Genomic DNA, 72,089 nt, shown 5'->3' on the forward strand with positions numbered 1-72,089 from the left:
TGGAAGCTGTGATCTCGGAAAGATCTCGGGTATCTCTGGATTCGGCATCGAAGGCAACAAGTTTGTTTCGGATATATACTTAGTGAATGAATGAGGATGTGGGTTGAAAATCATGAGGTTTCAGGCTCAAATTCTGTCGGAGGCAAAAATACTATCCAAGCCCTTATAGATAGAGTTATCCAATATCTATGTTGATGGGAGATAATAGCTAAGTATACTCTTCTATGTTGGCATGAAGTTCGACTTGAAAGACCAAGGAAAAAGATCAGCTTTAGTACCCAGATGTAGGGATGTACAAACCGAACCGGAAAACCGCGCCAAACCGAAAGTCAAACAAAACCGATTAAAAACCCCGATTAGGTTTTGTTTGGTATTGAGTAAAAAAACCCGAACCAAACCGACATATAAATATATAATTTTTATATATACTTTTAACACTTTCATAGAATTTTCTTTTAAAAAATGTCTAGAAATATTTGTGATTCTCTTATGAGATGTAATATTTAGTTAAATATGAAGTGCTCTATTTTTATTAACTTTAAATAATGGGTTGTATGATCACTTTCTTATCAACTGTTAGTAAAATGCGTCAATCTCTTTGTTCATCCATATTCATAAGTCAAGATCTAAAATTCTTATATCTTTTTGGAATTTAAAGTGGTATTTCGATAATTTAAAATTAAATAGAACATATCATTATATAGGTATCATATTGATTTTTATGTTTAGTTATTAAATTCAGTTAACCTTGAAAGTGTTTATCAACGAAAAATTATTGTCAGACGACTAAAAATTAACTATCATATGTTACTAAGAATCAAGCATTATCCGGGAATTAGGGGTGTTCATGGTTCAGTTTGGGTCGGTTTTTCCCTAAAAAGAAATCAAACCAAGTAAGTCGATTTTTCAAATATTGGAACCAAACGAAACCAATTAAGTCAGTTTTTTATCGATTCGATTTTTGTCGGTTTTTCGGTTTTTTTGGTTATTCATCGATTTTTTGCTTAAATATGAGACATACACTATAAAACGCATATTCCGACGACTACATTTTCAATGTAACACTATCAAATCAATTGCTCTTTGAGAAATCTATCATTTACCAAGATATATTGATGATAATTGAATCAAATAGTGATGAATAATTAAAGTACTCAATTAAAAATCAATTATTTTTAACAACAATAACCCAGTAAAATCTCATTAATGGGGTTTGGGGAGGGTAGTGTATACGCAGACCTTACCCTTACACCGAAGGAGTAGAGAGGCTATTTTCGAAAGACCCTGGGCTCAAAAAAAATAAAAGGACAAAAAGAAGACAATATTAGTATCACAACAACAATCATAGAAAAAATAGGAACACCATGAAATCTAGAAGAAACATACAAAGCAAAGGGAGACAATATTAGTATCACCACAACAATCATAAGAAAAATAAGAACACCATGAAATCTAGAAGAAAGATGCAAAGCAAAAGCAATAGCTAGTAAAAAAAATCGATTATTTTTAAGGTGAAATAAATTGTTGTACTTAGCAAAAGAAAACTATCAATCAAACTAGAATGTAAAGGCAAAGAATTAGATTATTATAATAGCGAAGAGACTAAAAATATAAATGACTAGTATGTACCATAAAATTTTAGAAATTTTATATATATATATATACACCTATATATATATATATATATATATATATATATATATATATATATATATAGGTGTAATAATAAATTTAAATAGCTACTTTTATAATCGGTTTGGTTCGATTTTTTCCGATTATTTTTTTATTAAAACCAAAACCAAACCAAATTTGATCGTTTTTAAAATTCAAAATCAAAACCAAACAAAACCAAACCTAAAAAGTATGGGTTTTTTGGGTCGATTTGGTTCGATTTTTCGGGTTTTTAAGAACACCCCTACCGGGAATGATTATCCGGAAACTGGAAGATGGCTGGTTTTTAAAGAGCAAGCTTGAAAATAAATGGAGAGGTCATTCATTCTTAGCAGAAAAGGCGCTCACTCACTCGTATTTGAAAAGGCAGGCGAGGGGGTCTCTATCCTTAACATCAGATTTTTTTTATTTTTAATAGCCTAGGTGACACTCTACCGCTGAGTTATATCCCTTCCCCGCCCCATCGAGAAATAGAACTGACTAATCCTAAGTCAAAGGGTCGTCTCCCGTAAAAATATGTTAATAGATCATGTTAGTCAATTTTTTCAATTTTTACTGAACCGATATAGTTGATTTGGTTTGGTTGTTGATAAAAACCGAATCAACCCGATCCATATACACCCCTACCCAGATGGATGAAACGTGAAATTAAATATCATAATAATTCAATTTAGGTTGAAATCTTCTATAGGAATCCAAAACGATAACCTACTTCCAAACGTATAGCCAATGTACATGTTGTGTTGATTACTTGAACTACAGGGGCACAACTTATAAGGCATCTTACGATGTTAAGGCGACACTGACTGAATATTTTCGATGTAACAATAACCAAAAAGACATCGAAAATGAAAACCACAGAAAGCAAACCTTAGATCTGAACGTAGGATGACAAGGAAATGAACATGACTTTACTTATTCAACTTTCTTAGCACGCAATGACCAAACCATCATCAGCACAATGCTGTTAGCCTGTTTACTAAATTGCTGCTGGTTTCATACATCTCACGTTTCACATTTACAGCTAAAGACAAATAGTTCAGTGGCATTTAAATGCCACCACGTGTTAATACAGTTACAAACACTTCTAGAGCACTGTTGCTAGCAAGAGATGATAGAATACTTCTAAGATGTTCATTACATAAGGAGCCACCAAATTCAGATGAGAGCACACGCAAACTTAAATTTTTTAGCATTCTAGCTGAGTAAAGTGGCAAAATCTGAGACTAGCAAAAGATAAGCTTTTGATAGAGCATACAGTGACAGACACTGATCATCAATCAAATTGAAAACAAATGAATGAGTACAGTTCATCAACCTAACAAGCTGTACTCAAATACACAACATAGAAACCAAAGCAAAAGATCATGAAATTTTCACCCAACAAAACTTGCGGGTTGGCATAGCGAAAAAGGAAAACATTCATCTCCTTTTTAGTCAAAGAAAAATATAGCATTCTAGTACTTAACATCAATACTCAGATGGAGAAATCACGTCATCAATCTTTAGAATCATCTTGACAACCTGAGTTGCAAGCAATATCTGTTGTTGCTTCCCAATTAGAGTCTCGAAGACATTTTGCTCACGCATGTCGTTTGTGCCAACATCATTGCAGTCTATTCCACAGCAGGGATTGTTCTCCTGCGTAAAAGATTTGAAGTTACAGGTTATAACAATTGTTTTGAAAACATCGGATACATACATGACAGAAATGGGAAGAACAACGTCTGAAACTTTTTTCTTTTTCTAACACTCAACAGCCTGGGACATGTCATAAGGTTATAAAAAAATTGTTCTAAAAACATTGGATACATAGGACAGAAAATGGAAAGAACAGCTTCTGAAACTTTTTTCTTGTTCTTACTCAACAGCCTGGGATGTCATAGTATGACTCTTCAATATTGGACTGGTTTAAATATTGATCCTAGGTACTAATAAGCTGGATTACCTTAATTTGCTGAGCCTTAACAGCAGATAGAGTTTCAATGGGCTGGAGACCACTGTTCTCAGCAAGTGCCATTGGGACAGAATCCAAAGCATCAGCAAATGCCCTGATCGCATACTGCAGAGAGAAGGATTGAGGCCTCAGCTAATGACAGTTAAATACAAAAGGCATATAAAGAAAAATTGAAAGAGAAAAAGTAACGCTACCTGCTCAACTCCTGGGTGTTTATCAGCAGCTGCTTCCACAGCAATTGAGCAAGAAATCTCTGCTGAACCACCACCATACACAATTGAATTGTTGCGAATTAGATTTCTAGCAACGCATAAAGCATCATGGATACTACGTTTTGTCTCCTCTATCATCATCTTGTTGCCTGTACAAATGATCAAATAACAACTCAGGCATCCAAATTCATGATGGTTCTTGCCGTATGTAATGTCATTTCACATACTGCACCATAATCTTTAGAACAAGAACCTCAAATTTGCATAGGTTAAAACACACTGCACCATGAACTCCACCCCGAACAAATGGCACCAACCTTGATGACAGCAAACTATGCATACTTTTAGATTAATTCCCAGGTTAGATACACTTAGACCGGGTTTTGGGGGGGGGGGATTTTAATAAACCAATCTATCTTCCAGAAATTGTACCGTTCGTTTTGGTTTTGAAAAATAGAAAGGCCATAGAGTTTCAATTTTATTTTGGTTATCAATTTAAACCGTAGAAAACCAAACTGATCTATGTATTGCTTATCCTAAATAAGCACTTTTTGAGAAAATGCTATTCACTGAGCATTTAAAATGTGCTTTACTTTTTTGTTAAGACTTTTTTTGTGGTCATGGATTTGTTTATTAGGTATATTTTAAATGGCATGTCCAAGTTGACAAGTAATTACAAAAGCATGTTCGATTTTAACGAATGATTTTTCACTTTCATACAATGTAATGTTACGGGAAAAAGATTTTTTTTAAATGTTAAACCAAATCAAATCAAACCAATGACATTGCATACAGCAAGAACCATCTGATTTAAATATTATTCCCTCCGTCCCAATTTATATAGCACTCCTTCCTTTTTATAGCCTGTTTGGGGAAGCTTCTCTTTGGCCAAAAGTGCTTTTTTTAAGCCAAAAGTGATTTTTTCCCAAACTAAGGTTTTGGCCAAGCTTTTAGAAGGACAAAAAGTGATTTTGAGTAAAAGCAGAAGCAGTTTTAGAGAAGCAAGAGAAACAGATTCTCCCTAAAAATATTTTTTTGAAAAGCACTTTTGAGAAAAATACACTTAGAAGCACTTTCTAAAAGCTTGGCCAAACACTAATTGTTGCTCAAAAGTACTTTTCAATTTAATTAGCCAAGCACAACCTAGTTCTCACCAAAAAGTACCTTTTTGAAAAGCACTTTGCCAAATAAGCTTATTTTACAAGCTTGGCAAAACAGGCTATAAGTTTATCCCAAAAAGGATGTCACTTTTCTGAATTTAGAAATAAGTTAATTTTAAAATTTTTGGTTTACCCTCAATGAGATGATTTCTAGCCACACAAATCTCAATGGCTTATTTTAGACCACAAGTTTCAAAAATCTTCTTTTCTTTCTTAAACTCCATGCCATGTCAAATGGTGCCACATAAATTGGGATACAAAGGGAGTATTTTGACTCGTTTGGTTTTTATTTCTCAGTCAATAGTGGTTTGGTTTTTCCTGTTTGGGTAAAGTCTGGACCATCTGAACCACGCAAACACTTAAATAGACTGACAGACCAAACTATTTCAACTCAGCACGAATTGAGTTGTCCTCAAACTCTTGAGGGGAAAAAAATGCTTCAAAAGAGAATTAATGCTTGATTACCCTCAACAAAAAATCTCCTTGAAATTACAAAGGCATTATTGAAAAGGTCATGACATTATGTACTGTCACCTAGATCCAAGGAGCATCAATATGTAGAGTTCAATAGTAAATGATTAACTGTCACAATCCAATGAACATGCACAGACAGGGCAAGGGCAAAGTACAGAATATCCAAATACAAGTTATAATTGTGAATACAGATTAACAGCTAAAAAAATGACAAAAAACTACATGTAATTTCCATCAGCAGCAGAATGAACTAATAAGGCATTTCAGCAGCAACATTGATTAACAATTAAAAAAGAGATCAAAATCCAACAAATGCAAATTTCCATCAATAGTAGAATGTACTAACAAGGCATTCTAGCAGGCAACCAACTTACCACCACGTATGAATATAGTTACTGCCCTTGAATTTGCACAATGTTCAATGTATATCATTCTGTCCTTTGTAGTACCAAAAGACTTCTCCCGAACTATACCAGCCTGAACTTATAAAACATCATATTTAGCCGGTAGAGAGAAGTACAGATCCATAAGCACATGGAGTAACATTAGTAAAAATAGAAAGATTAATGAAATGAAAAGGCTCTCATGGAATACTTAGCAAGCTATGAATGTCTGTTGTTCCTAGGTATTACTGGACGAGAAAGCCTTTCACAACATATTTGTGCATTTCATTAACAATATATGCAAAAGATGCATAACCTATCCATAACCTTTAAGATAAGCCGGTTATTTGCTTTGAGAAAACTAACCAATCCTCTTTTTAACAACTTCCACACAAAACTTAGACCATACATGTCCACGATGTTTCATAGATACATAATATACGTCCACAATTAGAGAAGAAAGAAAGGTGTCTAAAGGGGTGTACCTTGCCAAGTTTTTCAGGTGTCAACTCTTGAAACCTTGGTACTATTCTCCCACCTAATCAGATGCACAAATACCAAGAACATGCAATTAAAGTAGCAGATCCAACAGAAACACAGGAAGATGAAGGCATCATATCAATAAGAAAAGTAGACACAAACCTGTGGCAATTGCTATTAGCTCCAATTCCACACCACCTACCCATCTAACAGCAGGCAAATTTCTATGCATTAACAAGTGATTTGCTTCATCATCAAAACCCCACTGGCAGATAACTAATGTAGCACCAACATCCTGTTAGGTATTGGCACAGTTGTTAGACAAATGAAGCTCCATATAAGATCAACTGCATGTAAAACCACATACTGAATAGGCCCTAAAACCTCACATCATAGATATCGCACCACCAAATGAAGGTCCTTTATATACGAGTCAATGATAATTGTGAGCTAAACATTGGCATCGACTGCCTCTACTTGTTCATGCTAATAGCAGACCACACGGTAGGAGAAGGGGAGAACAGATATCTCTGCATTGCATTCTTAATTTAGTTTTGCATATGCGAAAAATGTCTGGAAACAACAAATTCCTTTGCTTAAAGAAATAAATGTATGTGTGAGAGAACTGAGAAGGGAATTGGTTTTGCAACATTATCACCTGAAAATTCAGGGAAAAAACTACAGTTTTAGCTGATCATAGACTTTACATTACTCCAATCCATCTATAAGGGCTAGGGCTAAGACACATCCATTAAGCTTTTATTGCCCCAACCCTCCCATTTTCATTGCCTTATTGGAACAAAAAGAATAGGTTCAACTCTTTCTTCTTATTTTCCTGTAGAGAAGGTTTCTCAACCATCTATAACTCATATACAAATGCTGCAGATTTACCTTGCATTTCTGAACCATGTCATCAAAATACTTCTGCTCTTGTTGGCGTAAAGTTTGAAACTTTTCCACAGAATCAATGTCAACCTTATGCTTGGTCTTTGGCTTTGGAGGCTCAAAAGGACATGTCAGAATCGCAATTTTGGCATCCTCTATTTGCTTTGGCATCTGTGGATGACTCATATCTTTGTCAACTACAATACCATAAATTAGCTCTGTGTCCTCTAGTTTTCCACCAACTTTTCCTTCAACTTTAATTAAGTCCAGGTTTACATCCTTCCTCTCTAAATCAGCAACTGCTAGAACTGCTTTAACAGCAATTTCAGCCATGCTACGCTTGCATCTATTCACACTGCAGTAAATCATTCATATCAAAACAAGTAAAATTTTGCTGCAGGGTTGTCAGCATTGTAATCAGTATCAGGAGTAGCAAATAGAATCCATGATGCATTTCCTGAATAAATTACAGGCCTGTCCGCAACGTGATAAAGTACAATTACACAACATATGAAATCCTTTTTTAATAAGGTCACAACATATGAAATCCTAACCAGACACTGAAATTGACATGTCACTTACATCTTGGATGACAAAGTAGTCATGCAGGTTTGAATCAAAGGCTCAACATCATTCAGACCGAATTCAAACTTGTTTGCTACACGCTCCAAATGCTCAACTGCAATCCTTGAAGCCATTTCATACCCTTCTGCAACCCGTATAGGATGAATACCACGTTCTAACAACTTCTCTGCTTGTTCTAGAAGTGCCCCAGCCATGACAACAACTCCAGTGGTTCCATCACCAATTTCGTAATCTTGACTTCGTGACAACTCAACCATCAACTTTGCAATCTGATTGTCAACATCCATCTGCTCCAAAATGGTTGCACCATCATTTGCTGACAATACAAATCTCCAATATTAGAAAATTCCAAAAAAAAAAGTGATGAGATTTGTATGCATAGATTGGATGAAGAAAAAGAAGAGCTCAAAGTAGTGTCAACTATTCGTTCAAACTATTACTGCTCTTGCCAAACATGAGTAGATTATAACTACTGTATAGAATAAAGGCACATCTCAAAGAAAGAAAAGAAACATGACCTCATCAAAAAGCTTAAAGAAGGGCCTCAAATGGCTTGCCTTTTGAATAAGGCAAAGCTCCAAGGAAAAATTACTGTGTGATGCCCTATGGTCCATCACAAAAACTACATTTCCAAGAACATTGATTAGAAAATCATAAGAAGCAGGGTCATTTTATATTCCCAAACATGAGTAGATTATAACTACTGTATAGAATAAAGGCACATCTCAAAGAAAGAAAAGAAACATGACCTCATCAAAAAGCTTAAAGAAGGGCCTCAAATGGCTTGCCTTTTGAATAAGGCAAAGCTCCAAGGAAAAATTACTGTGTGATGCCCTATGGTCCATCACAAAAACTACATTTCCAAGAACATTGATTAGAAAATCATAAGAAGCAGGGTCATTTTGAATTCTTATAGGGAAGGCATGCATGAGGCTAATAACAGTAAAGCCACACACACCCGTTCCCCCCCACCCCAAACCCAACCCCGACCCCACCCCACTCCAAGGAAAACAAAACAGATCCTCTTAGAGGGGAACACACGGAATAAACTATAACATAAACTGCTCTAACAATAGACTCCAAAAGCAATAAATGGTATTGTTACTTCTCAAACATTATAATGTATCCTTCACAGTTGAACCTTGTAAGGAAATGAACAAGAATAGACATAAAGTAAAGATTTCCTCCCTTGACTGTTCACAATTCCCACATCAGAAATACTACTAATCTGTACAAACTAATATCACATCCTAAAACACTTAACAAAGCCAACTCCCATGAATAAAATGTATCAAGGGTAAGTACTATTCACTTTGAATTCCTCTGAAAACCACAAGTAATTGCAGACACCCATACTGTTATACATCACATCAAACAGATTAAATGGAATAGACAAAACTTAAACAAACAATGGAGGTCCCAACTGTAGGAGCATAATTAACTGGATGCTAGAACTCTATCTGGTCACAGTCAATATTCTACTAAGTTGATAAAAAAAATATTCTACTACGCCTAACTACTGAAAAAGAACTCATCAGCTCACTCATTGCAACCTCAGACGAAATTTCTCAGGATCAGTTATGCATCTACGACTAAATGAGATACACCTAACAGAATCAAATCTACTGATTTTACAGTTTCTCACATGTTATTCAGAATCTCAAGATTACAACTAGCAAAGCAGAATCCACTTACTTAAAAATAAAACGTGTCAAAGTATGTTCTATCAGGATATCATTTTTGGTGTTTGATTACCAATGAATATTTTCCCAGGACACATTTTCCACCAAGATGTGGAAACTGACCTCCCTCGCTCATGCTCAAAATCATATTCCTTTCTGTATCCCAGCTCATACTCCATATCACTTGTGGCAACCATTGCTTAAACAATACAATGAATCTTTGAAGCTCAAAATTTTCATTAAAACACTATCCAATTCTTATCAATCCTTAACAAATATTTTTTCCTGAAAATATTTTCTGCTCACCGAGCAAACTTCCTGGAGAGCACTTTGCACGAAAGCATTTATCTACGGAAACATTCACCTCCATACCGAACACACCAAATAACAAGTTCTAAAAAAATCAAATCAAAACCAAAAAGGACACCTTTTTTAAACCGTAAATCTCAAAAGTAGTAATACGGAGCTAGAATAAGGTAAATCAAACTTGAATGAATAGTATGGAATAAGAATATACTGATGGTGACATCGCCGTCGGGGCTCTGAAGCATCTTATCCATGCCTTTAGGACCCAATGAGGTACGCAGGATACGCGCAACAGCTTTTCCGGCGGAAATGTTGGCCTTTTGAGCATCGAGGCCTCTTAATCTGGTTTTCTGTTCTTGCTCCCTTAATATTATGAACGGCCTTCCGAATTCATCGAAAGCTAAAGCCATTGTTTCCGGTGACCTGCTCTCCGGTCAGATCGGATACTGAAAATCTCTGGCGACGATGACAGAAAGAGAGTTTCGCGATGAATCTAGAAGGGTTTCAGAACCCTAGCTGCGATAAACCCTAAACATGAAAATACTCCCGCTTTTATACACATGCCCCGTTTCTCAAATATAGAGTCGGGTCGGGTGAGCTTAGTATATTTTTAAAAAAACGAAAATGTGAATTTTGAAATAGTCTCTCAAATATATTATACTGAATAGGGAATTTGCCGCGCGAATGGAAAAATGCCATTAAATCTAGAAATGATAGTTTCATAAATTTACTCTAAAAGAGATAATATTTTTCAAGTATATAAATAAAAAGGAAGTGATGATTACTTTGTCTGAGGTGTAATTATTGTTGTTATTGTATATGAATAAGAATTAATTCTATATATCAATAGATCACAATATAAATGTTTTTAGTAGAATCAGAGTTTAACAACTTGTTTTGATGGTTGTTACACATCATTCATAATGTATCGTATTGTATTGTATTGTATAGTTTGATGAATACAATGTTTGGATAGATTTTATCGTTTGTCGTTAAAAAGAGTTTTAAGATATTTCTTCATATATTTTGTGTTTGGATAGGTGAACCACTATCCTCTTAGTCTATTTCAAAAGCATGTACCTAATAACTTGTTTTTTATTTTTGTTTTACTTTCATTAGATAAAGAACTTTTATTTAATGAACTTTTCTTCTATTCAAGTTTAAAAAAATGAAAAAAATGCATTAAACAAAAAACAGGGGAGAAAAAAAAAATTGTTTTCCTTTCCTTTTAAATTTTCCCTTTCATTGCTCTTCTTTTTCTTTATATCATATTACTTAATATCCCTATCAATTTTCATCATCTAAATGAATTCCTATTACCAACTTTCCTCTTTATTCTATGTGATTATCTTTTCCTTTTCTTTCTCCTTCCTTCTGCTAGTCTGCTACTTGTTATATTAATTTTCCTCTTTCTTTTTTTCCACCAAGCAGTGAAAGTTTATAAGAAGAAGAAAAGCAAAAGAAAACCAGGAGATTAAAGATAATGGAGTCACAAAACATACTAAAGGGATACAACCAACTCATAGAAAGGAAGAAGTTAGCTATTGATGTTTATACTACGACTCTTCATTATCCTCACCTACTATATCTTTATTGTGCTCACAACTTACTTGCCTTCATTGTTATAATTGTAATAATATACAATACAAAGGGAAAAGAGAACCAATTAATGATATAAAAAGAAGAAAAAGAAAAATAGAAGTTAACTATTTGGTCTTAGAGAAGAAACTTATGATTGACATACCATTTTTTTTAGGATTTGGCTCTTTTGAAGATGTCAAAGCCCTATAGTCATTCATACTCTGGTTGGCATAATAACATATTGTATATATCACATTCCCTCACCATCTTATCGAAGAAGCTAATTAATGGTAAAAAAAGATATTTGCTCCAAATCCATGAAATCAAATTTTGTGAACTTCTTATGTAATTTCACTCGTCTTTCTTTTACCTTTTTCTGTTTTTTCTTCCTTTTTCCTAATCTTCTTTCCTTTCTCACTTATTCCTAATTCATTCATTTTTTTCAGAAGGAATGTTTATTAATGTTTTCTTTCTTCTCTAACTTTCCATAACCAATAACCTTTTCACTCTAAAATCACTTCTTCCATCTTATGTACCACCCACAATATACATGATTTTCCATAATATCAAAAAAAAACTATTTATTTGTTTTGAAAACTAAGTTTTTCCTATCAATTCAATACACACAATATCTTCAAAAAGTGAAGAGAAGCTACAACATCAACAAAAAATTTAAGTTTCGGTCTCATTGACAACTGGACAGTCTAGGGAGTTTATTATTTGGTTCATTTTCGTTGAAGATATATAAATTATCTGGCAACGATTATCTCAAAATAGCTTCAACACTTACTATTATTGATATAGTTTTTGGTCCTAGCAATTAACAAATAAATATGCCTACGCTCTTCAGTAAAATATATGAAAGACATCAAAGTATCTAAGCCATTTACATAAAATTGAGGAAATGAGAAGTATAAGTTATTTATTAACATAGAACATAATTGACATAAAAACTATATGGAATAATACCTTTAGAAACTTGCTTTCAACTTAAGAACAGAAAAACAGAGGAACTAACCTGGCATAAAAAAATACATTGAATTAGTCTCTCTAAGCAACTTGTCACCTTCCTATCATGTTAGTATGAATAAATAATGAGAAAGCAACACGAATATTTCTACAGGTAAAAATAACAACAGGAAAATCTCTAAAGCTTTGTCTGATACAAGTCTTCTGGTCCATTTGCGTATACTTGTAGTTTTTGCTCATTACTACTTGAAATTAATCTCAACCATCTTTCTGTTCACCGCATATTGGACCTCTGGATTATGAGATATATATTGAATACAAATTCCCAACAGCAACAACTGCCACAAAAGTGAAAACCACTCACACATAATCTGTAAACTTTAGTAGAAATCATTGATGTGACTGCCATAATCTTCTCGAATTTCTTGTTGATGGCCATTGAAGTTGCTTTTCGATCGTCATCAGAAGTAAAACGGGAACAAACTTTTTCAGTAAAAATAATTAAAAAGGAGAGAATATAAAATTTTTGTCAAAGAAAAAATAATAAAAAGTATAACAGATAATTGAAAAGGGTCTTGGAGAAGTGAGAGTGAAAAAGTGGAAGAAAGAAGAATCGTATTGTTTAACGAAGTGGGAAGCGTCGAAAACCAAGGGAAAAGAAGTATAAACGGAAGAGACGTGACTATTGAGTTTTTTATTTTATTTTAAAACTATTTGACGCACAACACATAAATCAAGGAAATAGCCAAAAATAGGAAAATAGATAAATCCTAACTCTGAAGTATAGAAGGTGTCATGTAATGTTTGAGTGGCCCTAATATATATATATATATATATATATATATATAGAGAGAGAGAGAGAGAGATATTTTAAAATTTTGCTAAATGTGAGCATTTTTAGCCGCCGTCAAATATTTAATGAATTTCAAGGGTTAATTAATTTAAAAAAATTTAAAAGTAAAAAAAAATTAAAGGTTGAGTTTTTGCATTTTATGTTATATTTCATCTATTTTCTGGCATCTATTGTAGCTTTTGAGGCGTAGTTATTGTAATTTCTATAGCTTTTATTGTATTGGTAAAAATCGGTCTCACCACGTGGTATGACAAAATAATCACACGTGACGGGAGCGGTTCGGGATCCATAAGCTCGAAGGCCAAAATCGCAATAACAGTAGAGTCATAGCCAGGATTGTCCATCTAAATTCGGAGCAAGAGCAATCGGAAGAGCTTGTACCCAAAATAGATTATACACCTTCAGTGTCAAACTTTATTGTGCCTGAAATCTTCCGGAGATCATGGCCCACGTCTATTACGCTATCACAGTCATCGCCAGCATGGATTTTGCCTTCTCACTAACTACTTACACGATGTAGGGCTAGAAATTTTGAATGCCACATCCTACTTAGGCTATAGATACCTTACCTTACTCACTTCAAAATATCACATCCCACTTCCGCTAGAAATACTTTACCTTACTCACTTATAATACACACCTTATAACACACAACACATTGCTTACTGTTTATTCTACATACATCTTGATTATTTCTTTCAAGGATTCTTGTACACTCCAATATAGCCATATCAGAGGCCAACACTCAATAATAATTCTTTTATCTCAATCTCTATTTTGTTTATTCATCATTATTGTCCGTTATTTTATTATATATACTTTGGATTATTCTGTTTGCTAGTGGCCTTAGCATAATTATTTTTTTAAAATTAGTTTTTGGGTTAAACAGTTTGGTGCCCACCGTAGAGCCCTTGAGCATTTGATCCAAAGTCATAATGCTTCTTTTTAATTTTTCTACTATTCTCGCTTGCTCGTTGCCTATTCAAGAAAAACACCATGTATAGAGTCAATAATCAGGATGTGACCCCGGTGGTCCAGCTTTTAGAACAAACTAGAGGATCATGAACTCCAAATGATCAATCTTTCGGAATATCGCCATCCAATTCAAGGGAGAATTTTCTAGCAAGATCCACTAGTAGGGGTGATGACGATGCACGTTAGAGGCGACAGTGAAAGATTTTATGACGCAACAACAATAATTGAATGCTCAGATCAGATAGGCATTAAGGGTTCTTACAAGTGGCGCTACGGTAGCAATACCAACCCCGCCTCCAAGGGTGCATGTCGACATAGAAACACCCAATTTCAAACTAAGGAATATGGGAATGAGGGGACTTCCGAATAACACTTAAGTCGCGGGCTCATGTACGACCGAAAATTCTGAATTACAAAATTTCTACCTTACAACAACATGTCAAGGAGCAGAACGAGCGGATCAAATAGATCCTAGGAGTTCCACCTGTCATCAAAGGAATTGACACAAACAAATACCCTCAGTAACTATATTAGCCGAGTGTTGCCCCTTTACCTGTCCCAAAGAAGTTTGAAATGTCGGATATTTCCAAATATGACGAAACTTCAGATCCACATGACCACATCATGGCCTATACAACCGAATCAAAGGGAGTGGTCTCACGAAAGAAGAAATTGAGTATGTACTCGTCAAGAAATTGGAAAAGACCTACACCAAAGGATCCCTAACTTGGTACTCCCATCTACCTGAAAATTCTATTGGTTCCTTTGTTGAACTTGCATATACTTTCAGAAAAGCACACTCCGGAGGACAGTAGGTAGAAATACGAATGGAGGATATTTTAAAATTCAACAAGAAAACACAGAACTGCTCTGGGATTTTATACAGCGATACCAAAGGGAAAGGATATTGCTCCCCACCGTGCCAGACAACTGGGCAGGCATTACCTTTACAATAAACCTGAATGATAAAAGTTTGGAAGCTATTAGGAGGCCCAAAGATAATCTTCAGGAATTCTCACTCAAGACATGGAACGACGTGTACCACAAATATAGCACTAAGCTTCGAATAGAAGATGATATCTCAACGCTATCCAGATTCAAGAAAACAAAAGATACAAGGGGATACAACAATCGTCCAAAAGCGGTCCGTAAACGAGAAGATGCTAGATACCAAGACTCCAAGGTCAGGTACGAACCTTATTCCAAGCCTTCGCGTCGAAAAAATGACCTGAGGCAAAGGCCGATTCGGGATAATAGAAACTCTAGGCGAAGGAATGATGTAATACCACATCGAGCAGGGAAAGAACCGAAAGCATCAAAAGTCAGTGATTACCACCTCTAGCCAAAGCTTGATGATTACAACTTCAACATTAATATATCTGAGTTAGTGGCGGAGTAAAAAATCCTAGTGCGAGTTCCACAATGATCATGGTCATAAGACCATTGACTGTAAAGTCTTTCAAAACAAAATAAATCATCTTCTCAAATAAGGATATTCCACTAAACTCTTTAGCAAGAAAGGGAAGCAATCCTACATGAAGAACAAAAGTAAGGAGGAGCCGCCTCGGGTCCCGTCAACGTTATATTTGGAGGAAAAGTAAGGAGGAGCCACCATGAATGCCATATCACGAGCCTTCCAATCGGCATAACTCTTCTGCCTAGACTGTGCGGTGCGAAGCCTGTCCTAAATCAACTTCACTTTCTCCAATGTATCGCTAACCAAATTTGTGCCCAATAATCTAGCCTCCCCAGGCTCAAACCAACCAATCGGAGAACGACATCATCTCCCATATATGGCCTCATATGAAGTCATCTCGATACTAGATTAGTAGTTGTTGTTATATGCAAACTCCTCTAATGGTAAAAACTGATCCCACTGGCCTCCAAAGTCAATAGTGCAGGCCCTCAACATATCCTCCAAGATTTGATGGTTTGCTTGGACTACCCATCCATTTGAGGATGAAATGATGTACTCAACTTAACCTGCATGCCTAACTCACGTTGCACAGCTCTCCAAAAATGCGAGATAAACTGAGTACCACTATCCGAGATAATAGAAACAGGTACACCATGCAAGTGAACAATCTCCCGGATGTAGATTTGAGTCAATCTCTCTTATGTGTAGAAAGTCATGACCGAAATGAAATGCGTCGATTTGGTTAATCAATCAACAATGACCCAAAGCATCGAACTTCTTCAAGGTCCGTGGTAATCCCACCACAAAGTCCATAGTAATACGCTCCCACTTCCACTCTGGTATATCTATCTTCTAAAGCAACCCACCCAATCTCTGATGCTCGTACTTAACTTGCTGATAATTCAAACACCGTGCAACATGCCTAACTATGTCTTTCTTTATCCTTCTCCACCAATAATGCTACTTCAAATCACGATACATCTCCATGGCGCCTGGATGAATAGAATATCGCTAACTGTGAGCCTCCTCCAGAATCAACTCCTTCAAGCCATCAACATTAGGAACACAAATCTGACCCTGAAGCCTCAACACCCCATCATCACTAATAGTCACCTTATTAGCATCACCATGTTGCACCATGTCCTTAAGGACAAGCAAGTGAGGATCATCATATTGACGTGCCTTAATGCGCTCGAACAAAGATGACTGAGATACAACACAACTAGAACCCTGCTCGGCTATAAAATATCCAATCTCACCAACCTATTGTCCAATGCCTGAACATCTATGGCTAAAGGCCTATCTATAACTGAAATAAAATCTAAGCTCCCCATACTCTACGCCTTTATCCTTAAGGCGTCTGCAACTACATTAGCCTTTCCTGGATGATAAAAAATGGTGATATCATAATCCTTTAATAGCTCCAACTATCTCCGTTGCCTCAAGTTCAAATCTTTCTTTTTAAACAGATGTTGGAGACTCCGGTGATCCGTATACACCTTATAAGACATGCCATAATGATAATGCGTCCAAATCTTAAGCGCGTGCACAATAGCTACCAACTCCAAGTCATGGACTGAATAGTTCTTCTCATGGGGCTTCAACTAGCGCAATGTGCAGGCAATCACTCTACCGTCCTGCATCAACACACATCCAAGACCAACCCATGAAGCATCATAATAAACTGTATATAATCTCGTTCTCGAAGGCAAAACTAACAATGAGATGTAGTCAAGGCTGTCTTGAGTTTCTGAAAGCCCTCCTCACACTTGTCAGACCACTTAAATAGAGCACCATTCTAGGTCAATTTAGTCAATGAGGTTGCGATGGATAAAAACACCTCCACAAAATGGCAATAGTACCCAGCCAACCTTAGAAGCTCCGGATCTCTATAGCGATAGAAGGTCTGGGCCAACACTGAATTGCCTCAGTCTTCTTTGGGTCCGCCTTGATTTCCTCATTAGATACCACATGACCCAAGAATGCCACTGAATCTAACCAAAACTCACACTTGGAGAACTAGGCATATAACTTCTTCTCCCTCAAAATTTGAAGCATAATCCTCAAATGTTGCTCGTGCTCCTCCCTACCACGGGAATACACCAATATATCATCAATGAATATAATAACGAATAAATCCAAATACGACTGAAACACGTTGTTCATCAAATACATGAAGGTTGCCGGGGCATTTGTCAAGTCAAATGACATCACTAAGAACTCATAATTCCCATAACGGATCCTAAAAGCAGTTGTAGGAATTTCTGAAGCCCTAATCTTCAATTGATGATACCTCGATCTCAAGTCAATCTTATAGAACACCCTATCACATTGAAGGTGATCAAAAAAGTCATCAATACGCGACTATGGATACTTGTTCTTGATGGTAACCTTGTTTAACTACCTGTAGTCAATGCACATCCTCATAGAACCATCTTTTTTCTTCACAAATAGTTCTGACGCACCCCATCATCACCCTAATGAAAACTTTATCAAGAAATTCTTGTAATTATTCCTTCAATTTCTTCAACTCTGTTGGTGCCAAGAGATATGGTGGAATAGAGATGGTATGGGAGCCCGAAACCAAATCAATATCGAAATCAATATCCCTATCAGATGGCATGCTAGGCAGGTCCGCAGGAAATATATTTGGGAACTCCCTCACTACCGAAACTGACTCAACAGTAGAAGTATCAACACTAACATCTCTCACGAAGTCCAAGTATGCCAAACACCCCTTCTCAACCTTCCGTTGACCTTCAAAAATAAAATCACTCTACTAGGAGTGTGACCAAGCAAACCTCTCTACTCTAACCTTGGTAACCCCGACATCGCCAATGTCACAGTCTTAGTATGATAATCGAGAATAACATAGTATAGAGATAGCCAATCCATGCCCAAAATCACCTCAAAATCAACCATATTGCGCAATAAAAGATCAACCTCAGTCTCATAACACCCAATAGTAACCACACAAGACTGGTACACATAATCTTCCACAATAAAATCACCAACAGGTGTAGACACATGCACAAGAATATCAAGAGAACCACGAGGCATATCCAAATAATAAGCAAAGTATGATGACACATACCATGGTCAAATAATACTGAAGCATCCATGTGGCACACTGAAATAATACTTGTGATCATGACATCGAAACCAACTTCCTCTAGCATAACTGGAAATGCAAATCAACGATCCTGTCCACCACCTGACTTACCTCCCTCTCTATGGAGACCTCGAACAGGCTAAGCCCCACCCTTAGCTGGCTATGTATGTTGTGTAACTACTAGAACTAGAACCATAAACTATGTGCCCTGGTGTGGTACACTACTCAGAAGCCTGGGGAAATCCCTCTTGAGATGACTAAAGTCCCCATACTCGAAACAATCCCTCATCTGACAAGGCTATTGACCCTGCAACTGACCTTGATAACACGAATATCCGTTTGAGGAACCCCAAGCAGATGGAGAGTGGTAAGAACTCTCCAAGAATGCATTTCCTTGCAAATCGACCTCCAAACGACTCAAATATAGTCCAATAACACATCGCGGTACCAAAAGATACTAAAGGAAATTATTCAACCAAAAAGTCAACCCGAGCCCGCTATTGGAACCTGACAAAGCTCATAAATTCCGACAACTCATTCGGATACGAGTCCAAATATACAAGTTTCACCCAAATTCGACTCCAAATCGGGGTCCAAATCTCAATTATTTACTTTCAAAATCTAGTACCAAACCCCCAAATTTCTCTTTCAAATTCATATTTTAAGTGTATAAATTCATGGGAAATTGTAACGACCCGACCGATCGATTTGAGCATTTGAACTTCGTTCGGTAGTTTGAAGTCTTGAGTAGTTTCATATGGTGTATTATAAGTTGCTAGCATCGTCAATTTTGGTTTTTGAGTGGTTCGGGATTGATTTATAAGAATGATTCTCATTTTAGAAGCTTTAAGTTGGAAGAGATGACCAAGTTTGACTTTTGTATATTTGACCTAAGATCGGAGCTTTGATGGTTCTTATGGCTACTTATATGATTGTGTCGGGCTGCACGCCGCAATGATATAGCGCTTGGGCTGAAAGGAGCCCCTCTAGAGTCTGCACACCCCCAGTGAGCGCATGTACCTATTGAGTGTGAGTACTGAGGGCTGAGAGCCGAGTGATTGAGCTGTTATGATGAGATGAATGACTGTTGCCCTGAGAGGCTGTACTTGATTTTCATTTGTTGATGCACTTAGTTGCTATATGTCATTGTTGTGAAATTTTTGAAAGATTCTATATCCGGATTACCTCCACTTTAACTATATAAAACTGATTTGGCTTAAACTGCCGGATTTGAAAGCATGTCTATTCTTTGTTGGAATTATTGAAAATGAATTGTGACGGTAGTGTGCTAAATAATGAGTGACTTGGGCAAGCACTGTATGTACCGTGGCTAACTGACAAACCACGAGGAATCTAACGAGCTGCCTGAGCGGGCCTAAAAGAACGACCTCTACTGTGATGTGATTGGCCTCCACACGAGGCACCACCAAAACCACCCAAACCGCAGGGCCTCTTGGCGTCCCTCTCCTCTTGCTTAAGCTTGCGAACATGCTCTAAGCGCTTGACAATCTTAACCACCAAGAGGAAACTAGCATCAATCTCAGTCTCTTGGGCTATACCATATCGAATACCATAGTGGAGGCTATCAATGAACCTCCTCACTCTCTCCCTATCAATAGGGACCAAAAATGGTGCATGACGTGCTAACTCTGTGAATCTTATCTCATATTGGGTCACAGTCAAGCCCTCATGGCATAAATGCTCAAACTTACTACGCAACTCCTCTCTGCGAGTCTGTGGAACAAACTTCTGTAAGAAAAGAATTAGAATTGATGCCATGTAAGTGGTGTTGCGCCAGCTGGCCTGTCCGACTCATAGGTCTTCCACCACCCGTAGGCTGGTCCTGTCAGTTGAAAAGTAGTGAAATCAACTCCATTGGAATCCACAAGACCCATTATGCCAAGAACCCAATGTCACTGATCAAGAAACCCTAAGCATCCTCTGACTCTCCTCCACTGAAATATGGACGACGAAGTCTTTGGAATCACTCTAGCCTCTTTTGCTCCTCTTCAGTAAAAGATGGTCCAATCTCGGCTTGTGCCGCAATAACTGGCTGCACTAGCAGAACCTCCGGTGTCTGATAACCCTGAGCTAGCTGCTAGTGTACGAGCGACGGGAGTCTAGGATTCTCCCCTGGCTTGTGAGGTAGATGGTACAATTGGTATCATACCTGCCTGAGCCAAGCATGTATACACACTCAAGATCTGGGCCAAAGTCTCCTGAAGATCGGGCATAACAATAAATATTGTCGAAGCCTGAGATGGTCCCACCGACTCAACAATATCTGGAATTTGCTCCTGTACTATAGCAACTAGTGGCTCCACAATTGCTGCTCTAGCTAAAGCTCTAGTTGTAGCGTGTGCCCCACCTCGACCCATGACTGGAGGCACCGGTGCATGCTTAGCTGATCTGGTTGATGTCCTCACCATCTGTGAGAGAATAAAAGAGTAAAGAATCAAACTTTGAAAATAACACATCTGCATGACAAGAATAAAAGAAAGTGAAATTTTCCTAACAGTTCGGTAGCCTATCAAAGATAAGTACAAACGTCTTCGTACTGATCCGCAAGACTCTACTAAACTTGCTCATGACCCGTAGAACCTATGAACCTAGGGCTCTGATACCAACTTGTCATGATCCCAAAAATACCGTCCGGTCATGATGATGCCTAACTCACTTGCTAGGCAAGCCAAGCATAACAAAAGCGGAACAAGATAACAAAATTAACGGAAATAGAATAATTCTAAAGCCAAATATCATAAATAAACCGCGTCAATATATTAAATCCCTCAGAACTAGCAATACAAAGTCATGATCTTTACAATAGAAATACAAGTGTGAAAATACAAAATGAAAATATTGTCTGAATAACAATAACAGTAACTGAAATAGAAATAGACATCAAGGACTGCGGTCAAAATGCAGCTCGACCTCGGCTCTCGGCAGCTCACAACAAACAGGGACATATGTCAGCTAGGTCCAATACCTGGATCTGCAATTAAGTGTAGAGTATAGTATGAGTACATGCGACCTCATATACTCAGCAAAGATCATGACTATCCTGAGTGAGGTAATAGTGGCAAGAATTATTAATGGCACTCCACTAAGCATCAAACACAAATATAACCAAAATCCGTGCACATATAAAAGATGTGCCAAGTCTTGTATTAGTTAACAACCCAACATATAGAGAAGATATGCATATATGATCAAGCCTCGTATGGACAAGTAGACATATAGAGAAGATATGTACCGTGCTCTCACTAATCGAACCAAACATCATTTAGAGAAGATATGTACAACGAGTCATGTATACATTCCAAATTTACCATATAGAGAACATATGCGAATAAAACATGTATACAACCAAGGTGTTTACAAATAGAGAAGAGATGAAAACCAAACACTGATCAATTTTCCTCATACCGCATGTACACTATCAAAAGAGAATCATGAGAGGGTGACCCTAGATGGATGGATCCTTATCCATACGTTGCACGAATAACTCACGTGCCATATATAATAACTGCACAGACCACTCACGTGCGATCATAGTCAAACCCGGACAGACCACTCACGTGCTATCAATCCAGCCCATATCACACAAAAAACATATGCAAGAATACATATACATGAATAATGGATATCAAATAACATACTTGTGGACTGATATAAGTGACATGCTAAGGTGTATGCATGTGCGAAGTGTACTATCATAACTCGAATTAGGCGATTACGCCACACAAATAACAATTATCATGTTTGAACAAGAGATATATGTAACCTCTAACACGATTCAATTAGCTCACAAAGGGGTACAAACATAAGAAGCATGATATAAAGAAGCTCAACAGTCAATTCGCGGCATAAATTAGCCTAGACACTACCTTGATGGATAAACCCCCGGTGCACATGGGCTCAATCCCTCGCATGTGCGCCACTCATAGCACGTAGCCAACACTAATAGCTCTAGGAACTAGCGCCTCAACAAAGTTTAGGCAAGATACTTACCTCAAAAAAGCCAAATCAACACTCTAAAAATACCTTCCCGCGTGGACCGACCTCCGAACGACTCGAATCAAGCCAAAAATAACTTAATAATATCAATTAAGGCCATAGAAAAAAAAACCAAAGAATAAAGCTTTGATTTTTATACAACTACACAAAGTCAACCAAAAAGTCAATCGTGGCTCGCATCTCGAAACCCAACATAAATCACAAATCACGAAACCTATTTGAATACGAGTTCAACCATATAAGTTTCATCCAAATCCGACTCTGAATCGGGATTCTAAACTCTATTTTTTATTTTAGAAAAGTTTTGGCAGAATCCCCGATTTTTTCATTAGATTCACCTATCAAATGCCAAATTCAAGGATAGAGTCATGAGTAATAATTAAATCCGAGTTAAGAACACTTATCAATCCAAGTAGATGAAAACATCTCAAAAATCACCTTAATTCCATTACCCAGCTATTCCGCATATGCGGACCTAGATGCCCGCACCTGCGAGCATGATCCTATGGAAAAAGGCTTGTACCTGCAAGCTCACTAACTCCCCCCCAACCATCCGCTTCTGCGGACTCCTTCAACACTTGCGGATGCGCACCTTCGTTCAGATCCTCGCATTTGTGCAATCGTAGATGCGCAACCGTTATGCATCTGCGGCCTCCAATCTCAGCCTCCTCATCTGCTTATGTGCACCATTTCACCCAGCCGACACTTTTCATCTGCGCACCTCTTCTTCGATGGTGCGGTTGCACTAGACCTGCCATCAACTAGCCATGCTTAACCACCTTCCGGATGGTCCGAAAACCACCCGAATCCTTCCAGACCCCACTTGAGCATACCAAAAAGTTCCAAAACAAAATACATACCTACTCGAGACCTCAAATCACACAAAATAACATCAAAACCATGAATCACATCTCGATTCAAGCCTAGGAACTAATCAACTTTTAACTTTCCAAAATCTCATGCCGAACCACGTCTAATCAATTTGGAATGATCTCAAATTTTGCACACAAGTTCCAAATAACAAAACAAACTTATTTCAACTTCCAGAACAATATTCTGAACATAATAGCTTTAAATTCAACTCCCGGTCAAACCCATAAACCTTCCAAAGCTTTCAACTTTCGCCAAATTGAGCCAAATCAACCTAGAAACCTCCAAATCCCAATCCGGACATATGCCTAAGTCCAAAATCACCATATAAACCTATTAAAACCATCAAAACACTATTCCGGGGTTGTTTACACAAAAGTTAAATCTCGGTCAACTCTTACAACTTAAGCTTTCAACCTTGGAACTAAGTATTCTAATTCACTTCAAAACCTTCTTGAAACTAAACCAACCATCCTCGCAAGTCACATAACAATAAATACACATACGGGAAGCATCAAATAAGGGATTGAGGCTAAAAATACACAAAACAACCGCCCAGATCGTTACATAGGAACTAATTTGTGAAATTATATATTATGTTAGAAACAATATCTATAGGGAATCAATCACATAACAATGCTCGTTAACTTGTTTAATCTAGAAATGATGCCTATAAGAACCAAAGGTCGAGTTATTTCGATACTCAACATGTTTCTTGATTTCAGTCGCGCACACACCCATTCATGTATATACCATGCATTTAGGATCACTCTCATGTTGTAGACCGCTTTAATCTGATCAGGTACAATGTATCCACTTAGAAATCATATCTATAAAAGCATAACTAGTTAAACAACATTACTTAACCGTTTCATCGCCTAATTAACTTAAAGCAAAACTATCCAGCACATTTCTTGATCAAATTTCAGTCTTGAATAGATTCGCGACTTAAATATCATGCCTATAGATCGATTTAAGCTTGTAACTTGAAATAACTCGACGCTTTAACAACCTTCTATACTTTGCCTTCATTTGTTTAGAACAGGTTCATTTGATTAATCTAATAACAATGCCGTTAACACTGTCGCTTCCTAATCATGTTCAAATCTGCCCACAATTAATTTGTCCGTTTATATGAGTATCTATGTGGGAGGCCAATATGAGCCCTTATTTGTATTACGTGCTATTTGATCTAGTCCTTATGTGTTTATCTACTTGTCGCTTAGATAATAATATAATAGAAACTTAGCTTTATTTTGAGTGTAGAGCCCTCGTTTTAGATAGTGTATAATGCCTCCTGAACTATAGGAATGGGCCGGGTAGTCTAATTTACAGGCGATTTAGAATCAACTAGTGCACTTTAAGTAACAAATTACAGATATTAATGAGGGTAGGGGAGATAATATACAAATTGTCCGAATGACCATTGCATTTTTGGCTATAAAAATCTGAGCAAACTTTGCACGAGAGTTGCTCCATTAGGCTTAAAAACTTAGGTCCCTTCTTTTAAAATAACTAAATAGTATCCTTTATGTTTTACTTTTTGTTTATCTTTACTTCACATGTATTTGACTATCTCTTCAACTGGACTTAAGTAACTATTAGTTTTTAACTAATTTGCATATTTAACCACTTAGTATTAATTCGTAACTTAGTTTAATCAATAACTTATTTTTCCCTTCCTCCACATAGTTTAAAATTCAGTCAGAAACTATATTTTTGGACCTCGAAGAGTACCTAACACTTTCTCTTCGATGTGATTTGTATCCTTACCCGATCCTTGGTGATATAGACTAATTTAACTGGGGTTATTTGCAAATAGGTGCCCTAATACCTTAAAATCATTAGATAGAGTCTCCTTTCTTTTAATCCTATTTAAAAGAGTTGTCACATATCGAAACCCGATTTCACGAGAAAATGAGGCTCGATAATACTTGATATGCTAAATAACAAGAAAGAGGTGCAAAGATTAGTAGGTAGGATAACAGTCACATGCCGGTTTATATCTCAATCGTCGGAACAGTACCACAAAGTCTTTTCTATATTCAAGAAGCAAAAGAATTTTGATTGGGCTCCAAAATGTTATCAAACATTAAAGGATTTGAAAAACTACTTATAAAATCCACCGTTATTGTTCAAACCTCGATCGGGAACACGATTATTGATCTACCAAGTGGTCTATGAAGTTTGGGTAAGTGCAGTATTCATATGAGAAGATAAAGGATATATTCTCCAATTTATTATGTTAGTAAAATGCTATTAGATACTGAAACTAGCTATCCACACTTAGAAAAGTTAGCATTAGCATTCATAGTGGTAGCCCTGAAATTAAGGCCTTACTTTGAATGTCATCCTATTTTCGTAGTTACCACTTTCCTATTACAGAGTATCCTTCATAAACCGAAACTCGCGGAACGACTCGCCAAATGGGCAGTTGAATTGAGTACATGTAACATTTTATGTCAACCTCGTACTGCCACCAAGTCACAAGTCCTAGTTGACTTTGTCGTTGACCTTACTATGAGCCTACTTCCCCAAGCAAAAAAGGAAGTGATAATATCTTCTAGAGTGGTTTCAGGAACGTGGACCCTCTATACAGATGGTTCATCCAATATGAAAGGGTCTGGACTTAGGATACTTTTTGTCACTCCAACCGGGGAGACAATGCGTCAATCCATCAAATGTCATTCTATAACTAATAGTAAGGCCGAATATGAGGTTGTTGTTGCAGGACTTGAACTAGCTCGGGGGCTTGAAGTCAAACACAGAACTAAATGGCGATTCTTAGTTAGTAATAAATCAAGTGCAAGGAACCTATGTAGCACATGAAGCTCGTATGCAGAAATACTTGGCTAAAGTTGCACAACTCTTAAGCCAATTTTGAGAACAAAAAGCCACAACCCCGGGAAGAGAACACGAAAGTAGATGCTTTAGCCAATCTTGGCTCAGCAGCAGATGTCACCGAGTTCGAAGACAACTAAGTTGTCCATTTCCTTCGGTCATCCATCGACCAAGCCAAAGAGGAGGTAAACACCCCTAACTTAACTTGGGATTGACGTAAGTAATTTGTCAACTATTTGTAGAACAAGATACTACCCGAGGATATGAAGGCAACCCGATCGCTTAGACTTCATGCCGCAAGATACTATCTTACTGAATGTGACCTATACTAAAGAATCTATAGCAGCCCATTAGCCAAATGACTAGGGCTCGGGATACAAACTATGAATTGAGGGAGGTCCATGAAGGACATCTCAGTAATCATTATGGGGACTGATCGCTAGTCCGAAATCTGATCAAGGACAAATACTACTAGCCTAGAATGAAGCAAGATACGATCGATTTCGTCAAATAATGTGACAAGTACCATCGGTTCGCTCATCGACTACATTAACCAGCCGAGCCACTTCATTCAAGCTCGGGGGCAGATACAATTCTTGCTTATCTTAACTGACTACTTCCCCAAGTGAGTGAAGGCATTTGCATTTGTGAAATCAGCAAAAAACAAAGTTATGGACTTCATTTGGAGGAACATCATATGTTGATTCGGAGTTCCAAAATAAATCACATGCAATAATGGACCACATTTTATAGGAACCAAAATAATAAAATTCTTTGAAAACAACCCGGGAGCAAGTGGACAAGTAGAATCCTCTAACAAGGTCATGCTGGATAGCTTAAAAAAAAGGCTAGAGGCAGCTAAAGAAGGATGGACAAAAAGAATTGCCCGGGGAATTATAGGCCTACTGTACAATGACAAAGTCGAGCATTAGGAAACTCTTTTTTCCCTTACGTATGGATCCGAAGTACTTATACGATATATGAGAACCAAGCTTGAGAATCGCTTACGCTATCGAAGAATCAAACAACGAGGCATTGGCTATTGATTTGGATTTGCTAGAAGGACGGAGGGAGATGGTTCTAATTCGGATGGCAACACAAACGCAAAGAATCGAGAAGTACTGTAACAAGAAGGCCAACCTTCGACACTTTAAAGTAGGGGAATAAGTGTTGCGGAACATGTTCTTTACAACCCAGGAGCTAAACGTGAGAAACTCGGGCCCAACGGGGAAGAACCGTACCTATTTATTAGGATAATGGGCAAATATTCATACAAGCTTGAGGAAATGAACGACAAGCTCGTGAAGGCAAACTGGCGCACCTCAAACGGTTCTACTTCTGAGAACTGCAATAGTTCTATTTTCTTCCCTATGCATGCATTGTGAATTTATTTTCTTTTATTTTACTAACATTTTTAGATGATAGGCACTAAACCAGCCTGACCTAAGTGATGACTATACTGACTCTTGACACTATTTAAGAACCACCGTAGTTCCCAGCCAAGGTCAAATTGTTTAGCTAAGAGGGATCTAGCACTATCTTCATATAAAATCACTCCTCGTTCCTTTACTTCCTTTTTAAGGAACAAACCATTGGGAGGAAATGTCGCGATAGGATCAAAATTCCCAATCGAAAATAGTGAATCTACAATATCATTGTTCGAGTCTTCATTCTTCAAACATAAATAATGGGGGAACTACACTATATGGAGTTACAAAGATAGAGTCATAAAGACCAGAGTTTAAATTCAATTACCAGAAGATTGAAAACACCCATAAAAGCTTTAAGCAATCGAGGCAAAGCCATTTCAAAAATTGGCATACTCGTATACATAGTCCGATAGAGGGCATCCTAGTTATTCCCCGAATTAGTCACCTAGATTTATCAAGTAAATAAATGAGTCAATAATGTACCCAAACTAGTTACCCTATTTGAATGAATAAATTCTGTTACTTTTTTGAACTTATATCTCGCTTTGAGTACTTTATTTGGGGTATATCATCTATCGAGATTGTATCCTCGCAAATTCAATTTTTTTCGCCTAAGTGAGTGAAGATGAGATGTCATCTTCATACATGCCAAAAGACTTTAAAAGACTCTCTTTTATGCACAAGTTAAAGATATTAAGTCACGACTCACAACGACCGTTCGAAATCAACGAATCATTAAAAGCTCCTAAATAGGAAATTCAAGAAGAATGTATATAAGTTGTAACGATCCGGCCGGTCGTTTTGAGTATTGTAGCCACATTCCCCCATTTATCGCTTCGTGTATGTTCATTTGTAGTTATGTGACTTTTCGAGGTGGTTCGTTTGGTTCCGAAGATTTTTCGGAGTGAGTTGGGATACTTAGTCCCAAGGTTGGAAGCTTAATTTGAAAGAGTTGATAAGATGTTAACTTTTGTGTAAACGACTCAAGAATGGAGTTTTTATAGTTTCGATAGCTTCGTATGGTGATTTAGGACTTAGGCATATGTCCGGATTTGTATTTGGATTTGGATTTGGAGGTCTGTAGGTCGTTTTGGCGTGAATTGGCGAAAGTTAGAGAGTTGAGGGTTTGGAAGATTTAGAAGTTTGACTAAGTGTTGACTTTGTTTATATAGGGTTTGGATTTTAGTTTCGGGAGTTGGAGTAGGTCAGTTGTGTCCTTTATGACTTGTGTACAAAATTTGAGGTCAATCGGAGTTGGCTTGGTATTATTCGACATTAGTTTTAGAAGTTGGAAGTTCATTAGTTCATTAGGCTTGAATTGGGGTGCGATTCATGATTTCGATATTGTTTGATGTGATTTGAGGCTTTGACTAAGTTCGTATCATATTTTAGGACTTGTTGGTATATTTGGATGGGGTCCCAGGGGCCTTGGGTGTGTTTCAGATCAAGTTTGGACTAATTTTGGACCTTGTTGGATTGCTGATAACTGTGCTTCTGGTTTCCTGTTTCGCTTGTCTAGGACTTTGATCTAAAACAGAAAATATAGGAATTTGGGCAGAATTCCCGTTTAATGTTCGTAAAACGCCAAAACATGAGAAACAATCATGGCGGGGCAGTGACTTTGATTCTTTCAGCCGTCTTTCATGGCTCCGAATAATATTAGGCAATCCGGGTCCGGGGGCTTGGGCCCATGCAGAAGGCGTGGGCTATAGCACACAAAAATCTAGGAATCGGTCAATTCCAGTTTTATGACCGTAAAATTCCAAATAATGAGGAACGGTCATGGCAGGGTGGTGACTATTGTTCCTTTGACCTTATTTGATGGCCCAAAATAATTTTAGGCGATCCGGGTCCGGGGTCCCGGCCCTTGCGGAAGGTTTGGGCTATAACACACGAAATCTGAGAATCGGATTGAATTCTAATTTTATGGCCGTAAAACAGCAAAGAACGAGGAACTGTCATTGAGAGGCGGTGACTATGGTTTCTTAAGACATTTTTGATCGCCCGAAATAATTTCAGGCGATCCAAGTCCGGGGGCCTAGGCCCATACAGAAGGCGTGAGCTATAGCACATGAAAATTTAGGAATGAGGCGGAATTCCAATTTTATAGCTATAAAATGCCAAAAAATGAGGAACGGTCATGGCGGGGCGGTGACTATGGTTCCTTAGGTCATATTTGATGTCTTGGAAATTTTTTAGACGATCCGGGTTTGGGGGCCCATGCGGAAGGCGTGGGCTATAGCACACGAAAATAAGAGAATCAGGCGGAATTCTATTTTTATGGCCGTAAAATGCCAAAATATAAGGAACGGTCATGGCGAGGCGGTGACTATGGTTCTTTAGATCGTATTTAATGGTCCGGATAAATTTTTGGCAACCCGTGTCCGGGGGTCTAGGGCCATGCAGAAGGCGTGGGCTATAGACAACGAAAATCTAGGAATTAGGCGAAATTCAAGTTTGATGGCCGTAAAATGCCAAAAAATGAGGAACGGTCATTGAGGAGCGGTGACTATGGTTCCTTAGGTCGTATTTGATGGACCGGAATAATTTAAGGTGATCCGGGTCCAGGGTTTCGGGCCCAAGCGGAAGGCGTGGGTATCACATGAAAATTTAGGAATTGGATGGATCTAGTTTTATGGCCGTAAAATGGCAAAAAATGAGGAACGGTCCTTGCGGGGCGGTGACTATGATTTCTTAGGTCATATGTTATGACTTGAAATATTTTAAGGCAATCCGGGTTTGGGGACCCGAGCCAATGCGGAAGGCGAGGGCTATAATAGCACACAAAAATCAAGGAATCGGGCCGAATTTCAGTTTTATGGCCGTAAAACGTCAAAAAATGAGGAAAGGTCATGGTGGGGCAGTGACTATGGAACCTTAGGTCGTATTTGATTGCTCAGAATAATTTTAGGCAATCCGGGTCCGGAGGCCTGGGCTCATGCAGAAGGCGTGGGTTATTACACACGAAAATCAAGAAATCGGGCGGAATTCCAGTTTATGGCCGTAAAATGACAAAAATGGGGAACGATCATGGCGGGGCGGTGTCTATGGTTCCTTAGGTCATTTTTAAAGGCCCAGAATAATTTTAGGCGTTTCGGGTCCGGGGCCCCGAGCCCAAGCAGAAGGCGTGGGCTATAGCTCACGAAAAACTAGGAATCAGACGAAATTCCAGTTTTATCGCCGTAAAATGCCAAAAAATGAGGAAGGATCCTTCCGGGGGCGGTGACTATAGTTCCTTAGGTCATTTTTGATGGCTTGGAATAATTTTACGCGATTCGGGTCCGGAGGCCCGGGCCCAAGCGGAAGGCGTGGGCTATAGCACACATAAATCTAGGAATTGGGCAGAATTCTAGTTTTATGGCCGTAAAATACCAAAAAACGAGAAACGGTCATGGTGGGGCGGTGACTACGGAACCTTAGGTCATATTTGATAGCTCGAAATAATTTTAGGCAATTCGGGTCCGAGTGCCCGGGCCCATGAAGAAGGCGTGGGCTATTACACACGGAAATCAAGGAATCTGATGGAATTCCAGTTTTATGGCCGTAAAATGCCAAAAAATGAGGAACGTGCATGATAGAGCGGTGACTATGGTTCCTTAGGTCATTTTTGATAGCCCGGAATAATTTTAGGTGATCTGGGTCCGGGGGCCCGGACCCATGCAGATGGCGTGGGCTATAGCATACGAAAATCTAGAAATCGGGCAAAATTCCAGTTTTATGGCCATAAAACGCTAAAAAATAAGGAATGATCATGGCGGGGCGGTGACTACAGTCCTGAAATAATCAGATCAAGTATTTGTTCTACGCATTCGCGAGGTTAAGTTAGCGATTGTGAATCTTTGAGGGGTTATGATACGCAAACATGTGAGAGGGGACATGTTCGTGAAGAAGGACGAGGAGTCCTGGGAATTTCTACACGTTGTTCATCGCGATTGCGTATTGTGGGTGATTGGTCATCGTATTCGGGACTTGGGTAGCACGTTCACATAGGGTTTTTTGCTACTGGAGGCTTTTGTTCTTCGCGATCGCGAGGGACTTTTTGCGATCGTAATGTGTTATAATTGGGCAGCAGGTTTAAAATTCCAAATCGAGGACGAGTATTTGTTTAAGAGGGGGAGAATGTAACGACCTGACCGGTCGTTTTGAGTATTGTACCCCCGTTCCCTCATTTATCATTTCTTGTATGTTCATTTATGGTTATGTGACTTGACAGGGTGGTTGGTATGGTTCCGAGGATGTTTCTGAGTGAGTTGGGATACTTAGTCCCAAGGTTGGAAGCTTAAGTTGAAAGAGTTGACCGGATATTGGCTTTTGTGTAAATTGCTCTAGAATGGAGTTTTGACGGTTCTGATAGCTTCGTATGTTGATTTTAAACTTACACGTATGTCCAGATTTGGATTTGGCGGTCCGTAGGTTGTTTTGGCGTGAATTGGCAAAAGTTGGAGAGTTGAGGGTTTGGAAGGTTGAGAAGTTTGACCGAGAGTTGACTTTGTTGATACTGTGCTCGGAATTTTGGTTTCTAGAGTTGGAGTAGGCCGATTTGAGGTCGGAATTGGATGATTTTGGTATGGTTGGACTGGTAATTGAATGCATGTTCGGAATTTGTGAATTTTGTCGGGTTCCTAGGTGCGAGCCCAGGGTTGACTTTCGATCTTGTTTAAAGATCTTAGCTTTATCTTTTGAAATCACTTCCTATAGCTTCTATTGATAGTATTGCGTTATTTTGACTAGATTTGAGCCTTTTGGAAGTTGATACGCACGAGAAGGGCTTGTTAGCGGAGTGATTTGGTTTGTTAGAGGTAAGTATCTTATCTAAACTTGGTTGAGGTATTAGTTGCCTGAATTATTTGTGATAGCTACGTGCTATGGGTGACACATTTGTGTGTAGTTGAGCCCATATGCGTGCGCCGGGTACTATATCCATGCTCAGGCTAGTGCTTAGGCCATGACATGCCTTGTAATGATTGCTAAATTTCAAGTAGAGATGTTTCTACTATTTGTACCCCTCTGTGAGCTATTTGTACCATATTTGAGATTTTATTGAGGTTATTTTTCCGTTTGAACCTGATAAACTGCTAATTCTTGATGGAAATTGTTTGTTCTAGTTGTGATCGCAAACATTGCACATGCCTACACTATAACATGTCATTTATACCAGTCCAGGAGTATGAATTTGATAATCATTGATCATGTACCTGTATTTTCGCATATTTGCTTTCTCTATGTTATGAGCTGGACTGGTAGCGTGTGACCACGCCGGGCGGATTGTAATTGTTGGCACGTAAGTTATTAGTGCAACACGTGAGTTGTCCGTGCAGATCTGGATATTGATATTATTAGCACGTGAGTTGTCCGTGCAACACGTGAGTTGTTCGTGCGAGTTATATTAATAACACATGAGTTGTTCGTGTGGCACGCGAGTTGACTCTGCAGCGTGTGGATATGTATCCACTCCCCTAGGGTCACCATATCATGTTTCTCTCTTGATGGCGTACACATGACTATTGAGTAAAACTGATTAGTGGTTTGGTACGAATATAGAAGGGTTGAGGAAAATCTAGCGAGTGTTATTTTCGAATTGCATTTCATCTTTACTTGCAACTTCCACAGTTATTATCTGATTATCAGCATATCATCTTATATCTTGTACCCGTGACTGAGCAGAGATTTTGAATAATTGTACACACACACTGAGACAATCCTTCCATTATCTTATACATGTTCACTTTACTGTTTTATACTTGTTGGATTTTATGAAACTGTATAGGTTATAGCAGGTATCATCTATAATTCTTGTTTCTTTTACCTCACTGAGGTTAGTTACGATACTTATTGAGTATATTGGGTCGGTTGTACTCATACTATACTCTGCACTTAATTATGCAGATCCAGGCACGGGGACCAGTTATCAGCAGTTGGCTTGCTTGATTGGACTGAGTTCGAGAGGCGAGATAGAGCTGCATCCTTGGTCGCAGTGTTAACTTGTCTTTTCCTTACATACTGTCGTTATAGTCCAGACAATGTTATTATTGTTTAGTTTCAGACTTGTATTTTGTTGTAAAGCCCATGACTTCGTATTTACCAGTTTCTGAGGGATTGTCCTTGTATTGACAGTATTTTGTTGCATCGAGGTTTCAGATTTATGCTATTTCTATAATTTATGTTATTTTGGCTCTTTATTATTAAGTTTCAGCTTGCCTAGCTGGTGTGTTTGACGCCGTCACGACGGGTTCGGATTTCGGGTCGTGACATAAGTATTAAAGTATTTATTGTAAATATAAGGGGTACAGAGAAAATAAAGATTTCCATAATAAAGTTCTCTTTCTTGATTATGAGGGGGACCAAGATCGAAAATTACAAGACAATGCCTAAGAAGGATCTTGAGGCTTAGAATCCAATGCAAGGCTTCGAGGGCTAGATATTGAAGGTATGTCTGGAACAGCATTAATTGAAGGAGGCGAGGACTCGAGGTGTGAGGCAACTTCTTCTTCTTCACCACCTTTTTGAACCTTTTGTTCTTGGCCCTTAGCGTCCGGTCGAATCTCACCACCTCCTTGGCTAAATTAGTATCCCCCCTGACTCTTTATATAGACCCCAAGGTGAGCAAGTTAAGCTGCATAGAGAAAAGAGATGAATCAAAGAAAAAGACATAACCTTCAAAAGAAAATCGGGAAAACTTACCCTGGTAGTTTTGTAAGCTATTCGGTCACTAGCGCCTCCAAATTCATGGAAGCCATCTTTTGTCACTCCTTGGTATCCACCAACTTGTGGATATGGGCGATAACATATTTGGGATCTTTGAGAAGATCAACCTCGTTGGGCATAGAGAAAATAATGATCCATTGTACACTAATGTTGACAGAAAGGTCAACGGAACCCTCATATGCTTGGACAGGAGAATTCATTTGAGATGACAGTGCCTCGGGGCATCGAGAAAGCTCTATAGTTTTTCCTTAAGAGATAGTGTACCAAAAAATTTCAGTCCCTCATCCAGGATCAAATTCGCTGCCTCCTCTCCAGAAAGGGCAATATTTTGGGAACCCTCTTCATCAAAGTCAACTATGAAAAGATCAGGGCACCCAGGTTTGTCGACAATGCCGCTCTAAGCGGCCCAAGAAGTGGCTCAGGGAGTTCCCTCTTCGAACCTGGTGGTTGAAACTATCATTTTAGAAGACCCCTTCCTCTTTGAGGACCGAGAGAGTGGTAGCACTATAGGAGCGTCGACGACACCTTCATGGTATGAATCAACAAGTAGTTGCCGAATTTGTTGAAAGTCATCCACCCTTAAGGCGGGAAGGCTGGTGGGAGGTTGAACTCGAGGACGAGCACCCTTCTCAAGACCCATAAATGCAGAAATTTGCCCATGTCAAACAAATAATATACAATAAATAAGAAAAGCAGATGAACCAAAAAAGATGTTACAATGATATTTTGCTTGAATTCCTCATAGTTCGGTAGCAATGGCCTTCCAGGTTCTCGAGTAGGTTGAGGAAATGCTCAGAACCTTGGACACTCAGTCCTCAATATCAAGAGCCCCATTGAGACCCACCACAAAAACTGTAAGTCACAAATATGTTTAGAGCGATTTCCAAAATAAGTAAAAGGGGGAAAGGAGAAAAGTGGAAGCACATACGATTAAGGTTTCATTTCTCCGGGAACTGAACTTGTCATCCGAGAAGAGGAACTTGGTCAGAACTTGGTCTGTACCACTAAGTAACTCTCAAACCATCTCTGCTCGTAGTCATCGTCATAATTGAATATCAAGGCCATAGAACCCCGATGATTTATCTTAATTATCCCCCCAGGATATACTTTGGGGGAATACATGTGGATTATATATTAGAAGGTGAAGAGGACACCAGCCTTTGAAGCCAGGTAACGAAGGCACACAACCAACCTCCACACTTGGGGATTGATTTAGGCTAAGCACGCCTGTACTTCATGCATATTTTGGCAATACATTCATCCACCATGGTAAAAGGGTACGTGTAGATGAAGGAATGACGAGGATAGTGACTAGTAAGCCTCTCGAACCTGGGGAGGATGTCCTAGGTAATGAGAGACAGAAACTCGAACATGGGAGAATTTTGGTCACTTTTCGTCTTGTAGGTCTTCTCTATGGCCTTGCAGTTGTTGTACTTTCTAAACTCCCTTGGCACAATATTCAAAATTATCCATTCTAGCAAGGATTCTGAGTCAACTTTCTTGGTTGTCCTCCCCTTCTTTGTCGGAGGCAAAACTGTTTGAACCACCACCGACTCAACTGCAGCAACGGTGGAGGCACTTTCCCTAGTGCCAGGGACAGAGACGGAGGAGGGACGCCCTTATAAAGAGCTATGACTTTAGGAATCCATGGATAAAGGTTAAGAGATTTGATGGGGGAGGGGGGATCAGAAAGTCTCATTGATTAAAGAAATAAAGTATTTGCACTAATTAGAGAAAGTGAGAGTTTGAAGAAAGCAAAGGTAGAGAGTGAAAACATGACAAACACCACTCTTTTTATGAGTAGAAGTCAGCATTGCCTTGATAACCGCTGATGAAATCATGCATAATCAAACTCAGCCACTCATCCCATACATTAAATAGATGTGACATTTGATATTAAGGATTCAAAATTGAGGTGTCAAAGCAATTTGTTTTCCCACCTAAGGAGCCCTTCTACTTTCAGAAGGCTTCTTGAAATTATCTAGAAGGTAGGGGTCCATATTACGCGTGGAACACACGTGTCAAAAAATTCCACGTACCTAGGCCAAGAAACCCTGTGACGTTTGAGCATCACGCTCATTTCTTATGATCATATTTTCGGTACTGGTAGAGAATCCCTTAAAAAAACTATCTGAAATTAGAAAGAATACTTTCAAAATATCTAAAGTATTTGAATGCTTGAAAATATCTCAGCAAAATATTACTAAAGTCTAGATAAAAAAGCACTGCATTTTATTAATAAAAGGCTCGGTGGAAAGAAAGTGATTCAATGATGCCCCTGACTAGTCAAAACGAAAGAAGAAAGAAAGAAGAGAAAAACTTCTAGAAACTCCAAACATTGGTCACTGCACTGGTCACTTCACTTTACGGGTCCCCTGACAGGAAAGAAGGAGTATACAAATTCGGAGAACCGAGTCAAGAGGCGGTGCAATAGAGAGAGATAGAACAATTTGAGGAATTGAATGGTTATGATGTGACTCAATATACTCCTCTTCGGCATTCTTTTCTAAAAGGTCTAGAAGCGTATCCCTTTTCGAAAAGCCTTCTTCGATAGAAGACAAATTCATAGCCTAGTAGGTCATCTTCACTGCTTGCCTTGGCTTCCCAATCTCCTCCTCCAGATCGCGGATCCCTACTTGGATAGCCTCTAATGTGGACAACTTGGAACTCAAGAAAATAACATTCTGAGCAAGCTCAGATTGCACTTTTAGCCCATCAAGATTTGAGATTACATCATCCTGTTCATTTTACAGCTTCTCCTCGTCATTCTTAAAAGATTTGGTAGTATCTTTTCAAGATCCGAGATCCTACTTAAGGTGTCTCCCTAGAACCTTAGCTCGATTAAGTTCATTAATGAGCTTTGCATATTTGTCGATAAGTTGACTCAAACTCGCCTAATTTTGAGAAAGCGAGGTCTCGAGGAACCTCAATCTCTCAACATACCTGGCGATCTGCTGCTCTATTTCACTCTTTACTTCTCTCAACACCTCCTTTGAATACCAGACTTTACTGCTCTATTGAATCTCCAATAACATTTTCTCGTGAAGTAAAAGCCTCTTTATAATTTAGGTTGAAGACAAGTTAGCCAGCAATACAAATACAACACAATGTCACTGACAAGACCAAAATTTAGAAGGAAAAAAGGAGATCGCTGACATACCCGAAGGGTGCAATGAAGCACATCACTCACAAGTCCAATATCGTACTGATCATCCACCCTCTTCCTCTCTATGAGTCTAACTGACTCTCTCGAACATGTGGCTTTGTTTCCCAGGTATTCAGAAGATCCATTCCTTCGGGCACCTCAATCATAACTCGACGCCTGCTAGCCATCATTGAGGGGTCAACTTGGGGAAAGTGCAGGATTGAAAGCTTCAATAAAGATGCAGGCTCAAGTTGGAAAACCCCGAGATCGCACGGACTGATAGGATCACCCTTTGTAACACCATCCCCCGGGTTCAGAATGGAAGCTTCACCTTTTGCTGCCTTTTTGGTTGGGGACTCTATTTTCTCATCTTTAATCAACATAGACTCACTATCTTGAAGATGTGCAGTGCCTCGAACACTCTCAGACCCTATCTTGAAACTGGACATTGTCCTCTTCCTTAAATAACCAACGAAACCATTCACCAGAGTTGGCTTCAACGAGCTTCCCTTCCTTTTTATAGCAGATAACTGCGAAATTCTATCTTGCGTAGAATCGATGGTCGGGGAAAGATCGATTAACATCTAAGAAAGGATTTTTTAGGTGTGATGCATAAAATGGAGGAGTAGACGTGAGAACATGAGACATTGAATCAAAAATACAAATGACATCAATGTTTACCATGAATTTCGGCCCATCATCCCGAAACTTTGAAAATAAACCTCCAAGACCTTTCAGCTATCACGGAAGATAACAATATATTCTCGATCGATCACTCAATACCAAAAACTTCAGGTGCTTCTAAGACAGTTGCAATGTAAAACTCGCAAGTCAAAACAATAGACAACAAACATTAACCGAAATGAAGATAATATACTTATGCTTGTTATTCCATTTGTCTGGAAAGAGCCAATACTCGGAGAGGACCAGTTCTTTATTTGGGACAGTGATGATTCAGTCATACCATCCCTTATCATGGTCATATTCTGTATTCATAAGTACTCACTTACCATGATTGACGACAATGACAATGCTACCCCTTAATGGCCTCAAAGCGTAAAGATGGAGAAGATACCGAAGGAAAAAATCAACCTTAGCCAAATGCGCTAAGAATCAGAGATATGCCACTAATTCCTAGACACTTGGACCAACTTGGGCTAAGAAAATATTGAAGTGCCAACAAAAGTCCAAAATTACGGGGTCGATTGGAGGATCGAACCCAAGGGTGAACAGATAGGTATACACAAATGAGAATCCAGACCGATGGTTGGCAGTATTCTTACTCTCTAGAGGTACATAAACGTCAATGTGATCGTCCCAACGATATTTCTTTCGGACAAAGGGATATGATCAACACAAATGAGGGAATCAAAGTTGTTCATGCGAGATTTCAAAACTTTACCACTGCTTTACTCCATGATTTTTCATCCGCCTCAAAATCTAATTGCTTTGGTAGAATGTCTGAAACAAGAGGCTCAATTTTATGCTTCATCTTCTTGATTTAATGGCTTCTAGATCTTCTTCCCTTTTATCACGGAAAACGGAAAAAGTTTCTTTTAAGGGTTCTGCAATGATGCTCGTCTAATTCAACAGGGTTGGATTTGCAAGGTTAAGATCTTGAAAATCTATAATGACGATAATAGAAAAATTAGAAAAACAGAGAAAGATTCAGTGAAGGCTATAAAAATTACAGAAGGAATTGCTCTAGGTAATTGGCAAGCGAAGGAGTCCTATGCACATATATAGATGGGAAACTAACTTTTTACAGTCGTCAAATTTGGAAAAGATTTCCGTCATAAAATCAGTTGGAGACTGTGATCAACAAATAAGCTAGTTAGAGATTGTCATGTATCTCGAATGGTAAATGAAGACTGCACACGCCATCCTAATAACAGGTCATATCACTTTAATAGCAGAATATTATTAAGATTTCTTCCTTCACCAAGAAGAGATCATAGACCAGATTCTCTTATGTCAATTTTTTAAAATACTTTTTGGGCATTTCTTGGAGAACTACCCGACAAGTGAGGGGGCCATCTGTATTGGTAAATTTAGTCTCACCACGTGGTATGACAAAAAATGACTCGTGACAGGAGCGGTTTGAGATCCATAAGCATAAAGGCCGAATCTAGAATAACAGTAGAATTATGGCCAAGGTTGTCCATCTAAATTCGGAGCAAGAGAAACCAGAAGAGCATGTGCTCGAAATAGATTATTCACCTTTGGTGTCGAACTCTATTGCACTTGGAACCTTTCGAAGATTGTGGCCCCCATCTGTTATGCTATCACGGTTATTGCTCGCGAGGATCTCGCCATCCCACTAACCACTTACAAATATGGGGGCTAGAAATTTGGAGCGGCAACATCCTATTTAGGCAATACCTTACCTTACTTACTTGTAACGCACACGTGATGACACACAACACATTAGATTTCTCATTGTTTATCTTCCATAGCCTTCTGTGAAGATATCATCTTGATTAGATCCTTCAAGGATTGTTGTACACTCTAATATAGTTATATAAGAGGTCAACACTCAATAAGAAGTTTTTTATCTCAATCTTTATTTCGTTAATTCATCATTATTGTTCTTCATTTTATTATATGTACTTTTGATTGATCTGTTTGCTAGTGACCTTAAATATAAATTTAATTATTTATTCTCAAATAAGTTTTAGGTTAAACATCTATTATTTGTTGTCTACTCCTGATGTGTGGTGCAGTTTTTGATATTTGATAGGACCTTTTTGGTATTTCTACTAAAATATCTTTTTTTTCACAATTTTCGTTAAATCTAACTATTAGAACTTGTTACATATTTGATGGAGATTAAAAGTACTTAAATTTAACAAACTTAATATGCTAGTTTATTAAGGAAATATTGAAATTATAGAGGGATAATTTCATAAACCTTCGCTCACGTTTGGCTTCTAACACTAACCCCTCTTGTGGTTTATGATATATGTTTACCTCTCTTATTTTAATATTTCTTGTAATGATTCTTTTAATATATTTATTGTTAATATAAAAAATTATAATCTTACCAAAATGCCCTTTTCTAGTACAATTTTTTATTTAATAATTTTATTAACAATGAGGTTGAAACCTAAAACCTAAAGCCTAATTGATTTCTCCTATAACATAACATAAAAAATTTATGTGGTACCTAGTTTTGTACCACCCATTGAATTTGTATTCACTTTTTAAAATTTTTAATTGATATCAATTTTTGGTTAACTTCAGATACAAACACCTTTCTATTCTTCTTTGCTGCTACTTTCTTCTTTTTTTATGCTTATAGTTTCTTCTTCTTCTTAGTTGCAAAATAATTTTGTTAAATTTATTATTTTTTTGACAATTTGATAATTGGAGTTTGTTCTTAATGATATTTGAAAATTATATTTTAAATTTGCGCTCATTTAGAGTAGATTTGGACATTGAATAGTGTATTAGACTGTTGAAATTCGAAAAATAAGTTTATATTTCAGAACTTAATATTCGAAATCTGAAGTTGCATCGAAGAGATTGAACTTCTTAAGATTCATATTTCTGAATTTGCATTTGAAAGATAAAAGAATTTCAGATTTGATTTCTGAAGTTGCATTGAAGAGATTGATATTATTAAGATTCGAATTTTTGAAGTTGCATTTGAAAGATTAAAAACTTCAGATTTGATTTCTGAAGTTGTATTGAATAAATCGAACTACTTAAGATCGGAGCGGTGCACTTTGCAAAAATTTGTATAATGTGGCTATAACTTCAATGATTATCCCAAAAGTGAGTATTTATGAAAATGCCCCTAACATAACGTATAATTGCACCATAGTCTGTTGCCCCTAACTACTTCTATTTATTATCAAAATACCCAACGTCGGCTTCACAAATTACGACACGGCGTCATCTAATTGGTGTTATACTTCTTCAGTTCATAAAAATACTCAAAATTATTCCATGAATTCTACTTCCTTGTCAACACTGCAAGTGAATATAGTAATGGGGTTGATGGTATTGTTTTGTACATAGTAATCGATACCATAGTAAAAGCATAAGTGATAATATATTGCATAGTGTCAATAGATTCCCAACAAAAGCCACCCATACGGAAGATGAGAATTGAGAACACCAAGGATAGAGCGTGTAATTTGGAAGTATGGAGGAGAATTGCCAAGATGTATATAAAATTACTAAATAAAAAACATATTAGAATAGGGCATATCGGTCATATTACAATTTTTATATTATTAATAAGTAGATTAAAAGAATCATTATAGAAAATTAAAATAAGCGAGTTAAGTATAGTATGGATCACAAGAAAAATTAGTGTTACGAAGTCAAATGAAAGAGGAGATTACTGATTTGTCCTTTTCTCCCTTTAGGACATTAATTAAGGAATTATCGTTTTAACTAATGATGGTTCTGTTAGAAAGCTGATCAAACTAAATGGAATAATCCGTACCAAATCGACCTTTAATATCAAGTTATTGGAACAATAAGAAATTCCTTAGTTATAGCAAACATAAATAGATTCCTTCGATTATTTACTTGGGAAGAATAAAGTCCACACAAACATTTTTCTCTCCTTTCATTTAAACGATTAATGATGATATGTTCTCCAAATCAAAATGTTTGTTTTACCCTTTGCATTCGATTCTCCAAATTGAATTCGAATTAAGTTTTTGGTGATTTGATTTGTCAAAACAATCTAATTAGAACATATCTTGGATTTCATTCACCTTCAAAATCTTACGTAACAATTCAATCGATCATCAATTGTACTGGATTTACGACAATTTCAATAACTGCACCTACACCGCTTGTTCGTGAAACTGTAAAAATTCGATCGGTCATTTTGTGTATTTGAGTCTGTGGTGATGGCACCTAACCCAACCCGCTAGGTAAGTCAATTAATAACAATCCAATTCCAATGAGATTTACTGAGAGATATAATGATAATATACAAAATTTTTATACAAAAATTTTTTAAGGACTGGTAGTACAAATCACGAGCTTCTAAGATTTTGAGTTTACAAAGCTGGTATGAAATAAACAAATCATCTGTTTGAAATATACATGAACAAATTAATAATTCTAAAGCTACCAGGAACAAGTGGTAGCTATGACCGGAACGCAGGTATGTCTTCAATGCTAGCTCCCGCCATACACAACAACATCAACATCCAAAATCTGCACGCAAGGTGCAGAATAGTATGAGTACAACCGACCCCATGTACTCAATAAGTAACAAACCTAACCTTAGGTTGAAAGTAGTGACGAGCTTGGTCAAAGGTTAGAGTCCAACACTAACAGCAAGGAACAACTCATTACAATATAACTAAAGTAATACAAGTAATAACTCAAAGATATAATGCTCAGCTCGTTCATAGTTCCGGAAAATAGGCATGCTTTTGAAGTATAATAGTGAAAACCCAAATCTTTTACTGAAATCACCAAAATATGAGTAAATCTAAAAAATTGAGACTTTTCCCAAAAACCTTTCAACAACAGGTAAGATGTTTCATTTTTTTAGTTGGAATGAGAAAAGTACATCTCTATGCCTGCATGTCAATATGTATGTGAAGTCATGAATGACGCAATACCGTACAAAATGAGAAAAATGTATCTCTATACCTGTATGTCAAGTGTGCATGTCAAATGCAACGCAACGCAGTGATAAAATCATATGCATATTCTCAGAGTATCAATTCGCTCAGTTCTCCCAGTCACTCAATCCTCACAATCACTCAGTCCTCACAGTCACTCAGTCCTCCCAGTCACTCAATCCTCACAATCACTAAGTCCTCACAGTCACTCAGTCCTCCCAGTCACTCAGTCCTCACAGTCACTTAGTTCTCACAGTCACTCAGTCCTCACAGTCACTCAATCCTTCCAGTCACTTGGCACTCACTCTCGGCACTCGCACTCAGTAGGTACCTGCGCTCACTGCTGGTAAGTCAGACTTTGGAGGGACGGATCCTGCCCAAGCGCTAATATAAGCCAATCATGGCATGAATAATAAAGCCCGCTACGGTGTGCAACCCGATCCCATAAACATCCTCACAATCAGGCCCTCGGCCTCACTCAGTCATCAATCTCTTTAGTCTCTCGGCCTCACAAATCTCATGCCAATCAGCCCAAACAATGATAATATGATGTGAGACAAATGATAACAGAGACTAAGATATGATATGTAATGAATGAGTATGCCTGAGTATGTAATTGCAATTTAAGCAAATAACTCAACAATATAAATGACCTCAGTAGGTCCCAACAGGATAAGCATATAGCCTAATCATGGTTTCTAGCATGGATCAGAGCTCAGTTACTCTAGCACGTAGAAATTTTATAGATAGAAACAAGAGTTGGTCACTACACAACACCACAAAATCAATCGAGTCATAATTCACATGGTGCACGCCCACACGCCCGTCACCTAGCATGTGCGTCACCTCAACACCAAATACATAACACGTATATTCAGGGGTCTATACCCTCAGCATCAAGTTTAGAAGTGTTACTTACCTTAAACAAGCTGAATTCAATACCGAGCAAGCCAAACAATATTCTAGAAATGCCATCCCGTTCGCTTTAACCTTCAAACGGCTCGAAACTAATCAAAAGCAACTCAAATACATCTAATAATGCCTAAGGAAACAAACCCAATCGATAAATGTCAAATCTTTAATCAAAAGTTCCAAAGTCAACCAAAAAGTCAAATTCGGGCCCGCACCTCGAAACCTGACAAAACTAATAAAATCCGATAAATCATTCAATTACGAATTCAACCATACTAGTTCACCCAAATCCGACTCCGACTCGATGCTCAAAACTCAAAAATTCACTTTATGAAATTTTAGACAAAACCTCCTAAATTTCTCTTTTGAATTCATCCACCAAATACCAAAAGCGAGAATAGATTCATGAAATATAATCAATACCGAGTAGAGAACACTTACCCCAATCCATATGATGAAAATCACCTCAAAAATCATCTCAATCCGAGCTCCATAGCTCCAAATATGCTAAAATGGTCAAAACCTCCGAAATAGAGTACTTTATAAGCTCTGCCCAGGCGACCCCTTCGCGAATGCGGAAAATCCATCGCGTCCGTGATGAACAAAATAATCTACCACCAAAAATATTCTACGCGTTCGCGGCATAGCCCTCGCGAACGCAATTTACAACGGCTCCAACCTTATGTGATCGCATCATCTTTTTCGCGTTCCCCAATCCCTAGCTTCTCATCTCTGCTCTACGCGAACACAAGCATAAGGACGCAAACGCGATGCCCAGGCCTCACAAAGGTACACGAATGCGATGAAGGAAAAAGACCAGCTCCTCTAATACACTACACGATCGCGATCGAATCTTCGCGATCGCGAAGGAGGTTTGAAACACCAAAAATCAGTAGCAACCAGCGGTGAGAGCATGAAGAAAAATGGCCCGAAATCAATCCAAAATACGCCCGAGCCCCTCGGGACCCCGTCCGAACTTACCAACAAGTCCCATAACCTATCACAGACCTACTCGAGGCCTCAAATCACGCATGACAACATCAAAATGATGAATCGCACCTCAAATCAAATATAATGAACTTTGAACTTTCAACTTCCAAAACTCGTGCCGAAACATATCAAATCAACTCGGAATGAACTCATATCTTGCGCACAAGTCCCAAATGACATAACAAAGCTATTCCAATTCCCGGAACGACAATCCGAATCCGATATCCTCAAAGTCAACTCTCGGTCAAACTTATAAATTTTTCAAACCTTCAAATTTCTAACTTTCGCCAATTAGCACCGAAACCTTCTAGAAATATCCAAATGCAAATACGGGCATACGTCCAAGTCCAAAATTACCATTCGGACCTAACGAAACCATCAAAACTCCAGTCCGAGGTCAAATACTAAAAAATTAAACTTGGTCAACTCTTCCAACTTAAAGCTTCAAGCATGAAATTCATTCTTCCAAATCAAACTCCGTATCACCTGAAACCAAAACCGAGGATTCACACAAGTCATAATACATCATATAATGCTACTCAAGACTTCAAATAGCTGAACGGAATGCAAATGCTCAAAACGACCGGCTGGATCATTACATTCTCCCCCACTTAAACATACGTTCGTTCTCGAACGTTCCTAGGGTAGTTCCAAAGCCAACGAAACACCGTGTAACCTTACCATGCACATACCTGAGGGTGATCCCACGTTACCCTATTTCATATAGGCCCGACAACACAACATAACTAAAGATCATTGCTTCAACCTTAGTCCGTAAACCTCAAAATCCAATTTCCAACATCCGGAATTTCCTATAAGACCCGAGTCTCACATCTACACACTGTATAAGTCTGAACAAGATGTATCACGCCATAACCATAGCCCTAAATGAAATCACATGATATACCACATAACTCAGATGCTCATAACCCTAACTTCTGAACATAGTCGCTGCTAAAAACAAACCCAATACCGGTAATAAACCTCATATCAAGCAAAACATCATTCAAAACCTTTCGTACACTGTCGATGATAAAAGAAACATGCAGAAACTCATAACCACTCGTCAGATCAACAAGTCATGGAGCTCTCCCTACAAGAACTATAGCCAATTTCTAAGCCGATCAGTGACATTTTCCTTCCAAATATACCGCAATCAAATCTGATAGCACCTATTCTAGGTCCAACAACCCCATCACATCAAATACAGCCACTCTACTGGCCTGTCACATCAATACAACCTTAAGCCTCAAATAGTACAATCAGTGCACCAATACGCAACAATTCAAATGCATCCAAAAATGGAAAATGACTCGAATGAGAGAACCGTTCCGCAAGCTCAACAAGTACCATCACAACCGAAATGCTATGAACCCATCATACATAGTAGAACCAAGACACACAAATCTAACACAAGGATAATATCCCAACACAACTCCGTTGCAATGCGTGACCCCATCCTAACACTGATCCCATGAAATACCTCAAGCCAAAATGCTCAAAATTAGCAACCACGCGCCATTCGACATTAAGTACATAAAGTGCATGACCATAACCATAGAGAAGCGAACAGCACTACATACCATAGCCCGGAAAGAACATAACCAATGCACAATCAACCATTCAACACCCTAATACCCATCTCACTCAAATTTCGCTACTAGGCCCAAACAGAACCGCACCATGTGTGCATATAACCAACGAATCACAACTCCTCATAGCATAGAAGAATAATACATAGACATATCCGAACACAAACAAGCTCTATTCTAACCGAATGACACACCCTTCAGTAGTAATGGTGCCGAGCAAACAAATCCGACCCGATGTAGAATACACATCTTCCTCAGGCCTACCAATAGGCCCCCAAATCAATTCCTGTCATCCCAAAATGGATAAATAGCCCTACAAAAGTCCACAATGATCTACCCATAACGCGTACCACCATCTAGCTAACTCTGGCCACATATTCACAGTCCGCAGCCCTGAAATAATCTGCTTTTGAGAACTCCCAGTCTCCAAATTCATAGAACACATGAATCACTATAGCCGGTTCTAACTCCACCACTCGAATGACTAGCACATATCTCATACACAACCATCCCCCACGAGAAATATTTCTATAATTCTTCCATGCCACATAGAAAAATCTAAACATCAACAGTCGATCAACCAGGTAGGTACCACAATACCAATGAAGCATCCGTAAGCCAAAATACAGTGCGCCCTCTGAAATACGCACCCCTTCTCAGGAAATACCAAGTAGTAATATCATTCATCAAATCATATGAAACCGTCCATGCTATCCAAAATTCATGACCTTCCCTCCAAATCTGAACTGCCACCTTGTACATGCAAATCTCAATCCCACAAGACGTACCGCATTTATCATCCCATTATATGAAAATACGAGAACCTCGTTATCAACTCTGAGTCACAAGCGAAATACATACTCAATCAGCTAGAAACCTTCCAATTGATCCCATCTAGGAGAAAATCACAATACGCAACATGCTCCTCACGTCGGTAGGAAATATCTATCTCGAACCGTGGTAGAAACCATCGACAACACTTTGAAACCCATTTGCACATAACCAAGCCATCAGAACTAAATCTTTCTAACTCCACTAATCCACATAGGTCGCCAACCCAAGAGTATTGCCACCAAAACACCGGTAGAGCCTCACCACATCATAAGTACCCAAAGAACCGATCATACCCATTACCGTGCTGATCCAACCTACTACCAAGCTGTCCTATTTCTCCGAGTTCCTTCTGAGTTACCCTTAAGTTGACACTCCTCCTCGCCATAATACTATGATCCTTACCCAAAGTTCACCACACGAGATCCTAGCATAAAACCACACCGCTCAAAGGCCCATAAGCCGCTGTATTCCCTCTTAAGCACCCCAAAAGTACCACAACCGAGACACCCACTTTAAAGAGACCTTCGGTGAATCTAAAGTCATTTCCTTCACCTTTCTGACACTGAAATGTAGAATCCATAATAATATAGAAGTACCGCAAGTCCCGACACCATCTGATGTAAATCTCAGATCCTAGCCATATACAAGTCCGAAAAATTCTCAATTGCCACATATAAATCCTGAATCCATTAGAACCTTCTCGAGATTCATCCACTCAGCTCAAATCTCAATTGCACTGCCCATACGGGTCGAATGGCATATGCCCCATCAGCACAACAACACCCAAAGAAGTAACCCCGCCTTAACGCAACCGAGCAAATTCCTACTCCATGCGCACTGCATCCTTCACGAATAACAACTCAATCATTCCATGATTTCCATATACCCATAAAGTGTAATACACCATATATCCAAAACGTTTCATTGCTTAAGTCACTCTTAGAACCTACCTCTACAAGTCATAACTGACCAACCAGTATGCCTCAAACTGAAACCAATACAACCCATAACCATGAAATTAAATCGCCGATGGTAGACTCCCCCACTTGGCTCAAAGCCATAGACCAAAATACTTGATAACTCATAATGCCCATACTTTATTACTGCCATAATACCGCGGTGAGATTCAACTAAATCCTTCATAAGCTCATGTAACACAAACCATCTAATGCTTCAAATCATCTACAAATCTCACATTCATCTGCATGACGATCATGTCAACTTTCTCAACCAATCCAATCTCAGATCGCAACACCTATAACCCACTGGTAGGAAAGAAAACCTACACAAAACATCATTAGGATCACACCTCCGTAGACCACCTCGCAGGAGGTAACCCACATGCTTAGCCTCAAATTGGCATCTTTCTATACCCTTTCGCAGCCACAATTACTGCGCAATTACTCAATCTTCCTGAGTCTGAACTCATCAACAAGACATGAGAATCTAATTCATTCCATAATTAAACAACATGAAAGATCCTTCAATACACTCATAACTCGAGACTATACGTCAAATCAAGACGGAAATCAAGCACCCAATCATCCTTTTTACATCTCAAGCAAACTTTTCTCGTCACATTCAAACCATTTGAACACATCCTGCAGTCACATCATACTCATCATATAGCCATCCAACCACTCATCGAGCCATAAATTCCACTCATAGGGACACTACCGGACATATAAGTCCAAAAACACATGCTCACACAATCGAAATCCCCGTGCTCAAGCTACAGTCAAAACCCGGCCTCAAGTCCTCCAGACTGGCCCATCATCAATACATAGAAATCACAACTTGCACCTCATCCATGGAATCACAAGCCGTCGGTGCACAACTGATACCGAGAGCTTACATACGCCTATGAGTGAGTGGAAGGAATTCAAAGCGATATGCCTCAAGGTGAATTAATGTCGTACGATAAAGAAAGAAAGATGAGAAGTTTATCCTAAATGCCCTATAACCTCTAGGAGATAGATATGGACGTCATCATACCGATCCGCAAGACTTTACTAGACGCTTGCTCATGACTGGTAGAACCTATGAACCTAGAGTTCTAATACCAACTTATCACGACCCAAAAATCCAACTAGTCGTGATGGCACCTCCAGACTGGTATGAAATAGATACATCATCTATTTGAAATATACATGAGCAGATTAATAATTATAAATCTACCAAGAATAAATGGTAGTTATGGCCAAAACGCAGGTATGTCTTCCATGCCAGCTCCTGCCAGACACAACAACATCAGTATTGAAAATCTGCACGTAAGGTGCAGAAGTGTAGTATTAGTATAACCGACTCCATGTACTCAATAAGTAACAAATCTAACCTTAAATTGAAAGTAGTGACGATCTTGGACAAAGGTCAGAGTCCAACACCAACAACCAGGAACAAATCATAACAATATAACTAAAGCGGTACATGTAATAACTCAAAGACATAATGCTCAGCTCGTTCACAGTTCCGGAAAATAGGCATACTTTTCAAGTATAACAGTGAAAACCCAAATCTTTTACTGAAATCATGAAAATATGAGTAAATCTCAAAAATTGGGATTTTCCCCAAAACTTTCAATAACAGGTAAGTTGTTTCATTTTTTTAGATGGCATGAGGAAAGTACATCTTTATGCCTGCATGTCCATGTGTGTGTGAAGTCATGAATGACGCAATACCGTACAACATGAAAAAATGCATCTTTATGCCTTTATGTCAAGTGTGCATGTCAAATGCAATGCAACACAGTGATAAAACCATATGCATACTCTCAAAGTATCAATTCGCTCAGTCCTCACTGTCACTTAGTCCTACCAGTCACTCAGTCCTCCCAGTCACTCAGTCCTCACAGTCACTCAGTCCTCACAGTCACTCGGTACTTGCTCTCGCCACTCGCACTCACACTCAGTAGGTACCTATGCTCACTGCTGGTAAGTCAGACTCTGGAGGGGCGAATCCTGCCCATGCGCTAATATAATCCAATCTTGGCATGAATCAATAAAGCCTACTGCAGTGTGTAGCCCGATCCCATAAACATCCTCACAATCAGGCCCTCGGCCTCCCTCAATCATCTCTTTCCAGTCTCTCGGCCTCACAAATCTCATGCTAATCAGCCCAAATAATGATAATATGATGCGAAACAAATGATAACAGAGACTGAGATATGATATGCAATGAATGAGTATGACTGAGTATGTAATTGCAATTTAAGAAAATAACTCAACAACAGAAATGACTAGTATGGATGACAACTCAGTTACTCTAGCACGTAGAAATTTCATAGATAGAAAGTAGATTTGGTCACTACACCGTATCACATAATCAATCGATTCATAATTCACACGGTGCATGCCCACATGCATGTCACCTAGCATGTGCGTCACCTCAACACCAAACACATAACACATAACACATATATTCAGGGGTTTATACTCTTAGCACCAAGTTTAGAAGTGTTATTTACCTTGAACAAGCTGAATCTAATACCGAGCAAGACAAACAGTACTCTAGAAATGCCATCCCGTGCGCATCAACCTCCAAACGGCTCGAAACTAGCCAAAAGCAACTCAAATACATCAAATAATGCCTAAGGAAACAAACCCAATCGATAAATGTCAAATCTTTAATCAAAAGTCCTAAAGTCAACCAAATGGTCAAACCCGGGCCCGCATCTCGGAACCTGACAAAACTTATAAAATCCGACAAACCTTTCAATTATGAGTCCAACCGTACTAGTTTCACTTAAATCCGACTCCGAATCGATGTTCAAAACTAAAAAATTCACTTTATAAATTTTAGACAAAACCCCCCAAAATTCCCTTTTGAATTCATCCACCAAATGCCAAAAATGAGAATAGATTCATGAAATATAATCAAAACAGAGTAGAGAACACCTACCCCAATCCATATGGTAAAAAACTCCTAAAAAATCATCTCAATACGAGCTCCATAGCTCCAAATATGCTAAAATGGCCGAAACCTCCGAAATAGAGTACTTTATAAGCTCTGCCTAGGCGAACCCTTCGCGAACGCAGAAAATCCATCGCGTTCGCGATGAACAAAATATTCTGCCACCAAAATACTCTACGCGTTCGCGGCATAGCCCTCACGAACGCGATTCACAATTGTTCTAACCTTAATCGCATCCTCTACTTCGTGAACGCTAAGGCATTCCCCCCCAGTCCCCAGCTTCTCATCTCTGCTCTATGCGAACGCAAGAATAAGGACGCGAATGCGATACCCAGGCCTCACAAAGGTACGCGAACGCAATGAAGGAAAAAGACCAGCTCCTCTAATAACCTATGCGATCGCGATCGAATCATCGCGATCGCGAAGGAGGTTTGAAACACCAGAAATCAGCAACAACCATCAGTGAGAACATGAAGAAAAATGGCCCAAAATCAATCCGAAATATGCTCGAGCCCCTCGGGACCCCGTTCAAACATACCAACAAGTCCAATAAACTAACACGGACCTACTCGAGGCCTCAAATCACGCATAACAATATCAAAACAACGAATCACACCTCAAATCAAATATAATGAACTTTCAACTTCCAACTTCCTACTTGCAAAACTCGTGCCGAAATATATCAAATCAACTCGGAATGATTTCAAATTTTGAGCACAAGTTCCAAATAACATAACGAAGCTATTCCAATTCCCAGAACCACAATCCAAATCCAATATCCTCAAAGTCAACTCTCGGTTAAACTTATGAACTTTCCAAACCTTCAAATTTTCAACTTTCTCAATTGGCGCCGAAACCTTCTAGAAATATCCAAATGCAAATCCGTGCATACGCCCGAGTCCAAAATCACCATATGGACCTATCAAAACTATCAAAACTCCAATCCGAGGTCAAATACTAAAAAGTCAAATTTGGTCAACTCTTCCAACTTAATGATTCAAGCATGAAATTCATTCTTCCAAATCGAACTCCACATCACCTAAAACCAAAATCGAGGATTCACACAGGTCATAATACATTATACGATGCTGCTCAAGACTTCAAATAGCTGAATGAATGCAAATACTCAAAACGATTGGCTAGGTCATTACATTCTCCCCCACTTAAACATACATTCATCATCGAATATGCCCAGGGTCATTCCAAAGCCATCGAAACGCTGTCTAACCTTACCATGAACGTACCCGGGGGTGATCTCACGTCACCCTATTCTGTATAGGCCCGTCAACATAGCATAACTAAAGATTATTGCTTCAACCTTAGTCCGTAAACCTCAAAATCCAGTTTCCAACATCCGAAATTTCCTATAAGACCTGAGTCTCGCATTTACACACCGTATAAATCTGAACAAGCTGTATCACGCCATAACCATAGCCCAAAATGCAACCACATGATATACCACATAACTCAGATGCTCACAACCCTAACTTCTGACCATAGTCACTGCTAAAAACAAACCCAATACCGGTAATAAACCTCATATAAAAAAAACATCATTCAAAACCTTTCGTACACTGTCGATGATGAAAGAAACATGCAAAAACTCATAACCTCTCATCAGATCAACAAGTCATGGAGCTCTCCCTCCTTCGACAAGAACTATAACCAATTAGTGACATTATCCTTCCAAATATTCCGCAATCAAATCTGATAGCACCCATTCTAGGTCTAACGACCCCAGCTCATCAAATACAGCCACTCTACTAACCTACCACACCAATACAACCTTAAGCCTCAAACAGTGCAATCCGTGCACCAATACGCAAAAATTCAAATGCACCCTAAAATGGAAAATGACTCAAATGAGAGAACCGTTCTGTAAGCTCAACAAGTACCACCACAACCGAAATTCTATGAACCCATAATACATAGTAGAACCAAGACACACAAATCTAACACAAGGATAATATCCCAACACAACTTCGCTGCGTTGCATGACCCCATCCAAACACCGATCCCATAAAATACCTCAAGCCAAAATGCTCAAAATTAGAAACCACGCGCAATTTGGCATCAAGTGCATGGCCATAACCATGGAGAAGCAAATAACACTATATACCACAGCCCGAAAAGAACATAACCAATGCGCAATTAACCATTCATCACCCTAATGCCCATCTCGCTCAAATTTTGCTACTAGGACCAAACAAAACTGCATCATATGTGCATATAACCAACGAATCACAACTCCTCGTAGCATAGAATAGTAACACATAGACATATCCGAACACGAACAAGCTCTATTCTAATCGAATGACACACCTTTCAGCAGTAATGATGCCGAGTCAACAAATCCCGTAATAGGTTCTTATAGTGATTTTAGACTTAGGCGTATGGCTGAATTTGGGTTTGGTGGTTTCTAGGTTGATTTGGTTCTTTTTGGCTAAAGTTTAAAATTTGAATGTTTAGAAGTTCATAGGTTTGACCAGGAGTTGACTTTGAGGCTATCAAGTTTGAATTGTTGTTTTGGGAGTTGGAATAGGTTCATTATGTCATTTGGAACTTGTATGCAAAATTTGGAGTCATTCCGAGTTGTTTAGACATGGTTCAGCATGAGTGTTGAAAGTTTGATAGTTCATTAAGCTTGAATTGAGATGTGATTTGTGGTTTTGATATTATTTTGTGTTATTTAAGGCCTCGAGTAGGTCCGTATTATATTTTGTGATTGGTTGGTATGATTAGATGGGGTCACGATGGTTGGGGTGAGGTTCAGATAGGTTTCAGAGTATTAGAGGTGTCACGACCCAACTCCTACCGGAGCCGCGATGGCGCCTAACACTACTTGCTAGGCAAACCAACAGTCACACAATAACAACGAATTTGAATAAAATATGGTTTAATAAACTCAACAACATAAATATCATGAAATGTCTAATAAAAACAACAACAATACTACTACAACCATCCCAAAGATCTAGTGTCAACGAGTACCTGAGCACTACTGAATATCAAAATACAAAGCTAATTCCTCATTATAACTGTCTGGATAATAGAACAATAACAAAGGAAATAAATAAAAGAGAGTTGCAAGGTCTGTGGATGTAATAGCAGCTACCCCGTAGTCTCTCAAGTACTGGTACCAACACAACTCTAGCAACCACTATGTCTGAAAGTACCTGGATGAAGTGCAGAGTGTAGTATGAGTACAACCAACCCCATGTACTCAATAAGTAACAAACTTAATCTTGGGCTGAAAGCAGTGACGAGCTAAGATGAAATAGTCAAAGACCAATATCAATAACAATACATGATATAATGATGACAGTAATGGTAAATAGCTCAATGGAATTATCATATTCAGCTCGTTCAATATGCTTCCAAGTATAACAGTTACAACCTAACACGGATAAGAACATTTCTTTTACCAGCTAGTATGAGAAAAATACATCTCTATGCCTACAAGTCAAATATGCATGACAAGTTACTGATTTCACAGTGATATCCTCAAGTACTCTCACTTTCAGCACACTCAAGGTGCCTGCCTCAAATGCCTACTTCATCACACACACACAATCACTCACACTATACGGGTACCTGACATCAATGCCCCTTACTAAAACACATATATATATATCATTATGCCTGCGCTCACTACTGGCATGTCAGACTCCGGATGGGCGAATCTTGCCCAAGCGCTAATCAAAAGACAATATGGCCTATTGCGGCGTGCAACCCGATCCAAATAATAATAAAACTAATATGGCCTGTTGCGCCATGCAACCTGATCCAAATAACACTTTTAACACATCCCTAAGGCCCACCTCAGTCATCAACCTTTAAAGTCTCAAGGGCTCACAATCTCATAACACTCGGTCCAAACGGTATCACATATAGAAAACAACAACATCATGATGTAACAATGAATAAAGTACGTAAATTGAGATATGGTATGCAAATTAAGAATTATGACTGGGTGTATAACTACAGTTAAGACAGATAGCTCAAAACAACAGAAATAACTCCATTATGTCTAAACCAATTAATCACATAGTTTAAGCATGATTTCTAACATGAACCATAACTAAGATAATCAAACAAGTAGGGAAAATACGGATATAACAAGGCGAGATAGCAAAATAAGTCTGATAATAGTCTAAAGTCCACTCGGATCATGAATACTCCGATGCACGCACACACGCTCGTCACCTAGAATGTGCATCACCCCAATAAATCACAAATAATATAGTTTCCAAGGATAATTTGTAAGGCCCCATAAAATTTTACTAGAACCCGGGGTTTCATGGTGCCGAGGCAGGCTAATGTGTTTGAGGAAGCTCGCCGCGGTACCGACTTTTTGGGTTGTATAGTACGTTGGGGAATTGGAGAAAAATTATTGCAAAACAGGGCATTTCTACGGTCCATTATACGGTCGCAGAACTACTCTGCGGGCTGCAGATAAGCCGGGGAGTGAAGTAGAGGATGGGCCAATTTTGGAGGTCGTCGCAGAACCAACAGAAGAAAACTTCGGAAGGAGGTTCTGCGGTCCATTATGCGACAACTGATCAGTCGTATACCTGTCCAAACCTGCCAAATTCTTGGGGCTATTTCTGAGGTCCCCTCTGTGGGCCGCATAGTCATTTTGCAGTATGGTCTGCGACCGCAGACCCGACTTCATAAGTTTATGTTTTGGAAAATTTCACCCAACCCTAATTTTATAAAACAAACTTGGGGGTTATTTTAGAAGGTTCAAACAAATATTTTAGAGAGAGGAAAGTGGTCTAGAGTGAGAGGAGGGATCCCCAAGCTAGTTGTTCATCAATCCTTGCTCAAGACTTGGAGAATTCACAAGAAAAACTCACAAGGTCTTCATCCAAGAGGTAATGATCCATACCCTAGTCTTTAATTTCGAGTGTGGGATAGAAGATGGATAGCGGGGAGTGTGATTCTTAGGTATGGGGATGTTATCTATGCATGCATGTACCAACAAATTTGTGGGAAGGTTATTAAGATCAAAAGGGTAGATATTGGGTTGTTGTATAAAAGAATCCACCATAGGAGGACCTTGAAATCATAATACCCACCTAGTGTTTGATAAAATGCTCAAATGAGCTGAAACCTCGACTATCTTCCTAATTATGGTTCAATTTTGTTATGTTTCTAAATAGATTGAAGTTGCTAGGATTTATGAAACATTATAGTAATTTAAGGAAGCTCAAAGCGAGGTATGTTGGCTAAACTTTTATCTTAGAATTGAATCCCACGATGTTCTCGCAAGTCTCAAGTATGATGGGTCAATTTCTTCTTTCTCATGTCCCGAATTAGTCATTATAAATTTGACTATTTCGAATAAGCTTTGTGTTGAAAGATATATGTTTAAAATGTGTTCTAAATGCTCTTGTCATATTATGTTATCATTCGAGAATGTGCTCAAAGTATGGTTTGTGTGTCAAAATGTTATGAATTCAAGTCGTGCTTCAAATGAAAGTTATTATGCTAAATTGTGAAAGAATGTGCTTAAGGCTCTTAATTGCTCATATGTGTACTTAAAATCTTGATTAGAAATGCCTTATTGTTGATAACCCATGATGATGCTTGAAAGTGAAAGGGGTGAGTACGAAATACGAAATACGGCCGACGTGCCAAGAATGATATTACATGTGTGGCCACTAGTGCTAATGAAATGAAAAGATGAGTAAAAGACTGTGAAATAAGCTAAAAGTCCTTTATATAATAAACATTTGGGAGTATAGTTAGTCACCGAGGAAGGGTTTGTTGAAATAACCTAACCCTGAAACTACACGTGCTGGTGTAGGAGTGGATTGTGATTATACCCCTTATTTGTGATGAAACTGATGTGATGATATTATTCCCCTTAAATGTGGTGAGACGGCCTAGACGATTGGGTCGAGATCGAACGCCATGCCGCACACATGGTGGTGATTGTGCTTAAGATTGTGATTATGCTTGTGATTGGACATCTGTGGGTGAGACAGCATAGCCGATCGAGCCGTGATCGGACTCCGTGCTAAAGACACGGTGGTATATCAGTACTAAAGATCTCCCAACCTAAAATAATGTAATTTACTTGAATACTTATCTTTCTCCTAACTTGATGTTTTGGTATTGTTTGAGGCTTCCACTGATCCTATGATTGTTTCTCCATGTATTGTAATTTGTTCTATTGAGAGGTTGTTTAGTCTTACATATTAGTACTATTCCACATGTACTAACATCCCTTTTGATGGGGGCGCTGCATCTTTAATGGATGCAGGTGGTTCCATAGCAGGCGACATTGATCAGTGATAGCAGTACACCCTCTTCCCAACTGATTTGGTAAGCCCCACTTCATTTCGGGGTCGTGTATCTTTTGCTTCTCATGTATTGTATTTTGAGGTATAGTTGGAGCCTTGTTGCCGACACTATTATAGTACTCTTTTGTATCCGTTAGAGGCTCAATAGACATTGTGTGGGTTGTACCTTGGTTATGGGAAAGTCGAACTAAAGATGTTGTAATTGTACTGCATGTTCCACTTCAAACTATGAAAGTGTATGTAATATTTTGGGAAACTTATAATTAACATGACTAATGGTAATGAATTGGTGTTGTCCACAAGATATTCTCTTTGTTTACTTAATGAAATATATCTTCTTGTTATTCATGGGTAAGTTTGGGTAGAAGGCATTTGTACATGCTTTCTTAACTGGGATATCTCGGTTGAGCGCCGGTCGTGCTCCTCGAGGTCGGGTCGTGACAAACTTGGTATCAGAGCCTAAGGTTTTAAAGTGTCCTAGGATGTATTGGAGTCATGTCTAGTAGAGTCCATCTTATCAGTGTATTGTCTACCACATCTATAATTAGGAGGCTACTTGGGAATTTAGGAATAACACCCTTCTTTGATGATCTAGGTCGTGCGATATAGATGATTGTAAGACTGTTCCTCTTTTAACTCGTGCATTGCTCTAATTTTCAGTACATGGCACCAAGGAAGAAAGCAAGAACTGGCCAAGGAGCCAATGCCACCCCAAGAGTGGCAGTTGATTCTATACCTGATGATGCGGGTGAGCACCTAAGGGGTGAGGATATTCCCCCAACTACTACACCGCCTGATTCTAGTACTCCTGCTCAGACTGCACCAATCCCTACTCCTACTGAGGGCGCAACAATTCCTCCAGCTGATATTCCAATTCCACCTCTACCCTCAGCTTCCGGTCCTAGTGTTTCTGGTGGGGACCTTAGGGGAGCCATACATATGTTGGCTCAGATAGTGGCTTCCCAGGACCAAAGATTGAGTGTTGCACCTACTTCTTCCAGTCTGCCAGGGGATTCTGCTAGTTCCAGGGTGAACAAGTTTTTTTAGTTATATCCTCCAGTGTTCATGGGTACTAATCCCGAGGAGGACCCCCAGGACTTCATTAATGAGATACACAAGACTCTTTGAGTTATGCGTGCTACTGAGACGGAAGTAGTGGAGTTGGCTTCCTATTGCCTGAAAGAGGTGGCATATTCTTGGTTTGAGCTGTGGGAGGAGTCCCGTGAGGAGGGGAGCCCTCCGGCGAGGTGGAGTGAGTTTGCCAATGCCTTTATTGATCATTTCGTGCCTACTGTGACTAAGGCAGCCTATGCCGCTGAGTTTGAAAGCCTGAGGCAAGGTAGCCTGAGCGTATGGGAGTATCATATGAGATTCGCGCGCCTGTCCAAGTATGCTATTTACATGTTGCCCATTATGGAGGCTAGAGTGCGTCGGTTTATGTAGGGCCTCAGCCCCTTGGTTATTAATGAGGCCACTAAAGCTACCTTGAATTTTGATATGAACTATGGGAAGATGGTGGCATTTGCTCAAGCCACGGAGACCACCAAATTGAAGAATAAAATGGAGCGAGAGGGTAGCAATAAGGTCCGGTCTGCGGGCAACTTTGGTGGTTCTTCTGGTGGTGGTGGGGTAGGTCGGAATTTGGGGGAGGGTCATTAGGGCCATCCCAGTCCTTTGCTTAGTCTTCAGTCAGTGCACAACCATCAGGTCCCAGTTAGCAGCAGTGGAGCCGTTTTGGCCCGGTCAGGGCAACAGGGGATCCTACCAGCAGGGTCGGCCTGGTGGGAGATTCTAGTAGCAGCGGAGGCCCCCATGCCCTAGGTGTGGGAAGGTGCACTTAGGGGTCTGCTACATAGACCTACCCATATGCTACGGGTGCGGTATGAGAGGTTATATTCAGAGGGATTGCCGTTCGTCCCGCCAGAGTGGGGTCAGGGGTATGGCACAACCAGCCAGTTCTACAGCTACTATGCCTGCAGCACCTCCTCCAGCTCAAGGCACTCTAGCACCCGCAGGGCATGGTGCAGCTAGGGGTGGTGCGCAGAGTTCCGGAGGATCCAGCCGTTTCTATGCTATGAGGGGTCACCAGAATTTGGAGGCTTTTCCAGATGTTGTCACAGGTATATTGACTGTCCGATCTTATGATGTATATGTTCTTATTAATCATGGTTCCACTTTGTCCTATATAACTCCTTATATTGCTATGGAATTTAGGATAGAACCAGAACAACTTCATGAGCCGTTCTCTGTATCTATTCCGGTTGGTGAGTCTATTGTGGCCGCGTAGGTTTATAAGGATTTTGTTGTCACGGTGCGTGGTCGGGACACCATGGCCGATCTCATTGAGTTGGGGATGGTTGATTTTGATGTAATATTGGGGATGTACTAGCTTTATTCATGTTTTGCCAAGCTTGATTGCTGAACAAGAACCGTTAGGTTTGAATTTCCAAATAAGCCAGTTATTGAATGAAAGGGGGATGATGTGGTACCAAAGGGTAGGTTTATTTCTTACCTTAAGCTCACAAAGATAATCAACAAGGGTTATATTTACCATTTGGTCCGGGTTACGAACACCGATGCTGAGGCACCTACACTTGAGTCCGTGCCACTTGTGAATGAATTTCTGGAGGTCTTTCCTGATGAGCTCCATGGGATTCCACCAGATAGGGAGATTGATTATGGGATTGACGTGATGCCAGGCATGCAACCTATATCTATTTCGCCCTATAGAATGGCACCGGCAGAATTGAAGGAGCTAAAGGAACAATTGAAGGATTTGTTAGAGAAAGGTTTCATCCTGCCGAGTGTGTTGCCCTGAGGCGCACCGGTCCTCTTTGTAAGAAAGAAAGACGGGTCACTGAGAATGTGTATTGGCTATTGGCAGTTCAACAAGGTCACGATCAAGAATAAGCACCCACTGCCAAGGATAGATGACTTGTTTGACCAACTACAGGGTACTAAGTACTTCTCCAAAATTGATTTAAGATCTGGGTATCACCAATTGAAGATCAGGGAGCAGGATATTCCGAAAATAGCTTTCAGGACCCGATATGGGCACTTTGAGTTTCTGGTGATGTCTTTTGGGCTAACAAATGCCCCGACAACTTTCATGGATCTTATGAATCAAGTCTTCAAGCCTTTTATAGACTCCTTTGTGATAGTGTTCATTGACGATATTCTTGTATATTCACGAAGTCGAGAGGACCATGCCGACTATCTCGGGGCTGTTCTATAGACTCTGTATCAGCACAAGTTGTAGGCGAAGTTTTTGAAGTGTGAATTTTTGTTGAATCTGTCATGTTCTTGGGTCATGCCGTCTCCATAGAAAGAATTAAGGTTGATCCTCAGAAGACAACTGTGAAGAATTAGCCTAGACCTACAACTACAACCGAGATTTGCAGTTTCTTAGGCTTAGTTGGGTATTAAAGGAAATTTGTGGAGGGGTTCTCTACTATTGCTTCTCCGTTGACTAAATTGATGCAAAAGGCAGTTAAGCTCCAATGGTCAGATACTTGTGAAAAAAGCTTCCAAGAGTTGAAATCAAGATTGACTACGACACCGGTGTTGACCCTACCAGAGGGTACATCTGGGTTTGTGGTATATTGTGATTCTTCAAGAATAGGACTCGGGTGTGTATTGATTCAACACGGCAATGTGATAGCTCATGCTTCTAGGAAACTCAAGAATCATGAGAAGAACTATCCAACACATGACTTAGAGCTTGTGGCAGTGGTATTTGCATTGAAGATTTGGCGTCATTATTTGTATGGGGTCCATGTGGATATATTCACAGACCATAAGAGCCTTCAATATATTTTCAAATAGAAGGAATTGAATCTGAGGCAGAGAAGATGGCTTGAGTTACTCAAGGACTACGACATCGATATCCTATAGCATCTGGGGAAGGCTAATGTTGTGGCAGATGCTCTTAGCCAAAAATCTATGGGTAGTTTTGCTCACTTGAAGGCATATCAAAGGCCGTTGGCCAAGGAGGTTCATATGTTGGCTAGTTTGGGAGTTTGCCTTGCGGACTCCAGTGAAAGAGGGGTGATTGTGCAAAATAAGGCTGAATCATCGCTTGTTATGTAGGTCAAGGAGAAGCAATATCCATTGTTGGCGCAATTGAAAGAGGGGATTCATAAACATAAGAGCATAAATTTTTCTCTTGGCATGGATGATGGTACACTAAGGTACAAAGGGAAATTATGTGTTCCAAATGTAGATGGTCTCCGAGAAAGAATCATGACCAAAGCTCACACTTCTAGGTATTCTGTGCACCCAGGCTCTACAAAGATGTATCATGATCTTAAGGATGTCTACTGGTGGAATGATATAAAGAGGAATGTAGCGGACTTTGTGGCAAGATGTCCAAATTGTTAGCAAGTGAAGGCCGAACACCAACGACCCGGTGGGTTGGCACAAAATATCGAGATTCCAAAGTGGAAGTGGGAGATAATCAATATGGACTTTGTGGTAGGACTACCTCGCACTCCTCGCAAGTTTGATTCGATTTGGGTGATTGTGAATCGATTCACGAAATCAACACACTTCTTACCTGTTAAGGCTACAAAAATAACGGAATACTATGCTGAGTTGTATATCAAGGAAATAGTCAGGTTGCATGGCACTCCAGTTTCTATAATCTTAGATCAAGGGGCACAATTCACGACTAATATTTGGAAGAAATTTCAGTAAGGTTTGGGTACTTAGGTGAATCTTAGTACAACCTTCCATCCACAGACTGACGGGCAAGCTGAGCGGACCATTCAGACGCTCGAGGATATATTGCACGCTTCTGTTCTTAACTTCAAGGGTAGTTGGGATGATCATTTGACACTCATAGAATTTGCCTACAATAATAGTTATCATGCTAGCATTCAGATGGCACCGTTCGAGGCTCTATATGGTAGGAGATGTAGATCTCCCATTGGGTGGTTTGAGATTGGAGAAGCAGAGTTGATAGGACCAGACCTCATGCATCAGGTTATGGAGAAGGTTAAGATCATTAAGGAATGGTTGAAAACTACTCAAAGTTGTCAGAAGTCCTATTCGGATGTGCGTCACAGGGATTTGGAATTCAAAGAGGATGATTGGGTATTCTTGAAGGTTTCCCCCATGAAGGGTACAATGTGGTTTGGTAAGAAAGGGAAGTTGAGTTTGAGGTATGTCGGACCGTACAAAATCATTCAGAGGATTGGTCGTGTGGCTTACAAGCTTGAACTACCTCCGGAGATATCTTTAGTGCACTCGGTGTTTCATGTGTCCATACTGAAGAAGGTGGTTGGAGACCTGACACTCATTGTTGCGGTTGAGACTATTGAGGTTAATGAGGAATTGACTTATGAAGAAATTCCAATTGCCATTCTCGATAGGCAAGTCCAAAAGCTGAGAAATAAAGAGATTTTCTCCGTGAAAGTGCTATGGAAATCAACATGATGAAGAGGCCACCTGGGAGGCTGAGGAAGAGATAAAGAAGAAGTAACCTCATTTGTTTGAATAACTATGTAATTAGGTAGTTGTGTTTTATGAAAATGTTAAGAGCTTACCTTCTATGAATTATGTATCACTTGTACAATTGATGTTAAGGGTGCTCCTTTTTGGTAATATATATTGCTTACGTGGCCACGGTTGGTGTTGTTTTCATATTATGTTACGTCGTTGGATTATGTACATATTGTTAGGTTTGGTTTCTGGGATTCTCTGACAGGTGGATAAGGCCAGTTATAGTGTAAACTCTGTCGAAATATTTGAAAATTTAGGGAGTTAGTCAAATTTGGAACTGTTGGTGTGTGAACTAAGAGTCGAGTCTCCTTGAATGATGATGGTGGATTTTGACCATCATTCGAGGATGAAAGATCTTAAGCGGGGGAGGATGTAAGGCCCCGTAATATTTTATTAGAACCCGGGGTTTCTTGGTGCCGAGGTAGGCTAATGTGTTTGAGAAAAATTGTTGTAGAACAGGACATTTCTGCGGCACATTATGAGACCACAGATCAGCCGCGAAGTGAAGCAGAGAAATGGGCCAATTTCAGAGGTCGTTTTACGGTCAACTATGCGACTGCATAATCATTTCGCAGGTTGCACATACGTCGCAGAACCAATAGAAGAAAACTTCGGATGGCAGCTATGTGGTCCATTATGGGACCACAGAATTGATCTGCAGACCGTAAATCAGTCGCATACCTATCCAGACCTACCAAGTTCTTGGGGCCATTTCTGTGGTCCCCTTTGCAGGCCGCATAGTCATTTTGCTGTACGGTCTGCGACCGCAGACCTGGCTTCGTAAGTTTAAGTTTTGGAAAATTTCACCCAACCTCATTTTTATAAAACGACCTTGGGGGTTATTTTAGAAGGTTCAAACTGATATTTTAGAGTGAGAGGAGGGATCCCTAAGCTAGTTGTTCATCAATCCTTGCTCAAGACTTGGAGAATTCACAAGGAAAACTCACAAGGTCTTCATCCAAGAGGTAAAGTTCCATACCTTAGTCTTCAATTTCGAGTGTGGGGTAGAAGATGGATAGCGGGGAGTGTGATTCTTAGGTATGGGGATGTTATCTATGCATGCATGTACCAACAAAGTTGTGGGAAGGTTGTTAAGCTTAAAAGGGTAGATATTGGGTTGTGGGATGAAGGAATCCACCATAGGAGGACCTTGAAATCATAAAGCCCACCTAGGGTTTGATAAAATGCTCAAATGAGCTGAAACCCCGAGTATCTTCCTAATTATGGTTCAATTTTGTTATGTTTCTAAATAGATTGAAGTTGCTAGGATTTCCGGAACATTATAGTAATTTAAGGAAGCTCAAAGCGAGGTATGTTGGCTAAACTTTTATCTTAGAATTGAATCCCACGATGTTCTTGCAAGTCTCAAGTATGATGGGCCAATTTCTTCTTTCTCATGTCCCGAATTAGTCATTATAAATTTGACTTTTCCAAATAAGCTTTGTGTTGAAAGATATATGTTTAAAATGTGTTCTAAATGCTCTTGTCATATTATGTTATCATTCGAGAATGTGCTCAAAGTATGGTTTGTGTGTCAAAATGTTATGAATTCAAGTCGTCCTTCAAATGAAAGTTATTATGCCAGATTGTGAAAGAATGTGCTTAAGACTCTTAATTGCTCATATGTGTACTTAAAATCTTGATTAGAAATGCCTTATTATTGATAACCCATGATGATGCTTGAAAGTGAAAGGGGTGAGAACGAAATACGAAATACAGCTGACGTGCCAAGAATGATATTACATGTGTGGCAACTAGTGCCAATGAAATGAAAAGATGAGTAAAAGACTATTAAATAAGCTGAAAGGCCTTTATATAATAAACATTTGGGAGTATCGTTAGTCACCGAGGAAGGGTATGTTGAAATAACCTAACCCTGAAACTACACGTGCCGGTGTAGGAGTGGATTGTGATTATTCCCCTTATTTGGGATGAAATTGATATAATGAGATTATTCCCCTTATTTGGGATGAAATTGATGTGATGAGATTATTCTCTTTAAATGTGGTGAGATGGCCTAGCTGATTGGGTCGAGATCGGACGCCATACCGCACACATGGTGGTGATTGTGCTTGAGATTGTGATTGAGATAGTGATTGGGATTGTGATTGTGATTGTGATTGGACGTCTGTAGGTGAGACAACCTAGCCGATCGGGCCGTGATCGGACTCCGTGCTAAAGACACAGTGGTATATCGGTACTAAAAATCTCCCAACCTAAAATAATGTAATTTAATTGAAAACTTATCTTTCTCCTAACTTGATGTTTTGGTATTGTTTGAGGCTTCCACTGATCCTATGATTGTTTCTCCTTGTATTGTAGTTCGTTCTATTGAGAGGGTGTTTAGTCTTCCATACTAGTGTATTCCATATGTACTAAAGTCCCTTTTGTCTAGGGCGCTGCATCTTTAATGGATGCAGGTGATTCCACAACATACGACATTGATCAGTGATAGAGGTACACCCTCTTCCCAGCTGATTTGGTGAGCCCCACTTTATTTCGGGGTCGTGTATCTTTTGCTTCTCATGTATTTTATTTTAAGGTATAGCCGGGACCTTGTTGCCGATACTATTATAGTACTCTTTTGTATCCGTTAGAGGCTCATAGACATTATGTGGGTTGTACCTTGGTTATGGGAAAGTCGAACTAAAGATGTTGTAATTGTACTGCATGTTCCATTTCAAACTATGAAAGTGTATGCAATATTTTGGGAAACTTATAATTAACATGACTAATGGTAATGAATTGGTATTGTCCACATGATTTTCTAATTGTTTACTTAATGAAATATATCTTCTTTTATTCATGGGTAAGTTCGGGTAGAAAGCATTTGTACAAGCTTAATTGACTGGGATATCTCAGTTGAGCGCCAGTCGCGCTCTCTCAGGCCGGGGCGTGACATAATTATCCTCAAATCCAAGTTTAGATATATTACTTACCTGAAAATGCACAAATCAATACTCCAAAAAGTCCTTGCAATGCAAATCGGCCTCCTAGAGACTCGGATCTATCCAAAGCAACTTAATATCATCAATAAGAGCCATAGTAAATGGTCCCACACAATAAAATTTAGGTCTATAATCAAAATCACTTAAAAAGTCAACCCTAGACTCGCACCACAAAATTCGACAAAACTCCCAATTTTTGAATACCCATTCTATTACGAGTCCAATTTCATCCAATTCCATCCACAAGTTGACCCTCAAATCATCAAATCTCACTCTCCAATAACATAGTCTAAAATCCCCAAATTTCACCCTAAATTCACATAAACTAGGTGTAATAATCAATGGGTAATCAATATATATTATCAAAGTTGAATAATCTTTACTTACCTCTTCAATTGCAACAAAAAGCCTCCCAAAAATCGCCTCTAATCGAGTTCCAAAATTCCAATTATGAGAAAAATGCCCAAACCATCATTTAAATGTTCTGCCCAAAGATCCCACATCTACCGCTCACTCAGTTGCACCTCCATCACAGGTAAGAAAATTCATTAATTCCCCGACCATGTGCACCTACGGTCCTAGATCGAAATTGGAGGTTCCTAGATTGTTTTGACTCATTTTGCCGAAAACTAGTATTTTGAAAGTTTGAAAATTTTCTAAGTTTGACCATAAATTAACTTCATAGCTAACGGGTTCAAATTTTGATGTTGAAACTTGAAATTGGTCCATATTACTATTTGAAACTTGTCCGCAAAATTTGGTGCAATTTAAAATTTATTTGACATGATTCAGACGTTTAGATGTTATTTTGGTGATTTGATAGCGAGAGCGAGTTCCTATAGTGTTATTGCACTTGTGTGCATATTTGGTTTGGAGCCCTAGGGGCTCGAATGAGTTTCAGGCATGTTTCAGATGAGTTTGGATAGTGCAAAGATAACTGGTGTCTTTCCAGCTCTGGTGCAGATCTCGAATTTGCGAGGTCTGACTCGCAATTACGAGCCTCACTTTTGCGAACAATAGCTCACATTTGCGAGCATGGGCTGAGCTGGGTTAATTTCGTAATTGCGAGGAATATGTTCGTATTTGCAAACTGCAGAGGTTGCATTTGCGATCTCAGAGTTGCATTTGAGACTTAGTGTGCTTTTGAGTGATCTTCGCAATTGCGAAGGAATTGTCCACATTTGCGAAGGTGGGTCTATTCTCAATTGCGAAGAACCTTTTGTCGCAATTGCGACTTCTGGACTTCTATGGCAGGGTTCGCATTTTCCACCCTTGTCTCGCAATTGCGAACAATACTTAGCAATTGCGGCATCTACAACTGGGTAAAAGAGGGAAAAATCGGGACTTAGCTCATTTTACACAATTTTTCAACCCTAAGGACTCTAGAGGCGATTTTCCAAGAGACTTTTCTTCCCAAATTCATTGGAAAGAGACTTTAATCCATTTCGTTTCAACTACCCATTACTTTTCATGAGAATTCAACATCAAATTTAAGATTTCCATGGTAGAAATTAGGGATTTTGATAGAATTGGAGATTTTTGTAAAATTAAAATTTAGACCTCAAATTAAGGTCGGATTTCAACACAAATCACTTAACCGGGCTCATCGATGAATGGGTAATCGGATTTTTGTCAGAACCTCGGGTTTTGACCAAGTGGGTCAGGGGTTGACTTTTTTTAAAAAGGATCAATGAACCTCTTTCATTAATGGGTAGTTTCTAAAGCTTATTTTGAATTATTTGATCGATAATTTGCTAGATTTGGATGGTTTGGAGGCTTGTTCGAAAGGCAAGGTTGTGGTTGGTAGATTGCTTTGATTCACGAAGTGAGGTAAGTATTAGGTCTAACCTTGACTTGAGGAAATTAGGGAACCATGAACTATGTGTTATGTGAATTATGTGGGAAAATGGCGTATAAGCGAGGTTACGAGTGTATATACGGCGTCATGATATTTGTTTCCATGTTTCGTTTATTTCATGATATATCTTGCTTCATGCCTTAATTGTTACAAGCTTTATTTGACTTCTATGACTTAATTGTTACTTTTTATTTAATTATTCTTGTATTATATTGTTCGTCCCTTCCATGACTCCATGTTTATTTGCTACTTGTTTTACTTGCATATCTAAATTGTCATACGCTTTACTTTCCTTATTGTTATACTTGTTGCCTTCTATAATTTTGCTTCACTTGCATGAGTTGTTTAGTTGATAGATACCGATGAATTGGTAAAGTTGAGACTTCGAGTTGTTAGAGATTCTTTGTTTATTATATGGTTCTTTATTGCCTCCTACTTTTACCCTTTCGATGTAGAAATTCTTGTAAATTTTGTTGTTGAACTGTTTATGTTGATTGAAATTATTTGAGGATCGGGTTGCACACCGCAACAAAAATTAAAAGGTAATGAATTGAAATGGTGGAATAAGAACGTATTATGATATTGACAGATGATGATATGGTGGGATCGGGTTTCGCGCCACAACAGATTATATATGTGTGGTACTTGTTTGTGATTGCTGGAATTGCCTCGGTATTGTGATATGATACAATGAGATTAGTTATTCTGGGCTCTCAAGTAGTTAAATTTCGAGTTCGTTCTCATGAGTTAATTGCTTTACTTCCATTTCCTATTTTTTTCCCGTTATTATTATTGTTGCGTACAGGTTATTGTAAGTGATTCGCCTTAGCCTCATCACTACTTCGTCGAGGTTAGGCTACATGGGGTCGGTTGTACTCATACTATACTCTATACTTCTTGTGCAAATACTGGAGTGGGTCCCAATAACATTGAGTGAGATTGCCCGGATCCAGCTACCTGTGGAGACTTGAGGTATAACTGCACGATGTCCGCGGCCTTGAAGACCCCTTCTATGTTATCATTGCTGTTTATTTTGATTCAAATAGTTGTGTTTTATTTAGACGATTATCTGTACTACTCTAGAGGCTTATGTATTCGTGACTCCACTTTCTGAGATAGTATTTGGATTACGTCGTTAAGTAGTTGATCGCCTTATTTTAGACTATTCATTTTTATTGTTATCATTTGATTTGAATTGCTAAGACTGGTTGATAAATATAGCTAACATTTGCTTGCCTAGCAAGTGAAATGTTAGGCGATATCACGATCCCGAGGGTTGGAATTCTGGGTCGTGACAAGTTAGTATTAGAGCACTAGGTTTCCTAGGTCTCACGTGTCATGAGCAAGCTTGGTAGAGTCTGGAGGAACGGTACTGAAACTTCTGTACTTATCTTCTAGAGGCTATAAGGCTTTAGGAAATTTTCACTTCTTTCTTTCTCTATCGTGCGACTTATTTCCATTACTAAAGTTTGAACCATTCTACTCTTGCTCTCTCACAGATGGTGTGAACTCGCACAATGTCTACAGTCGGGCAGGAGCCAGAGCCCCTTGTTGCAACCACTACCAGGGTTAGGGGCCGTGGCCGTGGCCAAGGCAGGGGTTGAGACAGAGGCAGAGCTCATCCTAGAGCACGAGCAGTAGTAGCACCCATGGTGGAGCCTTAGACTGACCATAGTGGAGCACCAGTCGGACTCGCTCAGGTCCCAGAGAGATTCATTGCCACTTCTGTACTTCAGGACACTCTAGTCCGCCTAGTTGGACTCATGGAGAGTGTGGCTCAGACCGGGCTATTTCCTATGACACCAGCCGTCTCTCAAGTTGAGAGAGGAGCACAAACTCCCGCCACTCACACTCCAGAGCAGATGGCTCCCCTATACTAGACTCTGACAGCTCCAGCAGTTGGGGTAGTTCAGCCCGTAGTTGCTACACAACCCGGGGAGAGGCCCGCGAAGTCTTTTGAGGGATTGATGAGATTGGATAAGTTCTCCAAGCTCTTTCCTATTCATTATAGTAGTAGACCCTTTGAGGACCCACAAGATTACTTGGACCGTTGCCACAAGGTGTTGCGCAACATGGGTATTGTTGAGACCAATGGGGTCGACTTTACAATGTTCTAGATGACCTGTTCTGCCAAGAGGTGGTGGCAGGATTTTGAGCAGAGCAGACCAGCTAGTTCACCTCCACTTACCTGGGACCAATATTTGCAGCTATTTCTGAAGAAGTTTATTCCTTTCACTCTGAGGGAGGAGTGCCGTAGTTAGTTCGAGCGCCTTCAACAGGGTGGCACGACCGTCACCTAGTATGAGACCAGATTTATGGACCTAGCCCGTCATGCAGCTATGTTGATTCCGATAGATAGAGAGAGGGTGACGAGGTTTATTGATGGTCTTACCTTCGGAATCAGGCTTCAAATGGCCAAGGAGACGAGAGATGATATTTCTTTCCAGAGGGCCATAGAGATTTCTAGATGGATTGAGATGGTTCGTGGTCAGGATAGAGGGGCAACATTTGAGAAGAGACCTCATCATTTCGGTGGCTTCAGTGGTGCCTCATCCAGAGGCAGAGGTTCCTTTAGTAGAGGCCATCCTGCTAGGATGATTTAGTCAGCTCTTCAGGTAGCCTACAGTGCTTCGAGCGGTCGTGGTTCTTATGGGTCTCGTACTGAGCAGCCAGTACTCAGTGCACCTTCAGCTTCTATAAGTGCACCGCTGCTTCATAGCTACTACAACGGCTATCTAGGCCGTAAGGGTCAATCTCAGCTTCAACAGCCTTTGCAATCATGAGAGTTCTTTGAGTGTGGAGGCATAGGTTATATCAGAGGTATTGCTCTAGATTGACGAGCAACAGACTTTAGCAGGGTTCTCATGCCATTATGTCAGCACAGGTTGCTCCACCGACTACACAACCAGCTAGAGGCGGGGGTCAGGTTGCTAGGGGTGGAGGTCAGACCATTAGAGGTAGAGACCAACCAGCTAGGGGTCGCCCCAGGGGCAGAGGTCAGAATGGTGGGGCCTTGACCCGTTTTTATGCATTTCTAGCTAGACCTGAGGCAGAGTCATCTGAAGTCGTCATCATATATATTGTTTTAGTTTGCCATAGAGATGTTTCAGTCCTGTTTGATCTGGGCTGTACTTATTCCTATGTGTCATGTTAGTTTTCTTCCTATTTGGTTATGCCTCATGATTCCTCGTGTGCTCTTGTATATGTGTCCACGCCAGTGGGAGATTCTATTATTGTAGATCGTGTTTATCGCTCGTGTGTGATTTCTATCAGGAACCTTGAGACTAGTGTAGATCTCCTACTTCTCTAGATATGATGGACTTTGATGTTATTTTGGATATCGATTGGCTGTCACCTTATCACACTATATTGGATAGCCACGCCAAGATGGTGACATTAGCCATGCCAAAGTTTCCTCGATTAGAGTGGAGAAGGACTCCTGGCCATTCTACCAGCAGGGTTATTTCTTATGTGAAGGCTCGACATATGGTCAAGAAGGGATGTCTAGCATATTGGGCCTATATTCATGATTCTAGTGCAAAGGTTCCTTCTATGGATTTAGTACCAGTTGTGCTTGAGTTTCCTAACGTATATCTTGCAGATCTGCCGGGGATGCCACCTGACAAAGATATCGACTTCTGTATTGACTTGGCTCCGAGCACTCATCCTATTTCTATTTCACCATACCGTATGGCCCCACCTGAGTTGAAGGAACTGAAGGAGAAGTTACAAGATTTGCTTGATAAGGGATTTATTAGGCCTAGTGTCTCACCCTGGGGTGCACCAATGGTGTTCGTGAAGAAGAAGGATTGTTCGATGAGGATGTGTATAGATTATCGGTAGTTAAACAAAGTCACTATCAAGAAAACGTATTCTTTGCCAAGGATTGATGACTTATTTGATCAGCTTCAGGGTGTCAAGGT

The 72,089-nt window shown here is 39.2% G+C and overlaps 1 protein-coding gene and 1 long non-coding RNA gene across 3 annotated transcripts; both read right to left on the reverse strand.

Annotated features, from left to right (window-relative positions):
• Positions 1–2,892: 2,892 nt before the first annotated feature.
• Positions 2,893–10,323, reverse strand: LOC104084771 (T-complex protein 1 subunit epsilon). The gene is made up of 9 exons (XM_009588725.4): positions 10,007–10,323; positions 7,805–8,123; positions 7,229–7,577; positions 6,500–6,632; positions 6,343–6,395; positions 5,849–5,951; positions 3,823–3,989; positions 3,620–3,733; positions 2,893–3,312 (listed from the first exon to the last, which is right to left on the reverse strand). The coding sequence occupies exons 1-9, from the start codon at positions 10,203–10,205 to the stop codon at positions 3,142–3,144; spliced, it is 1,608 nt and encodes a 535-aa protein (XP_009587020.1). The 5' UTR covers positions 10,206–10,323; the 3' UTR covers positions 2,893–3,141.
• A 23,839-nt stretch (positions 10,324–34,162) lies between these two features.
• On the reverse strand, positions 34,163–40,123 carry LOC104084781 (uncharacterized). 2 transcript variants are annotated; one of them, XR_011412596.1, is made up of 4 exons: positions 39,470–40,123; positions 35,494–39,335; positions 34,542–35,417; positions 34,163–34,473 (listed from the first exon to the last, which is right to left on the reverse strand). It is a non-coding gene; the product is annotated as an uncharacterized lncRNA (long non-coding RNA). The 2 variants fall into 2 exon arrangements; XR_683680.4 differs by having other exon boundaries at positions 35,494–39,910.
• Positions 40,124–72,089: the final 31,966 nt, after the last annotated feature.

The sequence above is a fragment of the Nicotiana tomentosiformis genome, chromosome 12 (genome assembly GCF_000390325.3).
Source record: "Nicotiana tomentosiformis chromosome 12, ASM39032v3, whole genome shotgun sequence".
NCBI classification, from domain to species: Eukaryota; Viridiplantae; Streptophyta; class Magnoliopsida; order Solanales; family Solanaceae; genus Nicotiana; species Nicotiana tomentosiformis.

Bases quoted from the DNA above. Each gene is read 5' to 3' on its own strand.
- LOC104084771 (XM_009588725.4), bottom strand. From the start codon at position 10,205: ATGGCTTTAGCTTTCGATGAATTCGGAAGGCCGTTCATAATATTAAGG. The intron at 5,952-6,342 runs GTACACCCCTTT...TTATAAGTTCAG, and splicing joins CACCTGAAAAACTTGGCAAG to GCTGGTATAGTTCGGGAGAA. The intron at 3,990-5,848 runs GTAAGTTGGTTG...TCATTTGTACAG, and splicing joins AACTATATTCATACGTGGTG to GCAACAAGATGATGATAGAG.